This window comes from Esox lucius, chromosome 8, assembly GCF_011004845.1.
Source record: "Esox lucius isolate fEsoLuc1 chromosome 8, fEsoLuc1.pri, whole genome shotgun sequence".
Lineage (NCBI taxonomy): Eukaryota > Metazoa > Chordata > Actinopteri > Esociformes > Esocidae > Esox > Esox lucius.
This window is the reverse complement of record NC_047576.1, coordinates 34,730,236-34,802,324: the sequence shown is the minus strand read 5'-3', so window position 1 is coordinate 34,802,324 and position 72,089 is coordinate 34,730,236.

Genomic DNA, 72,089 nt, shown 5'->3' with positions numbered 1-72,089 from the left:
GATGACTCTTAAGTTTGGATAAAAGTCTGCTGAGGAGGTTAATTATTACAATATTAAATGAAGGGAAGTAAGCTCAAGACAAACAGTTGAATCGCTATGACTGGACATTGGGTCCCCCTAAGTCATTAAGAGTTGTGCTTATGATCGAGATTCTATCTTATGATGTGAGAATAGGTACAAAAATCTAATATGGAGGGCAGGTTAAAAAACATAAAACCTACAGGAGAGACATAAGTGGTGATTTCTAGTGCAGAACTAGAGATGCTTCCCAAATATCAATGCATAGTGTTCTGGTGAAAAGGAGTGCACTATATACAGTTGTGCTCAAAAGTTTGCATAGCCTGGGATAATTGGTAATATACAGTATCTCACAAAAGTGTTCTGTTTATCTGTTCATGTGACATTGATGAAATGAAATGCTACAATGTAAAGTAGTGAGTGTACAGCTTGTATAAAAGTGTATATTTGCTGTCCCCTCAAAATAACACAACACACAGCCAATTAATGTCTAAACCGCTGGCAACAAAAGTGAGTACACCCCTAAGTGAATATTTTGTGTGGCCACCATCATTTTCCAGCACTGTCTTAACCCTCATGGGCATGAAGTCCACCAGAGCTTAACAGGTTGCCACTGGAGTCCTCTTCCACTCCTCCATGACGACATCACAGAGCTGTGCTCCTCCACCTTCTGTTTGAGGATGCCCCACAGAAGCTCAATAGGGTTTAGGTCTGGAGACATGCTTGGCCAGTCCATCACCTTTACTCTCAGCTTCTTTAGCAAGGCAGTGGTCGTCTTGGAGGTGTGTACGGGGTCATTATCATGTTGGAATGCTGCCCTGCGGCCCAGTCTCCGAAGGGTGGGAATCATGCTCTGCTTTAGTATCTCACAGTACATGTTGGTATTCATGGTTCCCTCAATGAACTGTAGCTCCCTTGTGCCGGCAGCACTCATGCAGCCCCAGACCATGACACTCCTACCACCATGACTGTAGGCAAGACACACTTGTCTTTGTACTCCTCACCTGGTTGCCGCTACACACGCTTGACACCATCTGAACCAAATAAGTTTATCTTGGCTTCATCAGACCACAAGACATGATTTCAGTTATCCATGTCCTTAATCTGTTTGTCTTCAGCAAACTGTCTGCGGGATTTTTTGTGTATCATCTTTAGAAGAGGCTTCCTTCTGGGACTACAGCCATGCAGACCAATTTGATGCAGTGTGCGGCGTATGGTCTGAGCACTGACAGCCTGACCCCCCACCCATTCAACCTCTGCAGCAATGCTGGCAGCACTCATACGTCTATTTCCCAAAGACAACCTATGGATATAACGCTGAGCATGTGCACTCAACTTCTTTGGTCAATAATGGCAAGGCCTGTTCTGAGTGGAACCTGTCCTGTTAAACTGCGGTATGGTCTTGGCCACCGTGCTGCAGCTCAGTTTCAGGGTCTTGGCAATCTTCTTACAGCCTAGGCCATCTTTATGTAAAGCAACAATTCTTTTTTTCAGATCCTCAGAGAGTTCTTTTTCCATGAGGTGCCATGTTGAACTTCCAGTGACCAGTATGAGGGAGTGTGAGAGCGATGACACCAAATTTAACACACCTGAGACCTTGTAACATTAACAAGTCACATGACACCGGGGAGGTAAAATGGCTAATTGGGCCCAATTTGGACATTTTCACTTAGGGGTGTTGCCAGCGGTTTTGTTGCCAGACATTAAAGCTGTGGGTTGAGATATTTTGAGGGGACGGGCAAATTTACACTGTTATACAAGCTGTACACTCACTACTTTACATTGTAGCAAAGTGTCATTTCTTCAGTGGTGTCACATGAAAAGATAAATGTGAAGGGTGTACTCACTTTTGTGAGATACTATATGTACCATTTGCAAAGAAAACGTGTGAGCAGGCAAAACACGTCTTTTATTTCTTACGGGATTCATATTCAACTGTAGGTCATAACAGAATGGTATAATCATAAAACAAAACATGGTAACAAAGAAAAAAATTAACTACCCCTGTTGAAAAGTCTGTATACCCTTAGTTCTTAATACTGTGTATTGCCCCCTTTAGTATCAATGACAGTGTGCAGTCTTTTAAAGGTTGTCTATGAGGCCCTGAATTCTTGCAGGTGGTATAGCTGCCCATTCGTCTTGGCAAAATGCCTGCAGGTCATTCAGTCTTTGTTAGTCTTGCATGAACCGCACGTTTGAGATCTCCCCAGAGTGGCTCGATGATATTAAGGTCAAGAGACTGTGATGGCCAGTCCAGAACCTTCACCTTTTTCTGCTGTAACCCCTGGATGGTCAACTTGGCCTTGTGCTTAGGGACATTGTCGTGTTGGAAAGTCCAAGAGCATCCCATGTGCAGCTTTCATGCAGAAGAATGCAAATTGTCTGCCAGTATTCTGATAATTGTCATTTTCACCTGTGTGAGTCACCTTGTGTGTCTGTAACAAGGCCAAACATTCAAGGGTATGTAAACCATTTTGGTGATTTCTGTTATCACTATGATTTAAAAAGGAGAGAAACAACTGTGTGATAATAAATGGCTTCATATGATAAATAAAAGACAGTTTTTTTTTCATTATCAATCATATTTTCAAAATTAATGCCAGAATTTCAACATTTCTGCCAGTGTATGCAAACTTATGAGCACAACTGTAGAAAAAAAGGTACACTTTGGTAGTGTGATTGATTTAGTTGTAGGAAAACCCTAGGATCTACTGCTGGCAACCATGTGTTGGTTCCTGCTGTAATGACAGCTTTATAATTAAGATTCAAGACCAGCGCACTCAGACAAGAATTTCTGGTCATGTTGCGGTCTTCCCTGGTGACACCAAGAATAATTGGGTAGAAGAGTCAAAAATGCAACTTTCCCTAGTGAGTGGTGGGTATCACAATGGTAAACATAAAGGATGCAGATCACAACTGGATGGAGAAAGTAATAGAAGGATGAGAGAATGAAGATAACAGAAGAAAAGTGGGATTAGAGATGGATGACTTGGATAGAAAATCTTGTTTTCAAAGTGATTTTGTGTTAAAACACAAAAGTCCATCTAAAAAATAAGGTCATTATACTTATTTTTAGATATTTGTATAGAAAATGAAGAACTATATGTAGAAAAACTGTCTACATTTATAACAGATGATTTGTGATTATGGTGATATACAGTCCCAGAATTGTAAGCCATCTGTAAACCAGTGATCATACTGACTCATCACGCTATTTTAGAGAAAACATTAACATTCATACCACAGGAGGTCAAAGAAATTTTTATTCAAAGATATAAGACCATGTCATTTTGGACATGTTTAAAAAAAAAAGGTTTTTTTTTCCAAGCAATGGATGTTTTTCTCCAAGCAATGATGCTAAAGGGCTATGGAGGACCCCACCTGCCAAAATAAATAAATAAATGAATTAAATGTATCAATAAATAAATGTATGCATAGAAATATATAATAAATGTAATAAAGAAATAATAAATGTATTAATCAAAAAGTATTTCCCGATTTATTCAATTCCTTGATCATTCATTTCTGTTTTATAAAAAAATTAAAAATATCCATTAATATATACACACCTAAAGGATTATCAATTTCTCATTAATGCAATTATCTAATCAACCAATCACATGGCAGTTGCTTCAATGCATTTAGGGGTGTGGTCCTGGTCAAAACAATCTCCTGAACTCCAAACTTAATGTCAGAATGGGAAAGAAAGGTGATTTAAGTCCTGTGGGTGAAAATGCCTTGTTAATGCTAGAGGTCAGAGGAGAATGGGCCGACTGATTCAAGCTGATAGAAGAGCAACTTTGACTGAAATAACCACTCGTTACAACCGAGGTATGCAGCAAAGCATTTGTGAAGCCACAACACGCACAACCTTGAGGCGGATGGGTTACAACAGCAGAAGATCCCACCGGGTACCACTCATCTCCACTACAATTAGGAAAAAGAGCCTACAATTTGCACGGACTCACCAAAATTGGACAGTTGAAGACTGGAAGAATGTTGCCTGGTCTGATGAGTCTCGATTTCTGTTGAAACGTTCAGATGGTAGAGTCAGAATTTGGTGTAAACAGAATGAGAACATGGATCCAGCATGCCTTGTTACCACTGTGCAGGCTGCTGGTGGTGGTGTAATGGTGTGGGGGATGTTTTCTTGGCACACTTTAGGCCCCTTAGTGCCAATTGGGCATCGTTTAAATGCCACGGCCTACCTGAGCATTGTTTCTGACATTGTCCATCCCTTTATGAACACCATATACCCATCCTCTGATGGCTACTTCCAGCAGGATAATGCACCATGTCACAAAGCTCGAATCATTTCAAATTGGTTTCTTGAACATGACAATGAGTTCACTGTACTGAAATGGCCCCCACAGTCACCAGATCTCAACCCAATAGAGCATCTTTGGAATGTGGAGGAACAGGAGCTTCGTGCCTTGGATATGCATCCTTTTATTTCTGTATTTATTTATTTCTGTGTTCTTTTATTTCTGTATTTATTTATTTCTGTGTCCTTTTATTTCTGCGTGAATTTATATCTGTATTTCCTTGACCTTAAGCTAATGAAGGGGCGGGACTAACAGTCAGATGTAGCAATCAAGCCCAGAGCAGCAGATAGAATGTGACTGTGAAGATAGTGAGTAAATCCTTAGCGCATCCCCATGTTGCCAATCACTATTCCTCGCACATGCATCATTTAAGCATCAGTGACATGATTAAGGTATCAAAAAACCGAGAGGCGTTTCCGAAAAAACACTATCATTTTCGCAAAGTGAATAGGCTACGAGAACGGCGGGTCTTTGCGGGTCTGTCCCAAGAGTCCTTGCATTGAAATTGGTTTATTTCAGTGTCAGTGTATAGACTCGTAATTTAAGCGATCATATTCTACTAAACTCCTTTAGGTTTGGACCTATGCACTGGTCTTCAATTTAATCATCAGATCCTTGCAATGATCTGCAATGTAAGACAAAAGTTAGCTATCAATCACGCGTGCTCCCTCACTACTACGGGTAAACGCTGCCTTGTGTACAGTAGGCTACTCTGGAGTCAGTCCGCATGGTATTATAGCCAGCAAGTTAATAATGCAATTATTTATACCTTTTAATCGGGATGGAGGGGTTATGTAGATTATTTTGAATGTGTTGGAGTTGAGTTGTTAAGTGTATACACTTAAATGTAACAGAACATTGCACAGTTATGTCATATTTTATACTGCAGGGGGATAATTCTATTCTTATACCTTTTCACTGTTTTTCAAACAGCGTCTGTGACCATGTTATCCAGATTTAGTTTACTGTTGATTTGCCACTTTACGTTCAAAGCTTGTCAATTTATAAGAACATTTATGGAGTTCATTCTAAATATTTTTCTATTCACTGCAGGGTACGTCAAATTCCGGCTTTTTGCCGGTATCAGGTTTAGACGTATTTGTCTGGCAAATGAAAATATTGTAGTGCAAATACTGCACGTCCTGCAGGCTAGAGTACTCTACTCATCTTTATGACTGTGGTGGCCTTAAGACATTAAATGAAAGCACCTGTGGCTTATTGGAGGGAAGCTCTGACAGGACTCTGGGACTATAAAGCACAGAACCGGGAGGGTAACAAGAGAAGACAGGGTTGTAGTGAACAAGACTGAATTGTGTATCAAATGAAATTTTGTTGTCAGATGATACTACAGACCACGCTAGTACTCATCTCAACGGGGGGAGGGAGCCGTTCGCTGCTGGTTAGGGCAGCTGGCGGCGAAGATAATTAGCAAGAGGGCCTGGACGCTAGGAAAGATTAGTGGGTTGCTTGTAGTATGTTAGAGCCCGCTTCCCTCTCTAACATTCACCACGTAATATGTCCACTGCCAGTACTGAACCAGCTGGGCCGACCGGCCAAACAAGGGTGCACAAGCTCTGACCCCAGGGTGGGGTCTCATCGGCTCTGGGAGCTAAGTACTTTTAAAATCCTTCACTTTATTATTTTGTTATGTTTGTTTCGTTTGTTTTAAATATATTGCCTAGACAGGAGGGACATTGAGTTGGTTTAGGGCTTCTTTTCCCGGGAGTTGGTCCTTGAATACTGTGTGTGTGTATGCTGCACGGGTCTAGTAGGCCCTTAGCCCTGTTAGAGAATCCTGCTACTACAGTGTGCTGTACTATTGATCTTACAGTGTGTAGTGCTATTTATTCTATAGTGTGCTGTGCTATTGATCTTACAGTGTGTAGTGCTATTTATTCTATAGTATGCCGTGCTATTGATCTTACAGTGTGTAGTGCTATTTATTCTATAGTGTGCTGTGCTATTGATCTTACAGTGTGTAGTGCTATTTATTCTATAGTATGCCGTGCTATTGATCTTAGTGTGTAGTGCTATTTATTCTATTGTGTGATGTGCTATTGATCTTACAGTGTGAAGTGCTATTTACTCTATGGTGTGTTGTTCTATTTATTTTAGTCTTGGTCCGACTGGTTCGACCCACCCCGTTTAGCCCTTGTGATGGCTGTATTATGAGGTATCCCTATGAATTATTTTCAATAAAGGCTGTTTTGTATGTGTGGTCTTGCCTTGTTGTGTCCCAGCTTCTGTTGTCCGGACCTTCCGGCCTAGTTATTTGAAATAGCCTCCTTTAGAAAATGTGTTTACATTTTTAATGCAATGGGACAACATATATAGGCTATTTATAGGCCATATGCCTAGATTTTAATTCGCATTATCTAATTAGGAAATTTGGTTGGAAACCGAGGTGTTGCTAGGATCACAATACATTCAGGGCTTAGCCCCCCCTCACTTCTTTGCCACGCATTTTTCATGGATATCCCTATGGCGCTGGCTGAAGTGTTAAATGTCTGAAATTCAGCAGTCACATCAGCATTATTTATACTTCAAACACGCCTAAAAGTGGGGGTTGAATATGCCAAGCATGTGTGCCATTGGTCCAGTTTATGTTCTATACCTTGTATGTGAAAATGCAGTACAAGCGTCATCTTTGCACTTTACACACAAGCTAAATCTGCTCTCTCTATCCCCAGCAACAGCGTAAATAAGATTTCCTGTTCTTCTACTTGCAACTTTCAGTTTCAGCATATGCTACAGACATTTAATATTTTGCTTCAATGCTCACAACAGTTTGACAGCTTATTCACTCAATGTATCCACAATTCCCCCTTTTGATCTCTCCCCAGAGAGATCACCCCTATTCGCCAAGCTCCAGTTCTCCCGGGTCCTGCTGCTCCAGTAGAGGCATCAGCATCCCTGGTGGCGGTCCTGGAGCCTTCTCAATGGCTGTAGAGATCACTCTCATGGCGAGCACTCTTATGCATGGGATACAACAACACCCACAAGTAACCATTATAGCACCAAATGTAGCAAGCGATAAAAGAACAGACATTATCAAACCTTTCCACTGGCCAAACATCGAGGTCATCCATTCCTCCAGCGGATTATCTATCCCAGAATGCTCGTATGCGACCCCTTGACATAATCCAATTCGATACCCCCGCCCTTTTTCAGGCAGGCGTCCTCTTTTTGTGTCACATGCCTCTTCGCTGGGGGAGTGGAGACCCGATGCCAACCGGGGAAACCTGTAGCAACAAACATATCATTATTCCACCAATGCCCTTGGTACCACTTCATTCTATCATCATCTCCCCAGGCCTTTCTCTGTAACTCTGTCATCTTGGTACGAGTGGTAGGAGCCATTCGGTGTCCTATACCCCCTTTTGTTACAGTATTCTTCAGTTCCTTCCCCTAAAAGTCTATTCCCCTGGCGCCGTCCTTTGTCTCCTTCTCTCGCTCGTAGTCCTGCAGTATCCTGGGGTCCGCTCCTGGCACCGGTCCGGCTGGTTTTGGTCCTCCTTCCGTTCACACTGGGGCAAGCTCCTCCTTCCCGGTTTGGATGAGGTCCGTCAGCGACCTCCCTGGCTCCTGCTCTGGTGTACACTGGCTCCAATGGTACCACGTGTCTCCTTTGTCCCTCAGGCGGATCGGCTCGTTCTCTCCACCACCTGATGAGGACCCGTCCACCTTGGCTCCGACCACTTTCGCTTGATGACCTTCAGCAGCACCCACTCCGTCTGGGGCAGATTCTGGTCCAACGGGTGCAGGTTCTTCCTTTCTCCGACTATGTTGGTGAATTCTGAAACGAGAGCTCGCAATTCATCAAAATACACTCTGTGATCTTTGGGCCATTTCTCCCCTTCCGGGAACCGCAGGCCCCTGGCTGGTCCTGGAAACTGATTTAACGAGCATCGAATAGTCATGAGTGCCAGTGGCAGTGCATCCACCCAGTTCAACTTGGTCTGTGCACATATCTTAGCCAACTTGTTCTTTAAATTTTGGTTCATCCTTTCTACCTTTCCCTGGGACTGTGGGTGGTATACAGTGCCAAAAGCATGTTTTAGGCCCAATAAGCTCTCTACCTTCTGTAAATCACTGTTCTTAAAGTGAGTCCCGTTGTCTGACCTGATTTTCTCTGGGAAGCCGTGTCTGGGAATGTACTGGTTTATTAAACACTTGATCACTGTCTGAATGTCCTCCCTTCTTGCCGGCCCAGGCTTCTGGCCACCCCATGAACATGTCCACACACACTAACATGTAACGGCACCCCTGTACTGTTTCCCCCATGTCTGTGTAGTCTATCACTATCTCTTGTCCAGGTCTCGTCGTCATGGGGAACGCCCCCATCTCAGGTTTAATCGTTGGTTTTGGATTGTGGTGAGTGCAAATGCTGCATGTCCTAGTGTAGTTGCGTACCATGTCTACCATAAACGTATGCCACCAGTGGCACAAGTTTCTTAACATTTGAGCCGGCCCTACATGGCCCAGCCCATGGGCTTCTGCAAATGTATCTCCTTGCATAGCTGGTGGAAGTATTACTCTACCGTCTGGCTCCTCTCTGTCGCCAAATTGTTTTCTCTTGTGGGGATGACCCCTTTCGATGTCTCACTAGCTAGTCTCTCTCAGGGCCTTCTCCCCACCCCACCCCACTTCCTCTTCTGCTCTTACCACCATCACTTGTGAAGTATACCCTGCTGCCTGTTTTGCTGCTGTGTCTGCTGCTTGGTTTCCCTGGGCCACTGCACTCTGAGTTATCGTGTCCTTTGCATTTTATGATTGCTACCTTTTCGGGCAGGTCTAGGGCCTCGGCTGTTTTATCATCTCCGCCTCGTGTTTAATTGGTTTGTCTCCTGCTGTTCTAAACCCAGCTTTTAACCACTGTCCTAGCTCCACGTGCACTGCGTATGCCGAATCTGTGTAAATGTTTACTCTCTTCCCCTTGGCCTGCCTGAGTGCCTCTTGTGATGGCAATTTCTAAAGTCCAAATAGTTCTATGAAAATGGTAGGTAAGACAGGAGAAATCAATTGCGCAATAAACGGTTTAATATACTTTCAAGGAGAGAGTACGCAGGTTACAAAGTAACAGTGAATAGTCTCTAAATAAAACATAATTTCGACAGTATTTATTACATAGAAAAAGGGGTGTGGTAAGATGCTGCCATCTGTCTCATGTCAATCAAACACATTCCCTTTGTTCTATCACACAAGTCAAATGCTATCTTCCCCCACCTTATCCTTACTGCCCTCTGTTGTGTATCTTCTCCTATCCTGTCCAAAAACCCATTGATCTGCATCTACCCCCGTCCTGCTGGAGCTTTGTTTACCTCAACACCTCATACTTCCTTTCCCACAGCACAACCAACATTCCTTTTCTCATCTAAACAGTTGGTCAGTCGTTTAATCAGTTAGAATACATTATTAAAGAAATTTCCACAACACTCTATCACTGCTCTCACTTATGCTCACTGAGCTGACTGCAGCCCCTGGAGCCTCTCTGCTTTCACTGTGACTAAACCCTCTGGTGTTAGTTTCACTACCGCAAAGGCCGCCCTCAGCCCATCCTGTTCGTGTCTGAAACAGCACCCATCAGTGAAGAGGTCCTCTGCCCCTTGGAGGGGTTCTGCCTCCAGATCGGTTCGCGTCTTACTCTCCCTCACTACCTCTTGCGCGCACTCATGTGGCAGTCCCATCCCCATCCGGTCTGCCATATTTATCCCCTCATGTGTGAAAGTCAAATTTGGAGCACAGAGAATTTTACTTAGGTGTTGCCTGAGGGAAGTCATGGTGAACATCTGTGAGTTTACATATGTCACTACACTGTGTGTTGTGAGTATCTGAAGTTGATGTCCCATCACTATGTGTGCGCATTTTTGAATGTGTATCGCCACCCCCGTGGCGTGCTGTGTACAGGTGGGGTGCCTTTTTTCGGTTTTGTCACATCCTACACTTATGTACATGAGGATGTTCCTATCTCCCCCTTTTTTCTGAAACAGGAACCTGTTCATAACTTGTCCGGTTTCAGAAACATCTAGAAAAAGGGTTTTGTGTAGTCGGGAATTGCCAGATCAGCTGCGGTGGCTAGTTGTTGTTTCAGCAAAATGAAGGCCTGGTCGGCCGGGCAAGTCCAATTGAGTGTGGCTTTAAGTTTACGCATTCCCTGCTCTTTAACTAGCGCTCTAAGTGGCTCTGTGAGCACTGAGTAGTTTGGGATGTAATTGCGGCTGTACCCTGTGAGCCCCAGGAATGATAACATTTCCTGAACAGTAGTGGGTTTGGGATGGTGGAGAATGGTTGTGCGGTGTGCTGGTGAAAGCCCTGCTCCCTTCTGCGAGATTACTCTGCCCAGAAAGGAGACCTGTGTTCTTACCAACTGTAGCTTTTCTTTCGACACCTTGAACCCTTTCTCAGCCAGTCCGGTGAGGACCATCATTGTAGCTTGGATGCAGGCAACCACCGTCGGGGCCGCCAGCAGCAGGTCGTCTACGTACTGGACCAAAGTTACCCCTGTCGGCAGCGAGCATCCCTGCAGCGCTTCTTTCAGTACCTGGTTGAATATGCCAGGGGAAAGCGCAAACCCCTGTGGTAGTCTCGTATATCGCCATTGTCAACCCCTATGTGTGATAGAAAAGATGTCATGAAGTTCCTCTGCTAGTGGGAGACAGAAAAAAGCATTAGCCAGGTCAATGCAGGTGAACCATTTTTGATCAGGGGTCAAATTAGTGAGTGCTACATACGGGTTAGGCACCGGTATGGTGGGTGTGAGTAAAATGTCGTTAATGGCTCTGAGATCATGGGCCATACGGTATTTCCCTGTTCCTTTCTTTTCTACCGGTAGGATAGGCGTGTTCCACACGGAACATGACTCCTCCAACACCCCTGTGGGCCACAAGCCATTCAATGTCACATCTAACCCTTCCTCCGCCTCTGGTTTGTGTAGGTATTGGGGCAGCCATATGGGCTCTCCTGGTCTGATTTTAAAGGTGACTGGTGGGCCCTTGGACCACAGTGAGTCTGGCAACTCATTGCCGTGGCTGCAGGGTGATCCATCTTTTCCCTCCCATGATCCCGAGTTATCTCCCTTCGCTCTAAATATACCCAATCGGTCCCTGGTGCCTCTAACTGATATGTCTTACAGCTGGGTGAGTACCATAAGTTTGACGCCTGAGTGGTTGTCCAATCATTGCATTCGACCGCCCTTTTAACCATGGGCCCCAGGTCTTTTGCTTGGTGTTTAGGATGCAGGGCCAGTGACACATGCGGCACGGACTCCTCCGCCATCATGTACCACTGTTCCTGCTTGTCAGTCAACTGTACATCTGCCACTACCCCTTCAGGGCCTACATATGAATTTAGACCCGATCTGCCACGTGTCCCCACACCCTTCTCTATACACCTCGTCACCCTGCCGATCATAAAATAGGGTCACGTGAGGGGGGTCTGGCGGAGGAAAGTACAGCTCGAGGAGGGAGATCCACGGCCTCCACTTGAAGTACTGTGACAAAATTCCCTGTTTTTCCGGCTTTTCCGGTATCAATAGTCCCCAGTATATCTCTGCTAGTTCACCCTTCACCGGTTGTACCATGTACTGCCCTTTGCGTGTGGTTTCAGGTCTGCATACTGCCGACGTCCCGTCCGGTAACATAACAGTTAGTCCATCTGGAGAACATAAAATAGTAGCCCCCAGTTTTATTAGTCTGTTCCCAATAGGTTCACTGGTGTGTTTGTCGACACCACATACGGATGGCTGAGGGCCTGTTTACCCAGTATCGTTTTAAGAGGAAATGTCACTGGCAAAGTCTGTCCCACCCCTTCAAACCCCACAACCTCCACTGTCTTGGAGGATAATAGTCCTGTGGCGGGAGATGTGGTGATGGTGGAAAAAGTGGCACCTGTGTCGACCAGAAAGGGGAAGTCCCTCCCGTCGACATTCAGGGACAGCATAGGCTCTGCCTTTCCCCCGCTGTCCCCTCCCCTCCCTGTGGACCGTCATTCTTGGTCCCACCCTCCCTCATAAGAGAGTGGGTACTGGCCAGGCGCACTAGGTGGTGGGACGGCGTGTGGGTTGGGGACTGGCGCTGCCCCTTGGTTTGGGTATCCTCTGCCTCTTCCGGCATTCTGTGGGCACTCCCTGGACCAGTGGTTCGGGTCCCCACACGTAAAACAGGCTCTGTATGGAACTTGGGCTCCTGGAGCCCCTCTACCCCTCCCCCTCCCGTAACCTCCCCTCGAAGTCCCTGATCGATAGGGCGCGGTGAATGCCCTCTGGCCACCGTGAGGTGGGAACAGGGTATAAATCGGGTGTGTCAGGTTCTCTCGAGCCTAGGGCTGCCTTCTGTCTGTGTCTCTTCCTCCCTTCATTCACTTTTGCTTTTGCCTCGCCCAGCTATAAGCGCAACAGTTTCTCTTTCAGTTCCTCTGCTTCTCTTTTTCTGACTCCTCGCCCTTAGCTCTCTGCAAATGATGTACTACATGCCTTTCCCACACATGACTCGCTCCCCGGCAAATCTGGGTTAGCCATCAATGCCTCTTTTATTTTCTCAGGAAGTCCCTCTAACACAGCCCTTCTAAACCACTCCTGCTGCAGACCTCCCTTCCCCGGGTGGTGCCCTGTGTGTTTGGCCCATGTTTCTTTACACGCTTCTAGATACTGTCTAGGGTGTTGGTCTTTTTCCCTAGGTAACTTTGGTACCGGGGCCCGAGCCGGCATGGGGAATCGTTCCCTCAAGGCTGCGCCTATGCGTCCGACCACCTGACTGAAAGGGGTGTCGTCAGGGTTCCGCCTAGTGGCGGCCCCTTTTTCTATCTCATTCATAGCCTGGGCGGACATGGCTCGGGCAGCTAATGCCAACGTTTGACCGGCTGCAAGTTTGTCAAATTGCACCAACCATAATCCACCTCCCTCTCCCATCGAGGGTAATTTATCTACCAGTGCCTGTACGTCTCCCAGCCCCAATGGTTTATACCGTGGTTCGCCGCCTCCCACTCTAAAGAGAGGCAGCTGAAACCCAGCACAACTAGCTTCCCCTTTTTCTGCTTGTGATCGTGGGTACCTTTAATTTTTAGTCTTGTATTTTTTGTTCTGGTGGGGGCGAAGGAGGCAGAGGGTCTACATCTACGTCTCCCTTCCCCAAGTCTCTACTGTCTGAGTCGGTGTCTTCGTCTGAGTCAGTCCATCTCCCTACTGCTTTTCCCGTGAGCGCTACCCTTCTCTTTTGTGTCCAGTTTCCCCTTTTCTTTTTGCTTTTAGTCCTTCTCCCCGTTGCCTCCCTGTCAGAATCAGATCCCGTATCCCCGTCCAGCCAACCATTACTGCCACCTGACTTTCTCTTGGCTTCCTTTATCTCATCCTGTTCCTCCTAATCTACCTCCCGCACTCTCTCTCTGCTCTGGACTTAAACGGTTTCACTTCCTCCTCAGTGTCTGTCTCGCTCTCTGACTTTGCCTTTCTACTCAACTTCCTCTTTTCTTGCTTTCTAGTCAACTGGGCTACTGGCTCGCTGCCCTCTGGGTCTACACACAATATTCCTTTATCTAAGCGCAACACTGGATACAGTGGTGCGGGCGGTGCGGTAGGCGACACCGGGTCGTCCTCATTTGCTGGGGGTTCTCTCTCTCCTTCCTTTCTATCCTCCTTAATTCTCTCCTCCTTTTTCTCCTTATGCAGATGCTCTACTCCTTGACACCACACTGCTAACTTACACCATTCTTTTCTGTCCTTTTTCCATGCCTTCTCCTCATCTTTATATCTCCCTCTCTTGACCAAATTTGCTGTTTCCCTCTTGTCCCTAACTCTATCTCGATTTTTTTAGCACAATCCTCTTTATCCCACAAAATTACATGTAATTGTCTCCTTTCATCCATCCTTAGTCCTGCCTCACTCACCACTTGTCGCAGTTTCTCTTCTATCTGTCCCTTTTCTTTCTGAGTTGGGTCCATCCTGCCTACAACTGTCAGTACATTTGTCACCTGTATCCCCAATTTCTTCAATTTTCCTGTACCTGGACCCCACCCACCGTCATCTAAACAACACTACTGTTGTTTGCTCCTTGGGGTTTTAGGCCGGGTGTCTCTGTAAAGCACTTTGTGACAACTGCTGTTGTAAAAAGCGCTTTATAAATAAATTTTGATTGATTGATTGATTGATCTACTTCTCTCTCAAACTCCCCGTCCATTTCCTTACTAGTGTTTATTTATGTGTGAGATCCTAACTCACCCGTTATGTTCGAGGTGCCCCTAAGTCCTCGGGCCTTTCACCCGACTAATTGTAAAGTCTCCTACTTACAATCTCCACCGTCCCCGTCAGGAACAATCACCAGTTGCCTCGCCCTCCTGAATTTAAACCAGTCCCACTACATTCTTCACAGGTTCACAATTTGGTTCACAGCCAATACGCAGATTTAGATATAACAGGCTCTGCTTACCTTTTTGATGCGCCGGCCCTGGAACCTGTGAATTCCGTGTAGGTCAGCTTGACCGGATTGAATTCCTTCTCCTTTATCCAATCCCGGACGAAGCCCCCAACATTTTTGAAGTCTAACACTTCCCTGAGTTGGTTTGTTGGAAAGGAGAATAAAACACCAGGAGTCAGGTCAATTACCGTGCCGTATATTCCGTTTATTACAGAAGCTTCTGGAGACAGTGTCGCTGCACAATGTCTGAAATTCAGCAGTCACATCAGCATTATTTATACTTCAAACACGCCGAAAAGTGGGGGTTGAATATGCCAAGCATGTGTGCCATTGGTCCAGTTTACGTTCTATACCTTATATATGTAAATGCAGTACAAGCGTCATCTTTGCACTTTGTGGTTTCAGTCTTGTCTAATCTTAATTCAACCCTGTCCAGAATATGTGTGTGTGTTATTAATTCTGACACACAAGCTAAATCTGCTCTCTCCGCAGCAACAGCCTAAATAAGATTTCCTGTTCTTCTACTTGCAACTTTCAGTTTCAGCATATGCTACAGACATTTAACAGTTTGACAGCTTATACACTCAATGGCCCTCATTTATCAAAAGTGCGTACACCAAATTTCCAGCGTATACCTGGCGTACACCCAAAACCACGGTGACTTTGAGATTTATCAATATGGACGTTGGCGTACGGCACTCTCAAATCCTACGCCAGCTCAGGAGGTGGTGTACGCACGTTTTGAGTTAGTGCGGAAATGCGCAGAAAAAAAATTCCTAACGCACTGACAAACTAAAAGATATGATATATTATGACCCACTAAAAAAAAACAACAACATAATAATTACAAACTTCAGTGTTTAATTTTGTGCAACATGGACTTCAATGTTTAATTTGTGTGACTTTACCAAAGCATTTGATTTATATGTATTCCTTCAGATGCGAGCCTGTGCGCTTTACATGACGTTTCAGTGTTAGGCCCGGCAGTTGCACACGGACTGGGTTCAGTAATAAAAGGCTTTTAATGACCATAATATAATTCAGACTGACAAAATAATAAAAATGACATTCTTCTTCTTTTAAATAATAATAGAAATAATAATAATAACGACATTGACAGACGGATCGGTGCAGCTTCCGCAGTAATGCAGTCGATGTATCGGTCTGTCGTGGTGAAGAAAGAGCTGAGCCACAAGGCGAAGCTCTCGATTTACCAGTCAATCTACGTTCCTACTCTCACCTATGGTCATGAGCTTTGGGTCATGACCGAAAGGACAAGATCCCGGATACAGCCGAAATGAGCTTTCTCCGCAGGGTGGCCGGGCGATCCCTTAGAGATAGGGTGAGAAGCTCGGTCACCCGGGAGGAGCTCAGAGTAGAGCCGCTGCTCCTCCACATCGAGAGGGGTCAGCTGAGGTGGCTTGGGCATCTGTTTCGGATGCCTCCGGAACGCCTTCCTGGGAAGGTGTTCCGGTCCCGTCCCACCGAGAGGAGACCCCGGGGAAGACTTAGGACACGCTGGAGGTACTATGTCTCCCGGCTGGCCTGGGAACGCCTCGGTGTCCCCCCGGAAGAGTTAGAGGAAGTGTCTGGGGAGAGGGAAGTCTGGGCATCTCTGCTTAGACTGCTGCCCCCGCGACCTGGCCCCGGATGAAGTGGAAGAAGATGAATGAGTGTATTTAAGCCAAGCAGACCCCGGTGATGGTCATTCAGTAAACTTGCATACACATTACAAACCATGGCGGATTGTGCAGCGATCAACGTTTTGGGTGAAACACCGTTGAAAGCTACCAGCTTAACCACTGCTCAGCGAGTCGGAAAGAGATTACAAATGTACAGCAGAGAAACAATCAAAATGCTAGCCCCAAAGAATCGATGCAGAGTTTAACGCAGATCCATCAACTACACCAGGATATGTTGGCATGGCAATGGAAGTTGGATGATGGGCGGATCGGTGGATACATTTTCAACCCAGAGATACCGGAGGTTAAATTTCATGAATTACCCGAAGGCCAAGAGTTTAAGGCCGGTGTGACTGATCAAATGGTTTTTAATGCCGGTTTATGGAACACCTTTCGGAAAGTGATTTATTTGGGGCAAAAACAGGGCACACATAATATGGCAGATGTACCGTTTAAAGCAGTCGAGGGAATGAAGCAGTATGACTCTGTTAGCTTGAACAACACAAGGTTGAAGCCTGGCTGTGTGATGTCAGGGATGACAACGCTGAAGCTTTCTAGGGAACCCCGGACCCAGGACAGCTCAATTCAACTGGCATACCCAACAAGAAACTACCATTGACTTGACTAGGACCTCTTAATCTGTCATACCTTTCTGACAACAGTTATCACAAAATGGACAAACGCCTTGCACCAAAAGTTTTAAAGATCATCAAAGCAACATTGGCTATGATTCAGGAAAATGTCGCGGCTATTCTCCACAAAGCATGCATCGGATGTGAAGTGGACCACCTGAGCCAGAAAATACATTCTTGTCTCGATCCGCCTGATTATTTTTTTGTGACCCATTATGATGACATCATGGAGACAGTTTTAACACCACAACTGAAACGTGTTGGTCAAAGCTTTGAACGCATTGGAGTTTCATACACCGATGACCGATGTTCACGTGGCCGCTGAGAACTTTCTGTATGAGCTCAATTTGGAGCCGAACATCACACAGAGACTGAGTGAGAACAGGGATGAATACATGGATACATTTAATGTGGAAGCTATATGCGACGCAGTGGCGTCTTGGTGCAACGAAAGCAAAGAGTCTGTTGTCTAAAGATGGGTTACTTCAGTTGTTTTGTTTACATGTATCTAAACAAATCCTATGTGAGTTTAGCAATTAAACAGTTGATGCACAAAGCTATCAAGAGTGGTATTGATGTTAATAGACCTTTTAATAACTGTGTCGGTATTAAACGTTTTAGTAATCTGAACAAGCATATGGAAACGGTCAGGAACACACCTGAAGATTGCCGGCAATTGTTGTCAAAAGGTGTTGAATCAACGGCTCTAAACAACTTCATTTATGTAATGTCTAAAATTGGGCACTTATGTTTGTTTACATATGTAACAGATGTTTGTATGATACAATTGTTAAATAATGATGCTGTGGATGTAGATTTCTAAATTGTTTACAGATTTTCTAATCAGCAGAAATCTGAATTTGTCTAACTTTTCTGAATTTCTTGGATGATGTGTAATTTCAAAAACTTGAATAAAACAATGTTTAACATGTAGTACTTCTCATTATTGCCACAATGCTCTACGATGTCTGAACAGGTTATGTAAAGTATTTACTACGACCCAGCAAACCCTGGTGCTTATGTGGGTAAAGAAGGTTTGAAAAGAGCGTACTTGGAGAAAACCAGGGAGTTCCTCAAAAATGGCGATACAGATGAATGGCTACTCGTCCAGGATACATACATGCTACACACGCCTGTAGCTATACATTTTAAAAGAAATAGAGTTATTGTTCATGATATGAATTCACAATTTCAGCTGGATTTGTTTGACATGAATGCTTATAGTGTGGAAAATGAAAACATTTGTTAACTTAGATGTATTAGATGTATTAAGCAAATACACATGGATTTGTGTGCTGACAAATAAAAGTGCTATAGAGTTAAAGCGAGCATTTGAAGACATTAAAAGGAGGAACACCACCACAAAACGGGGAAGGAGTTTTTTATATTCACATTCTGAAATGTTCACGAAGTACAAAATAAAACATTTTGCTACAGGAAATGATGTCAAAGCGAGTATCATTGAGAGATTTAATAAACCAATTAAATCACGAATGTGGAGGTTTCTCACAGCTGCCAACACTCATCGCTATGTGGAGGTGATTCAAGATTTAGTTCATGGTTACAACCATACATACCTTCAGTCTATTAAGATGAAGCCTGCTGACGTATGTGAAGAAAAAGTTAGACTAGTTCTCAAGAACCTGTATGGTACAACAATGAGAAATGGAATTCAAAGTTACAAGTTCCGGTTTGGGGATACTGTGAGACTCTCAAAGTTGAGAGGAGCGTTTACAAAAGGCAGCGGGTACCTCCTGTATATAGAATAAAAGATTATGATGGTGATGTGATAGTTGGGAGCTTTTATGAATAGGAATTACTGAAAATAATCGTGGCTAAGGATAAAACTTTTAAAGTGGAAGCAGTTCTGAATGAGAAAGTACAGAAAGGGAAGAAAATTAGTCTTGTGAAATGGCTTGGTTGGCCTGAGAATTCAACAGCTGGATACCATCGGAACAAGTGCTTGACCTAGAAACTGGATAAAACTCCAGGATTTTCAGGATCACGTCATTTACATTGACTGCGATCAGCATGGGTGATGGTGGTTTCTACATAACGCTGCCCAGTAACTCGTCAAAACATGTCTATCGAAACAATTCGAGTTTGAGCTATACCACAAAATTTGCCAAAGGTATAGATTTGAAAGGCGATTGGGAAGTATCTTTGATAGAGTTCCAATACCCGCATACGTGGAAGACTTCTACACGGGGTGAAAACGCATTTGAACTACATGACTCAAAACATGACAAAACTTGGAATGGAAGTATAAACTCAACACCCGTAATTACAACGGCATAGGAAAACTAGTGGCAGAGATCAACATTTATATAAAGCCACATGGTGTATGGGCGGATTTGACGAATTTAAAAATAGAATGTTTCTAAAAGGCGAGCCCCATTTTAGTTTGAAATTTAGTGCAAAACTGGAACAGATATTAGGCTTAAAACCAAGGGATCGGTGGTACGCCCCATGGTACGGAGCATTCCCCACAGATATTCTGGCAGGGTTTAACACTCTATACATCTACACAGATATAATTGATTATCAACAAATTGGTGACAGTCATGTCCTGCTGTTGAGAACTGTACATATTGTCCCAGTGACGTGTCACACTACATACCTTTTAGTAAGAGTCAGTTTGATGAGATCTGTATTGAAGTAAAATCAGAAGAATTACGGGAACAACGGCAGCTAAACCCCCCCACTACTCCCCGGTTCTCTGAGCCTCTGCGACCGCGTCGTCAAGAAGCAACAAGAAGCAAATTGGAGCGAAGGTGGCGCTCCACCAAGTTGGAAGTATTCAGACTAGCCTGGATAGATAGTACACTACAATACCGAAAATCACTCACTTCTGCTCGATCAGCTTATTTCTCCAACCTAATTGAGGTGAACAAAAACAATCAAAAAATTCTTTGATACAGTTGCAAAGTTAACAAAAAGGCAAAGCTTAGCAAGTGAAGTGGGTCTTCACTTTAGTTGTAATGAATACATGAAATACTTTGATGAAAAGATCATCACCATTAGAAAATAAATAACTGACTCCTCCTTAAATAGTTATGGTCTTCAAAATCTCAGTTGTCCTAAAAATGTCCTGAACCTCCCTGACCAGGTGTCAATGGGGACACTTGAAATTTTTGATACCGTATCGCTCAACACAATTACTAAATTTGTAATGAGTTCTAAACCCACAAACTCTCAGCTAGACCCGATTCTAACAAAATTACTTAAGGAGCTATTTCCTGTGCTAGGTCAGCTAATGCTGAACATAATAAATGGCTCCCTTTCCTCCGGATGTGTACCAAACTCACTAAAAATAGCAGAAATTAAAAACATCTTCTAAAAACATCTAATCTGGATCCCGACATATTAAACAATTATAGGCCAATATCGAACCTCCCGTTCCTCTCAAAAATCTTAGAAAAATGTGTTTCCCAACAACTGATTGCCTTCCTAAAGACAAATAACATTTATGAAATATTCCAGTCTGGTTTCAGATTCCATCATAGTACTGAGGCTGCACTGGTGAGGGTAACAAATGACCTTCTAATGGCATCAGACAAAGGTTCTGCATCCGTCCTGTTGCTTCTTGACCTTAGTGCTGCTTTTGACACTATTGATAACTCCCTTCTCTTAGAGAGACTGGAAACCCATATTGGGCTACGTGGACATGTTCTAGCCTGGTTTAAATCTTATTTATCTGAAAGATATCAGTTCGTTAGTATGGATGGCATATCCTCTGTCAAAGGTATGCTTTGGAGTTCCTCAAGGCTCGGTTCTGGGCCCATTATTGTTCTCACTATATATGCTGCCACTGGGCGATGTAATCTGAAATCACAACGTAAACTTTCATTGTTATGCTGATGACACAGTTATATATTTCAATGAAGCATGGAGAAGCCCCTAAATTAGCTACTTTGGAAGCATGCGTTTCAGATATTAGGAAGTGGATGACAGAATTTCTTGCTCTTAAACTCAAGGAAAACAGAAATGCTCGTTTTAGGACCCAAGAAACAAAGAAGAGAATGGGCCGACTGATTCAAGCTGATAGAAGAGCAACTTTGACTGAAATAACCACTTGTTACAACCGAGGTATGCTGCAAAGCATTTGTGAAGCCACAACACGCACAACCTTGAGCCGGATGGGCTACAACAGCAGAAGACCCCACCGGGTACCACTCATCTCCACTTACAATAGGAAAAAGAGGCTACAATTTGCAAGAGCTCACCAAAATTGGACAGTTGAAGACTGGAAGAATGTTGCCTGGTCTGATGAGTGCCACATAGAATTAAGGCAGTTCTGAAGGCGAAAGGGGGTCAAACACAGTGTGGTGTTCCTAATAATCCTTTAAGTGAGTGTATAAAACGCCGCATCAGCACAAATGAAAAAGTTCAATTCACAAACCAGCAAAAACAGAGCACACACGATTGAGCCTATTTCGATGGAATTTTGAGCATGTTGAAAAAAAGAATTGGTTAGCTAGACTTGGTAGCTACACTAGCTAATTTGGCCAACGTTAACAGTGTGATGTGATGGACATGACACTTTTCGTTGTGGCCAGAAACTTTACAGTACTGGAACGACAAATTCCGACAAATGCCATTTCCAGTTTTGAAAAGTACCCACAGCCATTGATGTCAATACAGTCCAGAACAATCCAGAACAAACCTGACTGAGCAAAGTTAATGTTAGCCATCTAGTTAACTACCTAGCCAGTTAGCTAACGTGTTCACTAGCTAGCTAAGCACAGCAGTGTGAAAATAAGCTATAACGTATGGATGTGTCAATCACATAGCTTTCTTTCTTTTTTCAGTATTTGTAAACTAATTTCCACCTAATAATCAGTAAAGAAATGTAATCTAGTAACGTATGTTTACGTCAATAAAACAATGCTATACCTTCCTGCAATGGATGGCGTGGACCCACGTAGCTCTCTCAGCAACCTTCACAGCCGTCTGGATGATCAGTAGCACCTGGTATGGTCCCAACAATCTATGCTGATGCAAGTAATTCCTACTTCCTCATTCACGACAACCCAGTCACCTGTTTGGATCTTGTGGAGTGGTCATTCCTTTTGGCTCAGTTAGGGCTGCTTTCACCCTAGAGAAGACTGACTTAAACACATTAAGCGCGATGCAATAACTCACCATCTCGTCTATTCTGTGGGAAAGGGGTGGTGATCATCCTCATTTGTGTGGCTGTAAGCAATTCATGAGGAGAAAGACCTGTAGTGCAATGCTCTCTGTTTCGCATGTACATTGTGGCATCACTGTTACCCAGGACAACCCCGTCTCAGCCACTAATTTGGTCAATTTGGGTTTTAGAGTCTGATTAGCTCTCTCAACCAAGCCACCACTGGTTGGATGATAGCTACTAGGGGTGTGCAAAGCAGCCAGTATTTGGATCTGTATTTGTATTTGTTGAGGGGGAAAAAGTGTTTGTATTCGAGTAAAATTCAAAATAGGCGTAAAAATGCATTTATTTTTGGCATTACACTTCTAATTGACATTATAGTGTAAGTATTCTTTAATGAAATCTATTATAATAATTATGGATATGGAAATTGGTTGATATTGTTCCATAAATCCAGCAATGAACATGTAACAAGGAACGTCATTGAAAAAAAAATAACATAAAAGCCATTACCTCATCCATGGTTAAACCAACAACTAATAAATACCATTTGTGAACATTATGAACCCCACCACCACCCGTCCTTGTTGGAGGACGCTGAACCGACAGAATGAACATGTAACAAGGAACGTCATTGAAAAGAAAATAACAGCCAACTCATCCATGGTTAACCAACAACTAATAAAATACTGAGCGCTCTCTGTTGCTGTGTGGAGAATGGAGATGTGTGGAGCAGCCTGTGTCAGTTACAGCTTTTATTCTTTTCCCCTCCCCCGACTGAACGTCACTCACTCACTCATCTGGGCATGTACTGCGGTCTCATGAGAAAACGCAGCTTTTTGATATAACGGTTTTCTTGTTCCCGAATACAAATATTTTTTTTAAGTATTTGTTTGAAATAAGTATTTGTAAAAGCCACGTTATTTGTGCCTTTCCCGAATACCGTATTCGGGTTCGGCTCCACCCCTAATAGCTACAATCAATCAATCAAATTTATTTATAAAGCCCTTTTTACAACTGCAGTTGTCACAAAGTGCTTTACAGAGACACCCGGCCTTAAACCCCAAGGAGCAAACAACAGTAGTGTTGAATTTAAGTGGCTAGGAAAAACTCCCTAAGAAGGCCGAATTTTAGGAAGAAACCTAGAGAGGACCCAGGCTCAAAGGGGTGACCAGTCCTCTGCTGGCTGTGCCGGGTGAGATATTAAGAGTCCAATTGGAATAATTTATAAATTTCTCTGGGCTAAATCCAGAGTCTATTTGATTCTAGACTTGGTCAAACGTATGACCAGGTGGACAAGGACAGGGACAGCAACGGGCCCCCCAAACCAGGTACTCCGCAGGTGTGGACCAGGACCTCATCTCCTCCTAAAATTTAAAACTGGAGGAGACTGAGAAAAGTTAGAAAGTGCATTCCTCATATCCCCCAGCACAATAATATAGCAGCATAACACCTTAGAACTGAGACGGCGGGGTCCGGCGACACTGTGGCCCTACCCGGGGGAGGCCCCGGACAGGGCCCAACAGGCAGGAAATCAATCCACCCACATTGCCAGGCATCAACCAAAGGGACACCCACCAACCGCAACCCCCCTGAATGACGACGACGAGAGCCCACCTGGCAAGACAGCAAGGGTGGACAGTATCAAGCCTACTGGTCACCTTCACGCCCCCGGGCCAGGCTACACCTAATTATAAACTGTGCTGTAGAGATGAGTTTTTAGTAGACACTTGAAGGTTTGCACTGAGTTTGCATTTCTAACCTTAATTGGCAGATAATTCCACAGTAGTGGAGCTCTATGAGAAAAGGCCCTGCCACCAGCTGTTGGTTAAGAAATTCTAGGTACAATTAAAAGGCTTGCATCTTGCGATCGTAGGTAACGTGTAGGTATGTATGGCTGGATCATTTCAGCAAGGTAAGTAGGAGCAAGTCCATGTATTGATTTATAGGTTAACAGTAAAACCTTAAAAGCAGCCCTAATAGTCCATGAGCCGAGCCAGAATTTGGTACCACCTAAGGTGGCAAAATCTCTTCTGTACCAGTTTGTTTGTAGAGTCCATATAAGTACTTTGAAGCATGATAACCTTTTCAAATGAGTAGCTTTACTAATATTTTGGGACAATCATTATTTTTGCCATTATCGTCCTACAGTATCTGCCCCCCAGGTTTGTATGAAGTCTATTATAAGAGGTAGCCATACATGTTATATGTTATTTTTTTCAGGACAGTCAGGGCTATTTAGATCTGCCCAAATTTGACATGATATATGTGGTATACATTTTTTTATTAGCTTTCATATTAAAGAAAACTATTTTTTGCATCTACTAAATTGTTATATTTGAAAATCTATCTTAAAAACTCCTCCATACCACGTTGTACAGATAAGCCACTATGTTCATCTGATAAGGTGAGTCCTGCTGTTTATTTTGATATGTGATACCCTTGGAGGCTACAGGCACTTCTCATCTTATTTAGCTATGATTCAGCTGTGTGAAATTTAGTGAAGAAATGACCAATGATTGCCACTTTGTTTTATTTTAATTAGATTTTTCAAATCACGATTACTCAGACCATCTTTGTTTTACAAGCAATCTACTAGCTTCACAGCAGAAGGTCCACTCTTTCATTTGATACCTGTTTTATACAATAACAACTTTGTGAGTAATTATAAAAAGATTGATGAGTGTGTGGAGATGCAGTTGATGGGAAGTAGTTTAAGACAGCTGAAATTTCTTGTGATTTCAAAACCAGATTACTTCACAATACTTTGTTGCACAGACTAGCGCATAGCATGATTGGAAACGGCTAGTCCTGATGCCATTTTTAGCACCACATATTTAAATGTTCATTGTTCTTGATATACCGGTATTTCTGTTATTTTCAGAGCAAGGTACATCTCAGAATAGAGAAGTATGGCAGAACAAACTGCAAGGGGTACACAGCCAGAGTGTTTAATACACTGTTCCGATGATGACTCTAACCTTGTGGCACCTACGAATATAGATTCATGGAACACACTACTCAGAGCAGCTAAAATAAGAGGCTACAGCCCCATCCTTGATCTTGCTACAGACCTACCTGAAGGTAGCATACCATCAGTATTATATCACAGGAAATGTCGTAGCATCTTCACTATGAAGAAACTTCTTGACAGCATCCTTGCAAAAGAAAGTTCTTCAGAAATATCTGCAGAAGACATAAGAAAATCCACTAGACAAGGTTCACAGGCATCAAGGGTGTATGAGGCCAAATGTATATTTTGTGACAAATGTAGCAAGTATTTGAAAGGACAAAAGAGAGCCTAACAAAATCCACAGAGTTGAGAGCTGATGATACAATCAGGAGAGCGGCTGTCAGGAAAGGTGACAAAAGAATGCTAGCCATAGTCAGTCGTGAACTAGTAGCAGCTGAAGGTCATTATCACAGATCATGCTACAGGGTGTACACAAAGGATCCAAATACAGACATAGACAAAGGTGAAATTAACTTGGACCAAGCAGAATGTCATTATGAAGCAGCAGAGAGAATGGCGCTCTATAAAGTTTTTGCATACATAAGGGAAGGACTGATTGAACATCCTACAGTGGTACATCCTGAAGTGGAGTCCAGCCTACTTCCCCCTTGCAGGGACTGCTTAAAGCTGCATATACAGCGTGCCAATTACCAGACAGCTGTCTGGAGGCACTGTCTGGAAGGACAGCCAGACATACCCGAACCAAAAGGACATGGATGGACAACTGATGACAAAGGTATGCTTATAATAAATACAATAATAAAATTTTCCAATAACTAATAATACAGTAGTATAAATATCTATAGTTAATTTCTTGACATTTGGACCTCACTGAAATGGATGAGAAATATCTCCCACTTATTTGTACAGGTATGCTGATGTTAGACTGGATGCGGGGACCCCCAGCACCAATGGCTGTTCTGGAGCTTATGGCCTGCAAGTGTTCACGGACCTGCAAGCTTCCTGACTGTTCCTGTCTTGTCAATAAATTAAAGTGCACAGAAATCAGAGGGAGGAGGAGGAGGAGGAGAATACTGATGTAATGAAACTGGTTGAATATGATGATGATGATGACGAAGATGATGATGATGATGAATAAACAGAAACAGTTTGCAATGACCAAATAAGTTCATGAACAAGGTGTATATATTAAGTTTTTCTTTGTATGACATTTTCTGTTCAAATAAAGTTACACGTTTTTTTCATTTTTTTTGGCTCAACGGTTAGTGTCATTGAAGGCTAATTTTTGTGTCAAAGCTACCACTTACTAAAGGTTATCATGTTGAAATATCATCTAGAGATATGGACAAACAAAAAAAATCTAACTAGAATTTGTCACCTTGGGTGGTACCAATTAGTGAAAATTGTGACCTGGGCCCATGGACTATAACCCTAACAGGCAGCCAGTGTAAGGACGCTAGGACAGGAGTAATGTGTTAAAAATTTTTTGTTATAGTTAGGATTCTAGCAGCCGTGTGCAGCACTAATTGAAGTTTATTTATTAATTTGTCTGGAAAACCAGAGAAGAGCATTGCAGTAATCTAGTCTAGAAGTAATGAATGTGTGCGCAGATCTATCGTCAGACTAGCTGCGATGCATTCAATTACACTATTTACAAAATGGGAACCATTATCTGATGTCAATGATGGTAGGCTCCACCTGGGAAAAGGAGCATTTCAACCGCTTTCAACACGAGACCTCCTCAGTGTCAGCGCCTGATTGTAAGTCAGAAACGTCATTACGAGAGAAAACATCAGTTGGAGGCAGAGAAACCATCTGCAAAATGGGGGAGATAGGAGACGTGGCAGCCGCTTTAGCAGCCATGTCAACTACAGCATTACCTTTAGAGACGGAATCAGAGGCGTTAGTATGACCCTGACATTTGCACACAGAAATGGAGTCCGGCAGTAATTTGAGTCCAGTAGATTAGCAACCAACCTAGAGTGACGGATTGTCTTACCAGATGCTGTTAGGAACCCGTGCTGGCGCCACAAAGTACCAAAATAATGCACAACCCCAATGGCATATCTGCTGTCTGTGTAGATATTAACAGACTGATGTTGGGCTAGAATACAGGGTTTAGTGAGTGCAAACAGTTCAGCTGCCTGAGCAGATAGATGTGAGGGTAGCACTTTCAACAACCTCTAATGCTGAAGTAATGGCATATGCTAGCAAGGGCTCAAATGTGCTGTCTTAGCCTGTGAGATAAGAGAATGAACAGCATGTGGAACATGAACAGTGGCAACAATATCTGCACAAGCCAGAACCGCCTCAGTAGCTGCGGCAACTGCCCATAGGCAGCAGACCAGAGCCTGAGAGAATAGATCCAAACGCTTGGAGTAGTACGCCACTGGCCGATGCTTTCCACCTTGGTCCTGTGTCAAAACAGAAGACATGAACCCATTTTTTTCATGGACAAAGAGGTTAAACAGCTTTGCATGATCCGGTAAACCTAAACAGGGAGAGATAGACAGGGAGTGTTTGAGACGATCCAGGGAAGTCAGTCCGTCAGTGGTCCAAACAATTTTGTCTTCAGGGCCATTTTGTGACCATGAATGAGATCAGACAAAGGCTGTGTAATTTCAGCAATGTCTGGAAGCCAGGCTCAGCATTAGCTGGCCACACCCAAAAGGGTCATAATTTGGGCTTTGGTTATTGGTTTGGGGAGTTCGAGCAGCACTTAAACGCATTCTGGACCCAACCGTTAGGCGTGATGTCATGGCCTAGGTACAAAACAGATTGTTGGACAAGTTGCAATTTTTTTTGGAAACTTTGTGGCAATTCTCAGCTTAGAATGAACGCTCTGGTATCAGTTTCACAATCCTTCTGGGTCTCAGAGCACAAGAGTAAATCATCAACATATTGAATCAGCTTACTTCCTACCGGAGGTACGAACCCTTCCAAATTCTGAGCAAGTGCCACAGAGAAGACAGCCGGAGACTCAGCGTACCCCTGAGGGAGGACGGACCAGGTCCATCGCTTCCCACGGAACATGAAAGTAAACCAATATTGAGATGCCTTTGCCACAGGAATACTGAAAAATGCATTAGCCAAATCAATAACTGAAAACCAATTTGCGGTGGGTGGAACATCAGATAAGACAGTGACAGGGTTGGGAATGACAGTGGAACGAGCATGTATTACTTCATTAAGAGGTCTACGATCTTGAACAAACCAATCCCCATTAGCTTTACGAACAGGAAGGATGGCAGTGTTACGTGGAGAATCAGGGCAGAGTTTTATGGCACCCCTCCCTACCAGGGAATCATGAATAATAGCAATCCCTTCTTCAGCTTCCTTACTAGGAGGGTACTGGACCTGAACGTGGATTTCGGTGTGACTGTGAGAGGCTGAACGCCTTCATTTGTCCAATATCAAACGTATCTTTAGCCCACAGTGTATCAGGAAGGCCCTGAAGCAGCGAAGAATCAACAACTGGCAATGAGACCATATACAATAGATATACACATACAATATATACATAGATCTGTCAACACCCCGCTGGGCCGGGACAGCCCAATAGAATGGAACACAACAAACATGCAATGTGGGGGAGAATTTAGAACCATCTTTCGTGGTAATCCAATCATTCACATCCAGCAGTTTCCAGCCAGGGGCCAGCATCCTCCCAGTTAACCTGATCTGTCTTTGCTATTGAAATGTGGGGTCAACATGTCAGAATTAAGAACATTCACACAGAGCTATAAATATATTAAGAGGATAATGCAATCATATATATAACACTGTACATAGCAGCAGTAAAAAAAAAAAATAATAATACAGTACTGCAGCTTAGCAGCAATATTGGTTGTGCTGGAGATGTCATTCATATTCTCACATCTCCCACCTGCACGGTCAGCTGCCCCTTTCTGGTACCTGGTTCTGGACAGCCTCATCAGTGGCATCCCGTTTGGAAAGATTCTTCCTTATGGCTCCTGTAATACCGTAATCAGATAGATATTGTACTTAAATGGCCTGACATGATTTTGAGAATTGCATGACATTCAAGACAAATGAAATGTTTCATGAAGACAACATGCTAGCGCAACTATAGTCTTGTTTTTACCTGATTGTTGAGGCAGCTGTGCCCTCGGCTTGACATTCTTTTCAGTCAGCCACTTGATCTTCTCCAAATGTTCTGAAAGTAAAGACAGACAGTTAATTATTCAGTCCTAAATATCTTGTTATTTTACAATCAGAACTCAAATTGCAGTGTCCACCAAAATGTTCATTCTTACCTTCATGTGCAGAGCTAAAACTTCCCCCTACCTCTGCCTACTTGCCCTTAAAAATAAAAATAATTTGACAAATACAATTGGAAGCAACATGCTTTAATAACAAGTTAAGCATCTGGGTTAAGTGAATGAACCAACACTTACCTATGTAGCAATCCTCTTCAAGGTGGCGTGGAGTACCTCTCTGGTGCCTTGGAGTACTGTGCTTGCTTCATCCTAAAAATAAACATAAAAGTTGGTGAACAGGTAAATATGGTGAAACCTTGCAGCAATTACGGGATCAACATGTAATTCACATACCTGGCGTGGAACTGCTGCCACACAGTCATCCTCCTCCGGGAACAAAACTACAGAAAACTTCATCACCTGAAAGCAATGTTTAGATAATAAGTAAAAAAAAAAAAAAAAACGGCAGCATAAGACACACACACACAGGCTAGGTAAGAACAATATGGATACAGACACCTCAATAACGGAATTGCAACAGGTCCAGGTTTAGCTAGTCTATCTAAATTTACTGCCAAGAGTAACGTTATCCACATGATGAAAGAAACACGATTTAGCCAACATTACATATCAGTTGATAAAAGTTACAAGGAGTAAGCACATACTATAAAATTCTAACGTTTTGATACACTATGAAACACAATTTAGACAAGTTAGCTAACGATGTTACAATACCTATTCAACTGTTGATATGCGAAGAAGCACAAAACATACGAACTTGAGGATAAACGAAGAAACAAAAAATAGTAAGCAACCAAACTTGTGGACACACGATGAAACAAGGGTTAATGTAGCTATTTCATCTCAGGCCAACAGTGTTTTTTTCTATAACTTGTTTTTTGCCCGCCAATGGTTTAGAACTTGCGTTCAGCTACCAGTGACTCTGACTAAAGAATTTGAATGTTAATAGAATATTGCAAACAGTCATTGTTTAATACAAAATATTCATTATGTTCTTACTCAGTAACTTAAAAACAAACTAGTAATTTATAATAGCGCAGAACAAACCTCACCATAGATGTAGGTGACTCGGCGTTCAACAATTTTTGGTCTGATGTCCAAAAAAATCCTTGATCTTCGTTTGTTTCGGGAGTTCATCAAATTGTAGTAACACAATGTTATAATCCACATGTTGTATTGTCCAATTCAGAGCATATAGCTTAAACCTTATACACTTTTAACAAGAGTTGACGAGAGAACCAAGTCGCTAAAATGAATGTTCCTTCTAGTTTTCACGGTACAACCACAGACATAATAAAGAGTAGACGCCGCATTGGCTGCTGGGGCGCGAGAAATACGGCCGCCATGTTTGACCGGTCATACTCCTATTTGCGTAGCAGCAGAAGCAACGATGCCAGAGCACTATGGAGCATACTCCTGCTCATATCGGCGGACCATCGAAAGCAGGGCTCGGGGGATTACTTTTCACAAGTAAGATTTAACATTACCGTATTATTGGTTGTATTTTGTGACTAGAATATTACCAGAGAGTTGAGAAGGAGCAAGGATCTTTGATATTACTGTACTGATATCGTATCCAGCTAGCTAGGCTATGTTTACTGCACCAGCCAGTGTTCACCCAGCGAACTGAGACTTGATAAGTCATATTCTATAACACTGACTTAGATTACAACTGACTCAAGAATGCTATTGTAGAAATAAAGCAAATATTACTGGTATAACATTGGCCAGCTAATTATATATTAATATAAATAAAAGACGGTATTATCATTGTTGTGCAGTACTAGCTTAGCTAGTAACTTAGTATTTTGGTGGTAGCTTCACTATTTTCAGAATCAAGTAACTTTTTTCAGTAGTAGTAACTCCTTAATTTACCAAGTAGCTTGGCCACACAAGCTACTTTTCTTGTCATGTGAAATTAGCACAACTTAAAGTAGCTTCCTATGTAATGAACTAGCCTACTGCTGTGTTTGTGTAACTTTTTTTTTTATATATATATATTTTTTGTGTTACTTAGCTTGCTACATTTGACTGGGTGGTAGCTTTTGTGTAGTGAAGCTTTATTCATGACAGAGTAACTAATAGCTTAGCTCACTGCAATTTCCAAGTAACTTGCCCAACACTGTGTATTATTCACGTGTAATTCACCCTAACAAAAGTAAGTTACCTCTCATGTCTCATACCCACCACACTTAAAATAAAGGCAACAGAACATCTGATAGTAGAATGGTTTTCAAACAAGCTTATTATTTAGTTCAGCGGTATGTGCTCACCTACAGGTTCAGCCAAGATCACTTGGAGCTCCTATTTAATTCAATCAGAGCGTCAGGTAGGATTGGTGTTCTTTTAATTACAATTTTGAAAATATACCTAATGAATATCTTGTGTGCCTGTTTTCCATATAAGGAGGCTGGAATAACAATCCCTCTGCACTTCCAGGCCATCTTCCGCCGCCTGATGGTTCGGTGTGGTGTCTCACCTGTGTAAAGCACTATATAAATTATAATGTATTTTTTTTTTAATAATTATTTTAATAAGGTGCTGAGTGCTGCAGAGAGGGTGATCCGCCAAGCTTCACCAATGCCAGCTCCTAAGGTGTCGACAATCACAGACATCGTCCGGGAGGAGATTGGAACGGAGGATGTTTTTCTGCTTGGGGAACACATTGAGGAGACTCAGTTTGGCATCGACAACCATCATTCTGACTTGTTGTCATTGGTTGTGTCTGTGTTTCTCAAAATAAGGCTGCACCACATTACCAAACTCACCTCTCTTGAACTGCAGAAAGGGAGCACGAGGAAGAACTGTCCTCTTTCAGGGGTTTTAGAGCGTGTGGTTCCACGACAATTCAAGTATCCCAAAACTAATTCTAAGCTTTATCTGTACTTTAACCTTACTCATCACACATAGTATCTTTATGTCATATCTGTCATCATTCTGACAAGATTAACACTGAATCTGAAAGAAATGGCTTAAAACTGCCTGAAAACAGTGGTCTGTGACATTTTATGTGAATACTGCTGTAAGTGTTGTTGGGTCTGTAAATACCTCTGTTTGTTTGTGTTTCATGAACTCTAGCCTCATGGTGTGTGTCTCCAGGAATCCAAATGTTGGTCTCCTTTGCCTTACACTAAGTTTGTGAGCTTGTGTATAATGAAGTTTATCTTTACATTATGTCCTTGTTATTGTCTTAGCCCTGATCCCTTTCCCTCTGGGTTCTGAAAAGCACTTGTAACTGTGTTTTGAAAATTGCTACATTAATTATGTTTGCAGACTTTTCAAGGGAGTTTCAACAAAGTAAATGTGTAGTTTAAATAAAAACAGTCACTTTTCATTTCATCCTGCTATTTTAGACTGGGATCCATGTGAGTATGTTGGGATGGGGGCTGTGAAATGAGAGAGAGAGAAATATATATTTCTGACTTTACTGCCACTATTTACACATTAGGTGTTTCAATCAGAATGATAGTCAAACTGGAAATGTTCCTGTTTTTCTCCCTTTTTGGGGATTATGTTCACATTTTTGATGAATATAAAACTATGAATATTAAAATACGCCGAACCATGTGTCCTGTATCATAGCTACATGTATGACCTTTGCAGCAAAAAAACCCGCGTGAAAATCAGTAAGGTATTCACTGTGGTATGATTAATTAAATGCGCTGACAGGTCGTTTCACCTGCCAAAACAGATTACATTGAGTGGAGCAGCTGACCGGTCCAAGATGGCGGTCCCACAGCTCGTCAGCGCCAGTAGGCAGTAGCGGTCGATGCGGCGTCTATTCTTTATTATGTCTATGGGTACAACAGCATGGGATTCAATGGCGACTGTCTTGCCCATAGACATATGGTCTTGCCTTACTCATGTGCAATTCGCTATAGCGCCATCAACGGACACGGCGGTGTTTAAACTCAGTACAGAACTGTCCCCCATGAAGCATTAAAGTCGACGAGTTGAGCCGTACCATGCAGTGGAATATGGCCATTAGTTCGGGAAAATATTTAGTAAGCAATGGCGAGATGTGTTTACTGTACATGTCTACACAAAGGTCCTTTACACAAGCAGTAGTGCAATAGTCAAAGTCTATTTTATTTATAAACTACCAATGTTGACCAAAATTCTGTACACTAAGATTTTACAATATTAAAATAAATAAAATAATCAGTACAAAAATAAAAGGGGTACAATAGCATCTCTGCTGGAAAAAACGGAAACACAAGCAGATACAGCAGACTAAAGCGCATGCCCTCTTTTCTGCGGCTAGCCGCTGGAGGAAAGCTGCCTGAGATGCAAATTAGCTTATGCAAATTGAGATCAGGAGAAAAGCGGCAAAAGCTGGTGGCCCGCTGGCTGTACGACATTATAGCCGATTGCTCACTGGGAAACTGTACCAGCACAAACGACTGAGCCCATTTTGAGTCAATCTGGAGCAGGTTGGGCGGCTGGCACAAACTAACCCTTTAATGCACAAAAGAGACTATTTCAGGTGAATTTGAAGTATGTTGGTGATCTGTGTGACATCACAAAAAATGTAATGTCTAATATATAAAATACTGAAGCAACACAAACAAAATTTTAAAAGCAGAAATGAAGCACCAACAACTGAGACTATTTTGACCAATTTTAGAGGATTTTTAATAATTAAAACACCAAAGCAGCCCAAACGAAACTTGTAATGACACAAACTAGCAGAAACGAAGCACAAACAAACAATACTTTTATGGGTGAATTTGGATGATTTGGGGGGCTGAGTGACATCGGAGTAATCAATAAAATAACTCCAAAGTCATATCTAAAAAAATTACAGCAGTACAACTGGAGCAGAAGCAATTAAACATATTTTACCTGTGTAAAGATGTTCCCCCATCCAGAGCAAAACTACAGCAAAATTGGCTTAATCGTTCGTCGCACAAATGTTTGTTTGTGCTGCTATTATTTTTTAGATATTAAATTATATTTCATAGGTAAAATTCACTCAAAATAGGCTCAATCATTTGTGTTCCTTTTGTGCGATAAAGGTTTGTTTTTGCGACTGCTTTACCATTGGTGACAGAGCTATAGTGGAAAGAGAGTAAAGCCAGTGTGCAGTGGGAATGTAGCTATGTACCTAAAACTGTAGCAGCACAAACAAACCTTTCGGCGGCACAAACGGAGCAAACATGATTAAGCCTATTTTGAGGAGCAGGTTGTGGGGCTGGTGACACCTAAAATTAAATGTCTAATATATAAAACGCTGCATCAGCACAAACGAAACTTTTAACAGCACAAACGAAGCACAAAAAAATTTGCCTTTTCTAAGAATTTATTAGATAAGCGATCTTAGTGAACATGTTAACTATCCCTAAATATAGAGGTTGTCATATGGAAGCACTTCATCATTGACCCTACAATTCTTCCTTCATAAATGCATGCACTAAATCAAAAAGACCACACCAATAGAAAACGTCAATGGGTGTAACTTAATATAAGGAACCCCCATATTATGTTATTTGTTTGTAAACAAAGAGCTATCTTGCATAAACAAAACTAAAACTACGTTGGTAATCGCAACTGACTCGTGACAAGTGGTGTTTTACATCTCCATGGGAACCCCTATGCGTTCCCATCATTAATACGTCGTAGAGGTCATGTTTCCAGGCGCTATGACATAGTAGAAGCGCCGTTTGTGATTGGGTATCAATCAATTCTCCAACTCGTAAATGGTAACCAAATCTACTTTTCCGGTTGCGCTGGCTGTGATCCTCGTAGGAACACAAACTATACCAATTGCTACATTAGAATACTTAGATATTGACTAATGTAAGCTGTTTGATTCAAGTAATTACTTTTCTGGATATTTATGGAAATGTACACTATGCGCTCAGTCAGTGGTGGTCAGTTTTGGTGTACCTCTCCCGTCGCCCTCTTGCAGGTGGTGATCCCCATAGGAACACAAATGGTACGCTTAACGAAGATGTCTAGATACAATCTAGAAAAAACGACAAAAACTATAATCGATAAAATCTTGATTATTTATGCAAATGTGCACAGAGGGCTCCATCTGAGGATCCGCCTAATGCAAGTTCTTGTGCTGCTGTTTAGACATTGATGTAGGGTATCTCACAACAGCACTGACAAGTTTATCCAAGCGCTGGAGCGTGTGGATTGAGATACCGGGTTGGTTCAGTAGAAATTTATGGGAACTGTAATTTATTGAGGATGAATATTAAATGCTTGTACAGACTTGGCATAGATGTCCCCCCGGAGACAGCTGGGTAAGACATCGAGAGATTATCTCACAAAGTGACTGACAGGTTCATCCTAGAGCTGGAGTGCAAGGATTGAGATACCGGGGTGGAGAGTCCCCCTGGAGGGTGGTTAAAGAATTGTAACAATCTGACTGCATTGAGGGCAAGTCTGATAACTGCAGGTTTTCCCAATAATCTTTTCAGGTAAAATAGCGTAAGTCGGCACCAGGTCAAGGCAAAATGGGCAAAAGCCCAGCGCCCCCATTGGCACCCACAAGAATGATTTGGGAATGCATCAACGTGTTCCTTCCGCTGATGGCCGTCCATCACCCGTCTGTATGTGAAGGGCATGGTGGACTGTCAAGTATGCAAGTGATCGGCACTCTCTGTCCTTGATCTAGCCCTGTCTAACCTCCCCAAGTCAAAATTCCTTGGCACCGCAAGCATAAGACAGTATGGAAATTCCTGCAGTACAGTCTTATGTACTACAGACATCTGGAAATCAGCTGTTTATTTTTTTATTCATAATGAATGTAAACCCAGAACAGCATGAATTGTCACGTTGAGAGTGCTATACCGAATCACACGTTTATCGTACAGACATCCAAATTATGGAGACATATTTATTAATGTAGATTAGCCTATAAGTTATTAATATTTCGACCCAATTACTGTTTGGTCACAGAGACTAAACATTTTTCATTCCTTTCTACAAGACTGGCTTTCTTAAACCCCTCAATTTTGGGCTGGATGTGTAAAGTGTTATTTAATGTCTTGATAATATAATGTATTGTTTTGATGACATGTACAACCATTGTCTAAAATCATCTTAATATATATAGAGAGTTTTCAGCACTTTTGTTTTCTGTTTCATTGATTTCATGAAAATAGTTAAACTATAGAAATACCTTTGAATGAGGTACTGTGACCAACCTTTTGGTTGGGACTGTATACACACATACAATCTGTTTCCTTCTTCACATTTGAGAGACTGATCTGCCCATACTAATGGCAGTTTTATATTTTAATAATATTTTAATATTTTCCAGGCATGTGCTCTAACAAGCACGTAAGCAAGCAATCAAGTTTATTTGTATATAAACATTTCAACAACAATGCAATGCAAAGTGTTTTACATAAGACATAAAAGCAACATAGGGAAATATTAAAAAGACATTTAAATACAATTATTAAAAAAGTTACATAGAAAATAAAAATGGGATAAAACAGGACAGGAAAAGTTATAGTGAAGTAAAGCCTTACATTTATTAAAAGGCTGCGGCAAACAGATGTCTTCAGCCTTGATTTAGAAGAACTGAGCGTTTCGGCAGATCTGCAGTTTTCTGGAAGTTTGTCACAGATAAATGGTGCATAAAAACTGAACGCTGCATCTCCATGTTTAGTTTTGACTCTGGGGACAGAAAGCATACCTGTTCCAGACAACCTGAGAGTCTGGATGGTTCATAACATAGCAGATGATCAGAAATGTTTTGGCCCTAAACCATTCAGTGCTTTATAAACCAACAGCAGTATTTTAAAATCAACTCTCTGACAGACAGGAAGCTAGTGTAAACACCTCAGAACTGGAGAGATATGATCCAATTTCTTGGTCTTAGTGAGGACTCGAGCAGCAGCGTTCTGAATCAGCTGCAGCTGTCTGATACATTTTTTAGGGAGACCTGTAATGACACAGATACAGACAAAGATACAGGAGTCGAGTCGTCTGAAAATAAATGCATGGACAAATTTTTCCTGCTGAGACATAAGTTGTTTAATCCTTGAAATATTCTGTAGGTGAAAGTAGGCTGACTTTTGTTATCATCTTAATGTGGCTGATGAAATTCAGATCTGTGTCCATGACTACACCAAAATTTCTAGCTTGGTTTGTGGTTTTTAACATTACTGATTGAAGCTGAGCGCTAACTTTTAATCATTGTTCCTTGGAATAATTTCATAATTTATGTTGTAATGTGTCAATTCATCGGCTGCTGATCGCCACACCTGCGTAAATTGTAAATAAGGACAGATGCAGGGCATTATCACGTCCACGGCTTTATCTGATTTATCAATCATGCAGTGACATCTACGTTCATTTCGACCAGGTGCGACAGTTTCATGAATCACACAGAGATGATCGTGAGTCTCTCCCAACATTTGAAACTGAGATCTTTGTTCTGGCACATACAATCTTTGATTTGTTCAATGCACTTACTCAGCGCTTGTATGGGATCATAGTCCCCTGGTGATATGGTTATGTAAATCTGTGTGTCGTCTGCATAATTATGATAACATATTTTGTTGTTTTCCATAATCTCAGCCAGTGGAAGCATGTAGATGTTAAACACTAGAGGCCTCAGAAAGGAGCCTTGGGGAACTCCACAGATCATTTTTGTCAACTCATTTTTGTGTCTATAGGTAATGTGTAATTACCTATAGACACAAAGTAGTCTCTATCCTTTAAGTAGGATTCAAACCAGTTTAGTACTCTGCCTGAAAGTCTCAACCATTTTTTCAGTTGGTCTAATAATATGTTGTGGTCGAACTTGTCAAATGCAGCACTGAGATCCTAATGATACTAGGACTGAAATTCTGCCACTGTCTGTGTTTAAGCGGATGTCATTGAAGACCTTAACAAGAGCAGTCTCAGTGATGTGATGTGGTTGAAATCCAGACTGAAAAAAGTCAAAACAGTTGTTTAATACCAAGAAGATGTTTAGCTGTTGAAAATCAGCTCTCAATTATTTTACTTAAAAACGGGAGGTTTGATATGGGCCTGTAATTGCTCATGAGTGATGTGTCTAGATTGTTCTTTTTTAAGAGAGGCTTGATGACTGCAATTTTCAGGGCCTGTGGGAAAAAAACCTGACAGAAGAGACAAGTTGACAATTTGTAGAAGATCTAAGGCCATGCAGGTAGATTTTTTTTTTGAAAAAGCCTGTTGGGGACAACACATATCCTCTACCTGATATGGGGACACTGACCGCTTGTATAATCTTTAGATTTTTGTCAGTGAAGAAGGACGCAAATTTATTGTAGGCCTTGGTAGATAGAAGTTCAGAGGCTACTGACACAGGATGGTTGGTTAGCCTGTCGACAGGAGCAAACAGGGAACATGCATTATTATTGTTTTTGGCGATGACGTCAGAGAAGAAGGACCGCCTTGCATTTCAGTTTTTCAACACTTTCTTTATTCAGTTCTTACCAGCATAGCATTTCTCCAAGGATATCTTTTCTTACCAGAGACCATCTTCACCTTAGTGGGTGCAATGGCGTTAATAACATTTGTAATTTTAGATTTGAAAATATCTACGTACAAGCTCATTGACTGAGACCCATGAGAGGGTGGGTGTGGAAGAGAAAGCCTGAATAAATGTGTCTTCAGTTATATGCCGTTTTTGGATTATCTCTGTTTGAACATTTGTGTGCACGGAGATAGTACTCTCAAAGAAAACACAGGAATGATCAGAGAGCAACATCAGTCACCACAACCTTGGAAATGTTCAGACACTTGGTGATGATTAAGTCCAGAGTGTGCCCCTTATTTTGTGTGGGCTCTGTCACATGCTGAGTCAGTCCATAGTTATCAAGAACACAACACAGTTCTTTAGTTCCTCTGTCCTGGGGGTTGTCAACATGGATGTTAAAATCACCAACGATAACTACACCGTCAAAGTCAATACAGATTATTGACAGCAGTTCAGTAAAATCATCAAAAAAGGTTGCACAGTATTTAGGTGGCCTGTAGATATTAAAAAATATAGCTTGAGAAGAGGAATTCAACTGAAGAGCCATGTTCAAAAAAAGAACATGTCCGTAAGAAATCTTCTTACATTGGAGGGAGTCATTAAACAAAATGGCAACTCCACCTTTTTCTTATGCATTCTCGCTTCACTTATAAAACTGAAGTTGGGAGGGGTAGACTCGATAAGAACAGCTGCACTGTTATCTTGGTCTAATCAAATTTCAGTTAGAAACACCTTAATGTATTTATCATTGACCTTATCAGATTCTGGAAGTGTTCATTTTTTAATAAACTACCATTACATTTCCAGTAAGATTTAGAGACTAGAGATGCATTTGTGCCCCTACTTGAACTGCCACCTTAACGTGGTGGAGGGGTTTGAGTACCCGAGTGACCCTAGGAGCCTGGGAAGGTGTTCCGGTCCCGTCCCACCGGGAGGAGACCCCGGGGAAGACCTAGGACACGCTGGAGGGACTATGTCTCCCGGCTGGCCTGGGAACGCCTCGGTGTCCCCCCGGAAGAGCTGGAGGAAGTGTCTGGGGAGAGGGAAGTCTGGGCATCCCTGCTTAGACTGCTGCCCCCACGACCCGGCCCCGGATAAGCGGAAGAAGATGGTATGGTATGGTAGATGCATTTGTGATGGTGGGCCTGTGTGGCGTGGCGTGTTCTCTCCCTCTTGGTGCTCCACCTCGCTGTGTACTAACCGCCAGCTGGAGTTGATGGCAGCAGCTCAACCCCCACACATCCACAAACCTATTTTATGTTAGTCATTATGTTTCTATTTTCCTGAAGTTCCTGGTTTTCACCCACACCTCACAGGTTATTGTGTCTGTATATCCTAAGACCGTGTGGTGTTTTCGCATGACAGTAAAAGAAAAGACTAGTCGCATTCACTTCTACATGTTGTTGGATTTTGTTTTTGCCTTGCTTTTTACGCCCTCACTTCCCTTGCACCTCACAGCACTGACTTGACAACAAAACCAATAAGGTGATGATGCAATGATCAGTTAGTTGGGATGAGGATATATCACAGGAAGTATTACAGTTATAACGCTTACTAGGAAGCCCAACATTTGTGTCCAAAACTTGTTTTTAAGGTTGTGAGTCTTGCAGCTGGACAACCACACAAATCAAAAGCACACTGGGAAAGTTAAAGAACACACGTTTTTCATTATTTGGATTGGATTATTATCAGGATTGATGGAATTAATACTTTCAAGCCCTTGCACAGATACATGGTTTTAACTAGATTTCCGAGCCAAAATCTAAATAGTATTTTTCGTTCAAATTTATGGAAATGTGGGCTTGTAGGTGGTGCAGCTATCTAATGCGTGCTTTCATAGTGCCAAGCTGCCTACCACAGTCTGGATTCAGTCTGACCGACTTCCTGGTTGGACATGCAGTGTAGTAAAAAGGCAGAATGGCTTGGTGTGGGTTGTTTAGTAGGAAGTCATGACATGACCATCAGCTCACCCGAGCCGATGGGGAATGGGGTTGAGGATGGGCAACTATGCAATTAGGGCTCACAGGATTGCTGTTATGCTATTCTACAGATAGCACCACAGACAGTACCACAGGCCACTTTTTAAGGGCAAGCTAAGTTGTATATCTTGCTGCAGTTATGGCAAGATATGATTCTTTAAAGATTATGTTGACATTTATATTTTCAAAAGTCATGCAAACATTACTTTCCATTACATAACCCTCTTGTGTAGATAGTCAAATAACACTTTAAGGTTCTATGTAGCACCCAGAATTGTTATATCTTTTTTTGTGTAAACACCAACCAACACACGTGAAATATGATAAATTTCTCCCTTTTTGAAAACATTTTCTTATGAAAACATTTCTCCCTTTTGACAGATTATTAAATAATTTAATATAGCAGGTTTGCTAAAATCCTGGCAAACGAGGATGCATTACCTTTTAACATTTCTCACTTAATTATTCTAATTACAACAGGCACTTTATCTGGCAAGCCCAAGGCCATGAATAATTGGTTAGTTTATTAGTTTAAAGAGATAAATAATACAGTGTATATTTTGGGCTTTATTCATGAAGTGTTGATATTCCCAAAGGAGATGGCTGGAATGCATACACTACACAATTTACAGCTAGAATGACCAAGAAACTAATGTTGTGGTCATTTAAAAATGCTGGATTGGTGCACTATATGATTAATTGATTTGTTCAATTATGTACGTTTATGTATTTAGCAGTGCACTGTATAAAAGAGTACATTTCTTTTTGTAAACATATCTTTATTGAATTTTACAACACATTTAACAAAAGAACAAACATAGTCCTCTTAAATATAAACAGAACTTACAACTCTCCCCTCCACAATAACCCTGGCAGTTAGTAAAAAAAAATTACAAAAAAAAAAATAATAATAGTAACAATAATAAAAAAAAAATAATAATAATAAATAAATCCCTAGACAATGGTTTAGATTATACACTTCTGTTACAAATTAAGCATTTACTTGTCACAACAGGTGGTGTAGTGCAGTGTTGCTTGGACAAGGAACCAGGTGCAGGCAGGGGTAGTCGGTGTGGATTCTTTAATTGATAAGAAATAAACAAACACCGAGCACAAAACACACAAAGTAAAGGGCTGACTAAAGCAGCAAAAAACGACAATATGAAATAACACAAGTACTTACAAGTACTTACAAGTACTTACAAGTACTTACAACTACGGCAACATACATGACATCCAAACATGACAAGCACAATGAGCCACAATGTGGGGAGCAGAGGGGAAACATATATACACATACAAACGATTTAAATTGGGACCTGGTGTGAAGGATTGAAAACATGTGACAGTCCGGGATGTGTTCGTGAGAATATGGGAACTTGTGAAAATATGGCACGGTGGCGCTGCTGCTCACCGCACCATGACATTACTACAACTTCACACATCTATAGCCTCTTAAATATCACCTTCTTTGACAAATCTCAAGAACATATCCCAAATTTCGTAGAATTCTGAAGACTTTCCCTTAATAACATATGTTAGCTTCTCAAGGGCTGTGATGGTAATTCCATGTATCGACACACGGAGTAAGGGACACAGAGACAAAGTTCTCTTTGTACATTCTGACAGTTTTATTAACTATTATGCACATATGAGAGACCGTCAACCGCTTACACACACATAATCGTCTGAGGAGTCTCTGACTCCAAACATGTCCTTCAACAGTATTTATTACATAGAAAAAGGGGTGTGGTAAGATGCTGCCATCTGTCTCATGTCAATCAAACACATTCCCTTTGTTCTATCACACAAGTCAAATGCTATCTTCCCCCACCTTATCCTTCCTGCCATAATGTTTACTGTAGTGTTTACCCAAAGGGGCCAACTGACCTTACTCCCCCCAAGGACCACATTCCTGAGGAACAAAAGACTGACACCCTTCTTCTAGGCAAGAGGACATGGCCCAAATACCTGTTAATCCTCTGATATTATACAGACATGTGTGTCACAATCAAAGTAAAGATCTACATATCAGCCAAATGGAAAGACAGACATTTCTCAAATGTACCTTAGTTCATAATTACCATAACAGGGCCAAACTGGAAATCAGGTTTTTTAGCCAAAGTCCAAGGGAAGGACAACAGGTATCCTTCCAGCAAAGGGCAAATGAAAGCCTGGCTTGTAGTAGGCACAAATCCACCAGCTTTTTCTCTTCGTTGGGCAGAGAATAATTGTCTACATAAATACCCAATATACATATTATCAGGCTTAAAGATATAGGGGTAGTCATTAATTGAGATATACACTCACCTAAAGGATTATTAGGAACACCATACAAATACTGTGTTTGACCCCCTTTCACCTTCAGAACTGCCTTAATTCTACGTGGCATTGATTCAACAAGGTGCTGAAAGCATTCTTTAGAAATGTTGGCCCATATTGATAGGATAGCATCTTGCAGTTGATGGAGATTTGTGGGATGCACATCCAGGGCACGAAGCTCCCGTTCCACCACATCCCAAAGATGCTCTATTGGGTTGAGATCTGGTGACTGTGGGGGCCATTTCAGTACAGTGATCTCATTGTCATGTTCAAGAAACCAATTTGAGACATGGTGCATTATCCTGCTGGAAGTAGCCATCAGAGGATGGGTACATGGTGGTCATAAAGGGATGGACATGGTCAGAAACGATGCTCAGGTAGGCCGTGGCATTTAAACGATGCCCAATTGGCACTAAGGGGCCTAAAGTGTGCCAAGAAAACATCCCCCACACCATTACACCACCACCAGCAGCCTGCACAGTGGTAACAAGGCATGATGGATCCATGTTCTCATTCTGTTTACGCCAAATTCTGACTCTACCATCTGAATGTCTCAACAGAAATCGAGTCTCATCAGACCAGGCAACATTCTTCCAGTCTTCAACAGTGCAATTTTGGTGAGCTCGTGCAAATTGTAGCCTCTTTTTCCTATTTGTAGTAGAGATGAGTGGTACCCGGTGGGGTCTTCTGCTGTTGTAGCCCATCCGGCTCAAGGTTGTGCGTGTTGTGGCTTCACAAATGCTTTGCTGCATACCTCGGTTGTAACGAGTGGTTATTTCAGTCAAAGTTGCTCTTCTATCAGCTTGAATTAGCCGGCCCATTCTCCTCTGACCTCTAGCATCAACAAGGCATTTTCACCCACAGGACTGCCGCATACTGGATGTTTTTCCCTTTTCACACCATTCTTTGTAAACCCTAGAAATGGTTGTGCATGAAAATCCCAGTAATTGAGCAGATTGTGAAATACTCAGACCGGCCCGTCTGGCACCAACAACCATGCCAAGCTCAAAATTGCTTAAATCACCTTTCTTTCCCATTCTGACATTCAGTTTGGAGTTCAGGAGATTGTCTTGATCAGGACCACACTCCTAAATGCATTGAAGCAACTGCCATGTGATTGGTTGGTTAGATAATTGCATTAATAAGAAATTGAACAGGTGTTCCTAATAATCCTTTAGGTGAGTGTAAATATGACTAAGAATAAAACATTTTCTAATTCAATCTGTGCTTCAGTCAAGTTATTATCTAGTATGTGGAACTATTGGCATTTTATCCTATATGTACATATCTGATTGATTGATATGCCTAATATGATTGCCTACCCAGCCCTGCACACTGCCCTTTTACCTGTCTGTTTCCTACTCTTCCTCTCTCCTCCTCCTCTCTCCTCCTCCTGCTGCTCCTCCTCCTCTCTCCTGCTGCTCCTCCTCTTCTCTCCTGCTGCTCTTCTTCTTCTCTCCTGCTGCTCCACCCTCTTCTCTCCTGCTGCTCCTCCTCTTCTTCTCTCCTGCTGCTCCTCCTCCTCTCTTCTCCTGCTGCTCCTCCTATTCTCTCCTATTGCTCCTCCTCCTCCTCTTCTCTCCTGCTGCTGCTCCTCCTCCACTCTCCCACTGCTCCTCCCTCTTCTCTCCTGCTGCTCCTCCCTTTTCTATCCTGCTGCTCCTCCTCCTCTTCTCTCCTGCTGTTCCTCCTCCTCTCTCCTCCTGCTGCTCCTCCTCTTCTCTCCTACTGCTCCTCCACTCTCCTGCTTCTCTCCTACTGCTCCTCCTCCTCCTCAATCAGATATTTGCTCTCTCCTCCTGATGAGAGTGTATGTGTGCATAGAAAAATAAAAACAATTAGCTTATCAAAGCAAAAACTTTGAGACAGAAACAACTCAGGTATACAGGCCTAAAACTCCTAAAAACCTAAAACTGTCCTACCTCACATCACCAACAAACTTCGGAGGAGTTCACTGGACTAACTGGACATCGTTGTCTAAAGTCATTAGGATCTCTTTCTCTGTGCACATTAGCATGAATGCCTCAAGACGCTCTTGTGTCAGGGTGCTCCTCAGTCTGTTCTTTACAAACTTGAGAATCTTTGAGATTACCCACTGGTTGGTGTTGTGTAAATTCTTGAACTGATGTATTCTTGGTCGTCCTATACATGTATGAATGAGTTACTAGTTAAAGATACCGAGAGGGATCTGGTGTTTGAATAGGAGACATCCTTGACCGGCACCGGTGGATTAGAGGGTTACTCGTAAATCTGTATAACCCTTTAGTGTCTCTGTTGATTATCCAGACATTGTCTCCTCAGGAGTTGAGAAGGATAAGGTGGAGGGACAGCCCGCCCTTTGGGTAAATGTTACACAAGACAGATGGGTAACAACTTACCACACTTCTAACATTTGAAATAAATACGGATTACGGCAGAGACTCCTCAGACGATTATGTTTGTAAGCGGTTGACGTGTCTCTCTTATTTACAAATAATAATAAAATGATTGTGCCAAGATAATTTTGTATCTGTTTCTTACTCCTTTAAGAGTGTCGATCGATGGAATTACCATCACATTGGCCAGACTACGGAGCTCGGCATTGAGCCTTGCAGATGTTGCTCTTTCATCAAACCTAAGGAGGCATTTACTGAGGTGTTTGAGTGATTCAGATGGAAGTCCCCTTTCTCTTAATGTACCAAAATTCCTTTGGTCGAGGCATGCAAAATCACCATAAAGAGCTCCATTTGCAGAATAGCGAGTCTGAATGCTCCGAGTCACTCTGTCTAAAATGACATTGTGCACCTTGATCCTGTACTGATCCTCTGTATTCAATGAATGTTCTTCCTCTGCTACTTCACCTGGCATGGACTTCTTCTTTCTGATTTTTTTTTCAGGTAGAGCCCCCTGAACCACCTCTTTAGATCCATTCTCCTCCAGCTCCTTGTTAGCCCATTCAACAAAGACATTTGCAGCTTTTGTGACACCATCCATGTCCCTGTTGCAGGATTTTAGGCGGTCTTGGGCTCCCATAACTAGTCGATGAGCAGTGATTAGGTCCATGCCACTGGTCTGGAGGTATCTGGAGAGTGGTGAGGTAATCCCAAAGATTCTCAAGAATATCTGCGCTGTCAGCACCGTCTCATGCTTCAGTAGGGACTCCATGTACCCCTTAGCTCTTGCTCTGACATGTACTTTGATTGACATATGTTCCACTATCCTTTTCAGTGTTATGATTAAATCAACATACAAAGCATTGTCTGGGTTACCAAAACAGCCAAATATCTTGCTTAGGGCCTGGTCCTTGGCCCACCATCTTGTCTCCCCGATAGGAGACAGGCGTCTGTGTCGCTTGTCATCACTCACTTCCTCCCACATTTTCATACGCTTGTATGAGTCCTTGATAAATACAGCAACATCGTTCACAGTGGAGAAAAGGGACGCACTTTCTATCACAGCACTCGTTGTGTCTCCCAGAACAAGATTAAGCACATGTGCATAGCACCAGATGCGCACTTGGTTAGGTGACTCTGATGACAGTAAAGCAGAGAACCCCTTGTACTGGCCTTGCATGTTTGCGGCTCCATCCGTTGAGTTGCCAACACAGTCCCTAAGCTCAATGTCCACCTTTGCCAGAGTTTTCTTAAGTAGCTCCACAAAATACTCCCCAGTTGATGACTCACATTCAACCACACCTATGAGCTTCTCATGGACCACATCAGTAACATATCGGAGGATAACAGCATACTGATCTGTGGAGGTAACATCTTGTGTGGTGTCAATCTGCAGAGAAAACATTCCTGCTTGCTTTACTTCCCTTGAAACGTTTTCTTTGATTAAGTGGCTGATTACATCAATCCCTTTGTTGACAGATGTTTTAGAGAGCAGTGTAACGAAAGATCCTCTGCCTTTAACACTGGTCTTATGTAGGCTTTTGCTTTTTTGCACACATTGTTCTTGCAGAGAGACATCAAATTTGCTCAGCAGAATGATCATTTCCAATAAGTTTCCATGATCAACATCAATGTTGTCCCATGTGTATGCAGCTTCAGATTTGGTGCCTCTATAGCTAAGACCACACTTTCCGATTACTTTTATCACTTCTATGACACGGTCCATGACTTGCCGTTTCTTTCTGACTTGGTCACGGTGAAGAGCCACTTGTTTTCCACTTAGTAAGTTTGCTATGTATGCTTGACTGTCCTTTATAAAATATGCTTCTGCACTGTCTCTGTGAACTTGGCTTCTTTCGTGCTCTTCTATTCTCTGGTGTACATGCTTCCAGGCTGTCATTCCCCCCTTAATGAATGCATTTTCATTTGCAGATGGCTTTGCATATGCCAAACATACTGTGCAGTACAGTGAGTTTTCTTTCTTACAGTATGTGAGCCACTTTCTCATAATACCATCTATGGTGTGATAGATACTCGTGCCTTTTCTGGGGGGTTGTTGAGGGTGGTAAGAAAAAAAAAAATCTAAATCTTTGGAGGCCGGGCGTGTATAAAAATTAAAGCCCTCATCTTCAGCTCTGTGTAGGTCTATCCTTGGCGCATCTTCACCTGTGTTGTACTGGTTGTACTGCATGAGAAGAATGTCATTATATCTTTTTCTATCTATGCATAATATGATTGCCTACCCAGCCCTGGACTGCCCCTGTACCTGTCACTGTTTTTATACTGGTTCCATTCTCCTCCTCCTGCTCTTCTTTCTCTTGCTGCTCTCCTTCCTCCTGCTCCTCCTCCTTCTCTCCCTCCTCATCAATATGACTGCAGGGGTCATCCTCAATTTGTCCCTCTCCATCACTGACCTTAACAGCTAAAATACATACAGAGATACAGAGATTCCTTGCTTATAGAAGGATGTTGTCTGTGTGTGGTGACACACTGCAAACTGCTGTTTATAATATATAATTTATCTATAAATATGTAAGGGATACATTGCTATAACATGATAACAGCACATTTTTATTACATGGCTACCTACCAAATAAATCAATAATTTGACACACAGTATTGATTTAAAAAGGAGTTTATTGTTTTAAAAAGCGCTTCCACTAAAGAAAATAGTTCTGTCTCTACGGTTAGAATCCTGCATGTCCATGGCAACGCTCTGCTTTGAGCGGACTGTTATCAAGCAATAACAGACCGCATTCATGGCACGAAACTAATACAATCGTTTTTACAGCAAACCGCCTCGCTCTACATTATCCCTTATATAATATATATGCCTATATTTAAATGCAAATATAAATAATTTCAGTGTATAATAAACACATCACTAATCGTGAACCTGTCCTGTCCATGCTGCTGGTTCCTCCTTTCTCATCTGTAACATTACCTCCTGCCACAGCACCTTTTTCACAGAAAAGGTCTGTTAATTTGGCACATTTAGCTGCCTCTTGTGGCCCAAAATGTTTTTTTTCATTCTTATTTTTTCAGCCCCACACATTTCTCTCTTCTTTCCTTCTTTTCACATTTTTTTTTACGTCAGTCTCTGTTGCATTGTACAAATCCCAGTATTCCCGATGGCCAATCCACCCCTGGTCCGCAGTTACAATCTAACTCGTTGACATTTTCTGGAAATAGTTCCAATCTATCAGAGTCCTACTCTTTCATCCCCTCAACAACATTAAACAGTACATCTACCGTATTATGTGGGCTTTGTTTTGGCCCCAAATAAAACACTTTTCGAAAGGTGTCCCATAAACTGGCATTAAAAACCATCTGATCAGTCACACCAGCCTTAAACTTATGGCCTTCGGGGTAATTCATAAAATGCAACCTCTACTAGCTCTGGGTTGAACATGTATCCACCGATCCGACCATCGTCCAATTCCCACTCCTGTGCCAACATATCCTGGTGTAGTTGATGGATTCGGGTTAAACTCTGCATCGGTTTCTTCGGGGCTGGCATGTTGATTGCATCTCTGCTGTCCATTTGTAATTTCTTACCAAATCGCTGAGCTGCGTTTAAGATGTTAGCTTTCAACAGTGTTTCACCCAAAACATTGATCACCGCACAATCCTCCATGTTTTGTATTGTGTAGGTAAGTTTACTCAGGCAAGACTGAATCACCGATGTCTGCGTGCTTTAAATACACAGAGTTATAACTCTAGTCTGGTTTGCTCATCAGGCGTTGTAAAACATCAAACACGGACACATCAATGTAATCATAAATTACAATTCACCGGACATGCATACGTCACTCCAGAAGTCCCACCCGAACACACGTCATACAGGAAGTCTCACCCTAACACACGTCATACAGGAAGTTCTACCCTACAAACCAGATGTCCCGCCCACCTGTGACATCAATGTGGAAGTCCTGCCCTCCAGGGTCATAAATCACCATTCTGACACATTATACCCTACATTTACTACTTAAGGGAATACAGAAATAAATAAATACATATATAAAAGAATATGGAAATAAATACATGCAGAAATAAATGTATACATAAATATAAGATTATGGAAATGAATAAAAATGTATATTAAAACAGAAATGAATTATCAAGGAATTAAATAAATAGGGAAATAATATTGATTAATTAATACATTTATTATTATATTTTTATGGATATATATATATTTGATTTATTTATTCATTCATTTATTTATAATTTTGGTCCTCCATAGACAAGATCCACTCTGCCTTTTTCTCTCATGGTCCTGATGACAATAGTCACTCTGCCCCTCTGTCATGGTCCCGATGACAACAGCCTGATGACAACAGCCACTCTGCCTCCTTCTCTCATGGTCCTGATGACAATAGCCTGATGATAACAGACACTTTGCCTCCTTCTCTCATGGTCCTGATGACAATAGCAACTCTTCCCCTCTGTCACGGTCCTGATGACAACAGCCACTCTGCCTCCTTCTCTCATGGTCCTGATGACAACAGCCACTCTGACTTGGGTCCTTACAAGATCCAAAAAAAGGTATTCATAGCTCAATAATTTCTTATCACCCAGTGCTTTTTCAATTACTACTAAACTGCCAAAGCATGATTTATGTTGATATTTTACTGAGTAGACTTCTTCTGACCTTACAAAAGCAAAATAAGACAGCCAGCCTTTAATTCTCTCTTGCTCTTGGAAGACTGGATGCAAGAACAGGCCAGCTGTGAAGATAATGAGTGAGAAAGCGAGTGGAACCCTCCCACAGCCAGAATAACTCATATCACACTTCGTTATTGCTTTGTTTGTAATTCAAGATTTTCATGGTTTTAGTTTTTACTTTTTAAATCAGCGAGTGTTGTGTAAAATTCCTACTCTAACATCCTGGGTGCTGCGTCATCCCTAACTGGCTCCTAATTGACAGACTTCTAGTGACGCATTACACCCACACAAGGTTCATTGTCATCCAGATCCTGCAGTGAGTAGATTTGTCTTTCCCTCTCGTTCACCTGGCCCTTTTTTATATTCATCCTTTGTGTTGAAACATGATATACACTCACCTAAAGGATTATTAGGAACACCTGTTCAATTTCTCATTAATGCAATTATCTAATCAACCAATCACATAGCAGTTGCTTCAATGCATTTAGGGGTGTGGTCCTGGTCTATACAATCTCCTGAACTCCAAACTGAATGTCGGAATGGGAAAGAAAGGTGATTTAAGCAATTTTGAATGTGGCATGGTTGTTGGTGCCAGAGGGGCCGGTCTGAATATTTCACAAACTGCTCAGTTACTGGGATTTTCACGCCCACCATTTCTAGGGTTTACAAAGAATGGTGTGAAAAGGAAAAAACATCCAGTATGTGGCAGTCCTGTGGGCGAAAATGCCTTGTTGATGCTAGAGGTCAGAGGAGAATGGGCCGACTGATTCAAGCTGATAGAAGAGCAACTGTGACTGAAATAACCACTCGTTACAACCGAGGTATGCAGCAAAGCATTTGTGAAGCCACAACACGCACAAACTTGAGGCGGATGGGCTACAACAGCAGAAGACCCCACCGGGTACCACTCATCTCTACTACAAATAGGAAAAAGAGGCTACAAATTGCATGAGCTCACCAAAATTGGACAGACTGTAAGAATGTTGCCTGGTCTGATGAGTCTCGATTTCTGTTGAGACATTCAGATGGTAGAGTCAGAATTTGGCGTAAACAGAATGAGAACATGGATCCATCATGCCTTGTTACCACTGTGCAGGTTGCTGGTGGTGGTGTAATGGTGTGGGGGATGTTTTCTTGGCACACTTTAGGCCCCTTAGTGCCAATTGGGCATCGTTTGAATGCCACGGCCTACCTGAGCATTGTTTCTGACCATGTCCATCCAATTTATGACCACCATGTACCCATCCTCTGATGGCTACTTCCAGCAGGATAATGCACCATGTCACAAAGCTCGAATCATTTCAAATTGGTTTCTTGAACATGACAATGAGTTCACTGTAATGAAATGGCCCCCACAGTCACCAGATCTCAACCCAATAGAGCATCTTTGGGATGTGGTGGAACGGGAGCTTTGTGCCCTGGATGTGCATCCCACAAATCTCCATCAACCGAAAGATGCTATCTTATCAATATGGGCCAACATTTCTAAAGAATGCTTTCAGCACCTTGTTGAATCAATGCCACGTAGAATTAAGGCAGTTCTGAAGGCGAAAGGGGGTCACACAGTATTTGTATGGTGTTCCTAATAATCCTTTAGGTGAGTGTATGATAATATAATGTGTTCCTTATTTTTAGACAGGGATTAACTTATTGTGCATTACCGTACCTTAATTTTATAGGAAGTTTGGTTGCTAGATGGATTATTGCTACATTTGAACATCACATAACTTGAACATAAGAAAGGTGAGATAAGTAGCCAAATAGTATTAAAAAAACATGATGCAGTGGGTTGGTTTTCACCAACTGCCACTGATATACAGTGTGTTTATGTATGTATGTATAATATATATATATATATATATATATATATATATATATATATATATATATATATATATATATATATATATATATATACACACACACAGCTCTGGAAAATATTAAGAGACCACTCCTAGAGGGCAGCCATTCCATTCCAGTGTCTGTTAAATTCCAAAACAGGCACACACAAGGAAAAGTAAAAAATACACTGCTGTGGTCATCACTATTCTCTTGCAATAGGACCAACTGGATGGCAAAAACAGTGCAAATAGTACCTCAAAGGTAGTTCGAGTAAAAAAAAACTATTCAGCATGACAAAATAATTGAAAAGAAAAGCTTTGAGTGACACAAAGAAGGGTTCAAGGACGGTGGTTGATAAGAACATGGTAAAGCTACAGACTGGCAGAGGGCAAAAACGACTGTCCACTGACAGAGATGACCGTCAACTCATTCGAATGACACTCAACAACCGTAGGATGACATCAGGTGACCTACAAAAATAATGGCAAACAGCAGCTGGGGTGAAGTGCACGGTGAGGACGGTTCGAAACAGGCTCCTAAGGGCAGGGCAAAAAAGACTTTCAGCAATGAGAAGCAAAGAAGAGCCAGGTTGAAGTTTGCAAAAGACCAAAAGGATTGGACCGTGGAGGAATGGAGTAAGGTCATCTTCTCTGACGAGTCAAGTCTTCAGCTTTGCCCAAAACCTGGTGGTCTAAGAGTTAGACAGAGACCTGGAAAGGCCTACAAGCCACAGTGTCACGTACCCACTGAGAAATTTGGTGGGGGATCGGTGATGATCTGGGAACGCTTCAGCAAGGCTTGTCTTTGTGACGGACGTATGAATCAAGCCAAGTACAAGGTTATCCTGGAAGAACAACTGGTTCCTTCTGCTCTGACAATATTCCCCAACTCTGAGAATAGTTTTTATCCAGCAGGACAATGCTCCATGCCACACAGCCAGGTCAATCAAGGTGTGGATGTAGGACCACCAGTTTAAGACCCTGTCATGGCCAGCCCAATCTCCAGACCTGAATCCCATTGACAATCTCTGGATTTTGATCAAGAGGAAGATGTATAATAACATGCCATCAAACGAAGCTGAGCTACTTGAATTTCTGTGCCAGGAGTGGCATAAAGTCACCCAACTGCAATGTAACAGACTGGTGGAGAGCATGCCAAGCTGTGATAAAAAATCAGGGTTATTCCATTGTTTCGTCATGGAAGAAAATGAGGCTTTACTTCAAGTTCCTCCATACGTGGAAAAGTTTGGAGAAGATCTCTTGCTTTACTGACAAGGATTTTCACACATTCAGCTCAAAATTGACGCAACTGGTATGAACATTAATTTCAATTGCTGACGTAAATATAAGGTGTAAAATGTTAGTATTGTGTTTCAGCTTATTTGATGGATGTTGCCAATTTGCTACAGTATTGATTGATGCTAAGATTTATATGTTTTGTGTTGATTAAATATTTGAGTTTGAAATGTGTTCTAAGTTTAATATTTATAATTTATTGTCATATTACTGTAGGTAATATGTGATTGTGGATGAGACGTTAAATGTTACTTTAAATAATATCTTTCTTTATATTAAGGTGTGTATTTGTTGTTTCAATCTATCTTTTAAAGATTATCAACCTACTGCTGCTGTAGTTACTGCTTCTACTTTTGCTTCTGCCCATACCTCTGCAAAGAGAGGTAAATAAAAACAGATAAGCTCATGAGTTGTCTTCTTGCATCCTTCATGGTTTGAATGCCATCTCAAGTTTGGGCAGAGCTGAAACAAAAGGCTGGAAAACTTGACATCCACCAAATATTGATTTCTGAACTGTTCTTAGGTTAAAATATTAGTATTTTAAAATAATTTTAATTTGATTTCTTTGCATTATTTGAGTTCTGAAAACAATACATTTTGTTTATTTTGACCAGTTGTTATTTTCTACAAATAAATGTTCCTATCGATGGAATTACCATCACAGTATATATCCTTCATCATCATCATCTTCCGCTTATCCGGGGCCGGGTCGCAGGGGCAGCAGTCTAAGCAGAGATGCCCAGACTTCCCTCTCCCTAGACACTTCATCCAGCTCTTCCGGGGGAACACCGAGGCGTTCCCAGGCCAGCCAGGAGACATAGTCCCTCCAGCGTGTCCTAGGTCTTCCCCGGGGTCTCCTCCCGGTGGGACGGGACCGGAAACACCTTCCCAGGAATCCGAAACAGATGCCCAAGCCACCTCAGCTGACCCCTACTCTGAGCTCCTCCCGGGTGACCGAGCTTCTCACCCTAAGGGATCGCCCTGCGGAGAAAGCTTATTTCGGCCGCCTGTATCCGGGATCTTGTCCTTTCGGTCATGACCCAAAGCTCATGACCATAGGTGAGAGTAGGAACGTAGATTGACCGGTAAATCGAGAGCTTTGCCTTGCGGCTCAGCTCTTTCTTCACCACGACAGACCGATACATCGACCGCATTACTGCAGAAGCTGCACCCATCCGTATGTCAATCTCCCGTTCCATCCTTCCCTCACTCGTGAACAAGACCCCTAGATACTTAAACTCCTACACTTGAGGCAGGCACTCTCCACCAACCTGAAGTGGGCAAGCCAGCCTTTACCGATTGAGGACCATGGCCTTGGATTTGGAGGTACTGATTCTCATCCCCACTGCTTCACACTCGGCTGCAAACCGTCCCAGTGCATGCTGAAGGTCCTGGTTTGAAGGGGCCAACACGACAACATAATCCGCAAAGAGCAGAGACGAAATCGTGTGGTCCCCAAACCTGACACCCTCTGGCCCCTGGCTGCGCCTAGAAATTCTGTCCATAAAAATTACAAACCGGCGACAAAGGGCAGCCCTGCCGCAGTCCAACATGCACTGGGAACAAGTTTGACTTACTGCCGGCAATGCGAACCAAGCTCCTGCTGCGGTCGTACAGGGACCTGACAGCCCTTAGCAAGGGACCCAGGACCCCATATTCCCGAAGCACTCTCCACAAGATGCCACGAAGGACACAGTCCAATGCCTTCTCCAAATCCACAAAACACATGTGGATTGGTTGGGCAAACTCCCATGAACCCTACAACACCCCGTAGAGGGTATAGTGCTGGTCCAGTGTTCCATGGCCCGGACGAAAACTACACTTTTCCTCCTGAATCCGTGGTTCTACTATCGGCCGTATTCTCCTCTCCAGAACCCTGGCATAGACTTTCCCAGGGAGGCTGAGAAGTGTGATCCCCCTATAGTTGGAACACACCCTCCGGTCCCCCTTCTTAAAAAGAGGGACCACCACCCCGGTCTGCCATCCCAGAGGCACTGTCCCCGACCGCCACGCGATGTTGCACAGGCGTGTCATCCAAGACAGCCCCACAACATCCAGAGACTTGAGGTACTCAGGGCGGATCTCATCCATCCCCGGTGCCTTGCCACCGAGGAGTTTCTTGACTACCTCTGTGACTTCAGCCCGAGTGATGGACGAGTCCACCTCTGAGCCCTCATTCTCTGCTTCCTCAATGGAAGACGTAACGGCGGGATTGAGGAGATCCTCGAAGCACTCCTTCCACCGCCCGATGACATCCCCAGTTGAGGTCAACAGTTGCCCACCTCTACTGTAAACAGCGTTCATATTTCTCTAAAATAATTATTTGCTCCTCTTAAATGAAATATGTGGCTCTGGTAGACTTGTCCGTACTTGCAATTGGGCATATGGTGCAAACCCCGCCCCTTTTATGTGAACGCACTCATTCCTAGATTGGGAAAACCTGGGTTGATTTAACAAACTGATAACCACCATTATGACACCGCTTATACTGGATCATGGTTGTTAGGCTTAGTGAAGCCAGCAAACAAAAATATATCCTGGGTATGTTGAACTTGCTTTGTAGTACAGGCCTCAGGCTTTTTGTGTTGCAGAGCTAACCAGTGCTTTCTTGTTTTTTCTCAGAATGTACCAAACTGTTGATTTGGCCACCAGTGTTGCCAGATTTGATTGACTATAAACCGCACAATCACCCGGAGACTCCAGTAAAAAAAAAATCTGAAACTATACAACCCTATCTGTAAATTGAATCACCCAAGTCTATTTTTGCCCATACACTGTCGTTAAAAATAGCCCAATTGACAGGAAACCGCCCCATCTGGCAACACTGTTGGCCACTGCCAATGTTCGTGCTATCGCTCTGATTTTTTTGACCTGGATGACCTGTTTCACTTGCATTGAGAACTCTTTTGACCGCGTGTTGTGGGTTCACAGCAACCGTTTCCAAATGTGAATGCCACACCTGGAATCAACTCCAGACATTTTACCTGCTTAATTGATGAAGAAATAACAAAGAAATAGACCACACCTGTCCATGAAACAGCTTTTGAGTCAACTGTTGTCAATTTATTACTTAAGGTCCCTTGAAAAAGAGGGGGCTACATATTAAAGAACTGTAATTCCTAAACCTTTCCTCCAATTGGATGTGAATACAGTATTCCCCCAGCTATCCACAGTTCCACATTCATGAACTCAAGTATCCGCGATAATTTTTCACGAAGTACGTAATTCTAAAAACCCGCAAATTTCAGCCATCCAAGTGTCAATCCGGTTAATTGCATGAAGTCTTCCAATTAAAAAAAAACATAAAAACACATTGTTTTATGTATATTTAATGTATTTATAAGTGTTTTATATCTTCTGTACTATAATCATCTGTCGCCGTTTATAGTGACATGTTGAAAAACATAAGGAAACAGCGATCTCATTTGCCAATCACAATGTTTTTACAATATAGAATAAGACCATGGAAAGGGTAATGGGGCATGTTGTGTAGGGTAACTGGGGTAATGGGGCATTTTGTGTAGGGTAACTGGGGTAATGGGGCATTTTGTGTAGGATAACTGGTGTAATGGGGCATTTTGTGTAGGGTAACTGGGTGTTAGGGAGTGATTTTTAAGGGTGCGTCACTTATTAGTTCTGGACCAAACTGTATGTATAAATAGGTATAGATATATAGATTTATTTATATTATATACAGTTGTGCTGAAATATCTGCATACCCTTGGAGAACTGGTAGTATATGTACCATTTGTAAAGAAAACATGAGTGAGCAGGCAAAACACGTCTTTTATTTCTTGGGAAATTCACATTCAACTGTATGTCATAACAGAATGGCACAAACATAAAACAAAACACGGCAACAAAGAAAGAAATTAACTGACCCCTTTTCAAAAAAGTCTTCATACCTTTAGTTCTTAATACTGTGTATTGCCCCCTTTAGCATCAATGACATAGACAACTTGTAATAGTTGTCTATGAGGCCCCAAATTCTTATAGGTGATGATCAGTCTATAATTTTAATGGTAGGTTTATTTGAACATGAGAGACAGAATAACAACAAAAAAGCCAGAAAAACGCATGTCAAAAATGTTATAAATTGATTTGCATTTTAATACGTGAAATAAGTATTCGACCCCTCTGCAAAACATGACTTGGTGGCAATCATAGAGGTCAGACATTTCATTTCAGGAGGGATTTTTTTCCCACTCCTCTTTGCAGATATTCTCCAAGTCATTAAGATTTTGAGGTTGACGTTTGGCAACTCAAACCTTCAGCTCCCTCCACAGATTTAGAGACTGGCTATGCCACTCCAGGACCTTGATGTGCTTCTTCTTGAGCTACTCCTTTGTAGTCTTGGCTTTGTATTCTGGGTCATTGTCATGCTGGAATACCCATCCACGACCCATTTTCAACGCCCTGGCTGAGGGAAGGAGGTTCTCATCCAGGATTTGACGGTACATGGCCCCGTCCATTGTCCCTTTGATGTGGTGAAGTTGTCCAGTCCCCTTAGCAGAAAAACACCCCCAAAGCATAATGTTTCCACCTCCATGTTTGGGGATGGGGTTCTTGGGATCATAGGCAGCATTCCTCCTCCTCCAAACACAAGTTGAGTTGATGCCAAAGAACACTTACACCCAGTTCTCCTCTAAATCATTCAGATGTTCATTGGCAAACTTCAGACGGGCCTGTACATGTGCTTCCTTGAGCAGGGGGACCTTCCAGGCGCTGCAGGATTTCAGTCCTTCACGGCGTAGTGTATTAATAATTGCTTTCTTGGTGACTATGGTCCCAGCTGCCTTGAGATCATTTACAAGTTCTGGGCTAATTCCTCACCATTCTCATGATCATTACAACTCTATGAGCTGAGATCTTGCATGGAGCCCCAGACCAAGACCAAGAGAGATTGACAGTTCTCTTGTGTTTCTTCCATTTGCGAATAATTGCACCAAGTGTTGTCATCTTCTCACCAAGCTGCTTGGGGATGGTCTTGTAACCCATTCTAGCCTTGTGTAGGTCTACAATCTTGTCCTTGACATCCTTGGACAGCTCTTAGGCCATGGCCATGGTGGAGAGTTTGGAATCTGATTGATTAATTGCATCTGTGGACAGGTGTCTTTTATACAGGTAACAAGCTGAAATTCGGAGCACTCCCTTTAAGTGTACTCCAAATCTCAGCTTGTTACCTGTATAAAAGACAGCTGGGAGCCAGAAATCTTTGTTTGAGAGGGGATCAAATATTTTTATGTTGTTATTCTGTCTCTCACTGTTTAAAGAAACCTACCATTAAAATTATAGACAAAATAATGTATTTGTTAGTGGGCAAATGTATAAAATCAGCAGGGGATCAAATAATGTTTTCCCTCACTGTATATTTTTTTATTTAATGTATTTTCTGTAGTTTTTTTTTATCTGCTGCTGTAGTGCTGATACTAGATGTAGCGCCGTTTATGTTTGTACATTGCATTTTGAATAAAAAAATTATAATTAAAAAGCCCAGCCATGTGTTGTCTAAATCACCACATTATGGTTTGAATAAAGTGAATCTGCTTTTGAAGAAACTACTCTCCCTTTTTTCTCTGGTGAAATAAGGATTACTTCTGTAGAAAACAATGCACCAGAAAGTATGCACAAAAACCGAACACACTTGAAAAAACGAAATTAACTATCAAATAATTATATCGAATTGGGTAGGTTTCTTAATTTAAAAAAATAATCAAAGATACAAATATTGGTATACCACTGAGCACTATGCACACTACATGACAGGAGATCTCTTACAATGAGTTTTAAAGTTAATGTGAAAAGAGTTGACACATCAAATAGGCCCATCATTAGCTAATTAGTTACATAAAAAGTGAGCATGCAAGTGTGTGCACCCACAAGGTCAATACAGGTAAGAATTGTATTCCATTGTCCCTGTGTCACGGCTTCGGGGTTTGGACAAGGAGGAGCAGGAGAAGGCGTGGTGGAAGGATCTTTTTAATGGTATCCTCACGAACCAATGCAAAATAAGTATAAACAGGTGACGAAGCGTCGTACAGCTCTTAGTAGGTAGAGACAATCACACACAAAGACAGGGGGAGCAGAGGGAACATATATACCGGGGGAAACAGCGATGATGAGGAACAGGTGCACTAAACGAGACACAGGTGAAATGTATGATGAGACGGTGGTGTCAGAAGGCCGGTGACGTCGACCGCTGGGGCCCGCCCACTGCAGGGGGAGGTGAACCAGCAGAGGTCGCAGTTGTCACAGTACCCCCCCCCTGACGCGCGGCCCCAGCCGCGCGACGACGCCGGCCTCGGGGCCGACCCGGGGGGCGCGGAGCAGGGCGGTCCGGCCGACGCTGATGGAAGTCGCGGACAAGGACGGGAGCCAGGACGTCCTTCACCGGAACCCAGCTCCGCTCCTCCGGGCCGTACCCCTCCCACTCCACGAGGTACTGGAGGCCCCCCGCCCGGCGCCTCGAGTCGACGATGGAGCGGACAGAGTACGCCGGGGCCCCCTCGATGTCCAGAGGGGGAGGGGGCACCTCCCGCACCTCACACCCCTGGAGGGGACCATCCACCACCGGCCTGAGGAGAGACACATGAAACGAGGGGTTAATACGGTAGTCGGGGGGAAGGCGTAACCGATATGTTACCTCGTTGACTCTCCTCAGGACTTTAAAAGGCCCCACAAACCGCGGGGCCAGCTTCCGGCAGGGCAGGCGGAGGGGCAGGTCCCTGGACGAGAGCCAGACCCGGTCGCCCGGCCGATACACCGGGGCCTCCCCGCGGTGGCGGTCTGCGGAGGTCTTTTGACGGCGGACAGCGAGCCGGAGGCGGGATTGCACTGCCTCCCATGTGCCCGCTGCCCGCCGGAACCAGTCGTCCACCGCAGGGGTACCGGTCTGGCTCGGCGTCCACGGCGCCAGGACCGGCTGGTAGCCCAGGACGCACTGGAAAGGCGTCACTCCCGTGGAGGAGTGGTGCAGAGAATTCAGTGCGTATTCCGCCCACGGCAGAAACTCTGCCCACTCCCCCGGCCGGTCCTGGCAGTAGGACCGGAGGAACCTACCCACTTCTTGATTGACCCGTTCCACCTGCCCGTTGGACTGGGGATGGTAGCCCGAGGTCAGGCTGACCGAGATCCCCAGGTGCTGCATAAATGCCTTCCACACCCTAGACGTGAATTGGGGACCCCGGTCAGACACGATGTCCTCGGGCACCCCATAGTGCCGGAAGACGTGTGTAAACAGGGCCTCCGCGGTCTGTAGGGCAGTAGGAAGGCCGGGCAGGGGCAAGAGGCGGCAGGACTTCGAGAACCGATCCACAACGACCAGGATGGTGGTATGGCCCTGGGAAGGGGGGAGATCAGTCAAAAAATCAACAGAAAGGTGGGACCATGGTCGTTGTGGAATGGGCAAGGGGTGCAACTTGCCCACCGGTAGGTGCCGGGGTGCCTTACTCTGGGCGCACACCGAGCAGGAAGAGACGTATACCCTCGCGTCCTTGGCTAAAGTGGGCCACCAGTACTTACCGGCCAGGGCGCGCACTGTTGGCCCGATGCCAGGATGACCGGAGGAGGGAGATGTATGCGCCCAGTAGATGAGGCGGTCGCGGACAGACGCCGGCACATACGTACGGCCCTCAGGGCATGTGGGCGGAGAGGGCTCGTCGCGCTGCGCTCGGGCGATGTCCGCGTCCAGTTCCCATACCACCGGTGCCACGATGCATGACTCCGGGAGCACGGGAGCATCATCCACAGGCCTCTCCTCCGTGTCATGCTGGCGGGACAGCGCGTCAGCCCCGACGTTCTTACTCCCCGGCCTGTAAGTGAGAGTAAACACAAACCGGGTGAAGAACATAGCCCACCTTGCCTGGCGAGGGGTCAGCCTCCTCGCTGCCCGCATGTACTCCAGGTTCCGGTGGTCAGTCCAGACGAGGAAAGGGTGTTTAGCCCCCTCTAACCAGTGCCTCCACGCCGACAGAGCTCGAACCACGGCCAGCAGCTCACGATCACCGATGTCGTAGTTCCGCTCCGCCGCACTGAGCTTCTGGGAGAAGAAGGCACAGGGACGGAGCGTGTTACGACACCCCGTCCGCTGGGAGAGGATGGCACCGAGCCCACAATCGGACGCGTCCACCTCCACGATGAACTGGAGCGACGGGTCGGGATGGGCCAGGACCGGAGCGGTGGTGAAACGGTGTTTCAGTTCCACAAACGCCCGCTCCGCGTCCACGGTCCACCTCAACCGGGTCGCCCCCCCCTTCAGAAGGGAGGTGATCGGAGCCGCGACCTGGCTAAAGCCCCGGATAAACCTCCTGTAGTAATTAGAGAAGCCTAAGAAACGTTGCACGTCCTTGACCGTGGTTGGGGTCGGCCAATTACGCACGGCGTCAATGTGAGGCTCCTCCATAGCCACACCTGTGCTGGAAAAGCGATATCCCAGGAAGGACACAGACGACTGGAAAAACAGACACTTCTCGGCTTTCACGTACAGGTCATGCTCCAGCAGTCGAGCCAGCACTCTGCGCACTAACGAGACATGTTTGGCGCGGGTAGCAGTGAATATCAAGATGTCATCAATATACACTACCACTCCTTCGCACAACAAGTCCCGGAATACGTCGTTGACGAAGGACTGGAAGACTGAAGGAGCATTCATCAACCCGTACGGCATCACTAAATACTCGTAATGGCCAGATGTGGTACTAAAAGCGGTTTTCCACTCGTCTCCTTCCCGGATACGCACCAGGTTATAGGCACTCCTGAGGTCTAATTTAGTGAAAAAGCGGGCCCCGTGCATCCTCTCCACCTCCGCAGAGATCAAAGGGAGAGGGTAGCGGAACGGAATGGTGATCTTGTTCAGCGCCCGGTAATCAATGCACGGGCGCAAACCACCGTCCTTCTTTTTCACAAAAAAGAAACTCGAGGAGACCTGTGACTTGGAGGGCCTAATGTATCCCTGTTCCAACGCTTCCGTAACGTAGGCGTTCATAGTCTCCGTTTCGGTGCGGGACAGTGGATACACGTGACCCTTCGGGAGTGCGGCTCCGTCAACGAGGTCTATCGCACAATCCCCCAGCCGGTGTGGTGGCAACACAGCAGCCTTGGCTTTGGAGAAAACCGTAGCCAAGTCCCTGTATTCGGGGGGAATGGGCACGGCTGGCGCACTGTCTGGACTCTCCACCGAGGTCGAGCCAACGGAAACACCCAAACACCTACCCTGGCACTTCCGCGACCACCCCGACAGACGTCGACTAGACCAGGAGATGACGGGGTCGTGTAGGGATAACCAGGGGAAACCTAAAACTATTGGGAAAGTGGGTGAGTCGATTATGTGAAAGGATATGGTTTCACTGTGTCGGTTGTCGGTAACCAGGAGGAGGGGAACAGTGCAACTCGTGACCAGACCTGACCCTAGTGGCCGGCTGTCTAGAGCTCTCACGGGCAGGGGGGTGTCGAGGGCCTGGAGGGGTATGCGTGACCGCAGGGCAAAAGACTTATCCATGAAATTTCCGGCTGCGCCTGAGTCTACCAGCGCCTTACACCGGGAGAGCCGCGGAAAGCCGGGGAACCTAACAGGGACAGTGCACATAGAGAGGGAAGAGGTTAGTGGTGAATGTGCATGTGCTACCTGGGGTGATGCGGAAGTGCCCTGCCTGTCACCTCTTGACTCGGGGAGGGAGGTGCGGTGCGGCGTGGTTGTACGGCCTTGTTTCCTCTTGGAGGCACTCCGCACCTCTCCTCCCCTACACCTGCCCGACAGCGCAGCCGTCCCCAGGTCCATGGGGACGGCGGCGTCTGGTTGGCAGGGTGGAACGGGCGGGCCTCTTCCGGGACGTCCTCGGGCAGCTAGCAGGTTGTCGAGACGGATGGACATGTCCGCCAGTTGGTCAAAGGAGAGGGACACGTCTCGACAAGCCAGCTCCCTCCGGACGTCCTCGCGAAGGCTACACCGGTAGTGGTCGATCTGAGCCCGCTCGTTCCACCCCGATCCCGCTGCCAGGGTCCGGAACTCCAGAGCGAACTCCTGCGCCGATCTCGTCTCCTGCCGTAAGTGGAACAGTCGTTCACCCGCCTCTCTCCCTTCGTGAGGATGGTCAAACACGACTCGGAAGCGGCGGGTGAACTCGGCGTAGCTGCCCTGGGTGGGCTGCTCGATGTTCCAAACGGCGGTGGCCCACTCCAGGGCTTTCCCAGACAGGCAGGAGACGAGTGAAGAGATCTTCTGGGCTTCGGTCGGCGCAGGATGCACCGCCTGGAGCGCGATGTCCAGTTGTAGCAGGAAACCCTGGCAGCGGTCCGCCGCCCCGTCGTAGGCCCTGGGCAGCGGAATGGGCATCGCTCCCATGCTGGGCGATGCGGCTTGGGGAGGTGGAGAGACGGCCGGTGCTGCGGGGTTCCACTGGCTCAGCTCTAGGCGCTGCACCGCTTTCAACACAGTGTCCATCGCGGCGCCTAGGCTGGCCAGCAAGGTTGAATGTACTTTTACCACCTCCGCAACACCGGCCTCGCCTGTGGCTCCTTGTTGCTCCATATCCTTGTTTGTTGTCTGGGTGTGTGATTCTGTCACGGCTTCGGGGTTTGGACAAGGAGGAGCAGGAGAAGGCGTGGTGGAAGGATCTTTTTAATGGTATCCTCACGAACCAATGCAAAATAAGTATAAACAGGTGACGAAGCGTCGTACAGCTCTTAGTAGGTAGAGACAATCACACACAAAGACAGGGGGAGCAGAGGGAACATATATACCGGGGGAAACAGCGATGATGAGGAACAGGTGCACTAAACGAGACACAGGTGAAATGTATGATGAGACGGTGGTGTCAGAAGGCCGGTGACGTCGACCGCTGGGGCCCGCCCACTGCAGGGGGAGGTGAACCAGCAGAGGTCGCAGTTGTCACACCCTGGCTGCAACACATGAGTTGTACAATTCAGGAAATTAAGATATTTTTCAAGGTTTCTTAAATGTTTTGCGATTTTATCACCTAACATACGGAGCAACTATTTGCAAAATGTGTCCTACCCGATCTGAATACCATGACAAAAAGTTTCAGGGTTTATTTGTCAAATGCACCCAACAACGCAGTGTAATCCTACACAATGAAATTCTTGTGACATGTCACCCGACAACTACATAGTGAGAATTTAGAAGAAAAATATACAAGCAAAAATATAGCCAAACAAAAAATAGAAAGCAATAATGTAAAGTGGGGAGAACAAGTATTTCATACACTTCCGATTTTGCAGGTTTTCACACTTACAAAGAATGTTTAAGTCTGTAATTTTTATCATAGGTACTCCTCAAATGTAAGTGACAGAATCAAAAAAAAAATCCATAAAATCAGTTACTTACTGTAGAAAGTTAGGCGTTAAGTTACTTATTTACTTTGAGATATATCCTTTAATTCTATATTTACGTGTTGGTCACTTATGCCAAGAAGGCATACATTTAATGGCGGTTATCATATAATTATAGTCAGGTATTACAGTCAGTGTCAGTCACCAGCATTTAACATTATCAATCATTAATCATTACACAGCAAGAGTGACCAATCCTATTATCTCAGGAAATCTTGTACCATAAGGAGAAACAATATTTTTTGTTCTTTAATCCAGAATCCATTTTATCAAGAAACTATTTTGTATTGCAAGTGCCTCCACATTTTCACGCCAGATTTATTCCAACGCCTATATGAACAGACCTCAATCCATTGCAGTGAACAATGAAGAAAAAAAAAACTGGAAAAAAAGCTTGAATCACGCAGCTCAGCCTTCCGCAGCACAAATCGCTTGTTGACGCTATGTATCGATTTTAAATGAATGGGAGTTGGTTGAGTATCTTTGGTAGGTGTATTATGAACTTTAGCAGGAAGTGCTATGTTGCAACCTTTGCATCTTTTTGTTGCAACTTGCTACTGGAGAAAATATATGCTACATGTGGCTATGTAGGTTGCACTGAGGGAAATTGAGTAGCGTGTTGTTTTTTATTAACTAGTAAGGGATTACTTCAATTAAATGACTAAAATTTTACGTTATTCATTACTGTTAAAAAGTAGTCTGACTACTGTAACGTGTTACCCCCAAAACTAGTTAAAACAGGATGATGATAAATGTTTGTGGAGAAAAACGCTTTAGTTGGAAACAGAGTTTCTCAGAGTTCTACATGAGGTAACATTTAACAAATGCAGTGAAGTGGACATGTTTCATCAATATCACATCTGGAACGGTGATACCACTTATTTTTCCTGTATGGTCTTGGTTGTGTAGCATGCAATTCCTTAGCTCACACATCTTAGCCACCAAACAGATTTTGAAACACCAAGCAAAGCCATTAACAGACATCACTTGGGAATGTGAACCTCCGGTCTGGATCTGACTGTGAATGTAATCCACATAGCCTTGTGGAATTAAACCATTTTATAGTGAGTCCATTTGAAGGAGCCCAGGTTTGAAAAGATGAACAAATTAAGCTTGGTACAAAAGGACACCTTTGTATGCGGTTTTAATTCAACACTGCTACAGATGCTCCTCTCTCACTCTTACGAGGAAAGCATTTAATTGCAATGTAATTATCTCATGAAAGGCACTGCCACCAACAAAAGAGAGCCAAGATCTGACTATTATCCAGTATGTTTCTAAGGCACAATACTCACAGGAAAACCCACACAATGAGACCCCTCCAGTGGTATCAATCAATATTTATCCTTGGTACAAACCAGTAGTTTGAAAAGTTAATGAAGAATAGTATTTTGTTGCTATAAAAGCTAATGTACTTGGGTGTTGTGAAAAATAGGCTAAATTATTGTTTCACCATTATTGTTTTACTTTGCTTTTCCCGTGAGCCATGCAAATTATTTTAGTTTTTTTGCATAATTGCATTACTCCACAACTTATAGCTAATTGACAATACTCAATCAGCTGTCTCTTTATATGATTATCATAACAACCATAAAGGTGATGATGGCCAGGGGTTGTTCGGGGTCCAGTCACTTTGCATCAGTCAACATCAGATAGATACCTCTGCAAGTGGCCTAGCGGTCCTTTCTTCATCCTGTTTCAAAAGGTTTTAATGAGCATTACATCCCCTCCAGAAAGGAGAGACCTAAATGCAGTTGCTGAGCCGCTGTCTTACCGCCAACAAGAAGATAGGGAATAAAGGGAAGAGAGAGATAGAGAATGTAGGAGCAGTAGGGGGAGCAGAGGGTGCCAGCATTTATTCCCCTTAGTAAGCCTTGAAATAAATCTCCTGCAGCTCTGTTTCACTATTTGATGAGATAGTGTTATGCAATAATGCAATTCTGAAAGGAAAAGCTACTTATGAGACTGAGAGGTACGTAGATTAGCATTTTGTAAGAGATATTTTTTATCATATATTGTGGCCTAAACTGTCTTAAACTGTCTTATCCTTGTCTTAAACTGGGCTGTGTTTGAGTTCCAGTGAAACCTGGTTTGTTGGCCTGAAATACAATATCCTGACAGAAGCAGCTGTAGACAGACAGACAGAGAGAGAGAGAGAGAAAGAGGACAGAGAGAGAAACATCGAGGGATGAGAGAAAAATTATAGGGGTACAAATTGTATAGAGGTACAGACTGTTTGAGGATTGGTCAAACCGATTTAGTTGGTTTTACCATGTTGTTTAAATAAACAACATGGTATTTAAAGTTGTATTTGTTTTTGTAAGTTGATAAATCAGCTTTGATATTACTACATTTTTATATTAAAGTTAGCATATACACCGATCAGCCATAACATTAGGACCACCTGCTTAATATTGTGTAAGTCCCCCTTTTGCCTCCAAAACAGTCCTGACCCGTTGAGGCATGAACTCCACTGGACTTCTGAAGGTGTGCTGTGGTATCTGGCACCAAGACGTTAGCAGCAGATCCTTTAAGTCTTGTAAGTTGCAAGGTGGGGCCTCCATGGATCGGACTTGTTTGTCCAGCACATCCCACAGATGCTTGATTGGATTGAGATCTGGGGAATTTGGAGGCCAAGTCAACACCTTGAACTCGTTGTTGTGTTCCTCAAACCATTCCTGAACCATTTTTGCTTTGTGGCAGGGTGCATTATCCTGCTGAAAGAGGCCAATGCCATCAGGGAATATCGTTGCCATGAAAGGATGCAGATGGTCTGCAACAATGCTGAGGTAGGTGGTACGTGTCAAAGTAACATCCACATGATCAGCAGGACCCAAGGTTTCCCAGCAGGAAATTGCCAAAAGCATCACACTGCCTCCGCTGGCTTGCCTTCTTCCCATAGTGCATCCTGGTGCCATGTGTTCACCAGGTCAGCGACACACATGCACCTGGCCATTCACGTGATGTAAAAGGAAATGTGATTCATCAGACCAGGCCACCTTCTGGTCCAGTTCTGATGCTCACATGCCCATTGTAGGCGCTTTGGGCAGTGGACAGAGGTCAGGATGGGCACCCAGGACTATGCAGCCCCATACGCAACAAACTGCGATGCACTGTGTGTTCTGACACTTTTCTATCAGTACCAGCATTAACTTTTCAAAAAAAAATCAGCAAGGGCTGCAGTTTTGGAGGTGCTCTGACCCAGTAGTCTAGCATCACAATTTGGTCCTTGTGAAAGTAGCTCAGATCCTTATCCTTGCCCATTTTTCCTGCTTCTAACACATCAACTTTTGAGGACAGAATGTTCACTTGCTGCCTAATATATCGCACCCACTGACAGGTGCCATGATAATGAGATTATCAGTGTTATTCACTTCACCTGTCAGTGGTCATAGTGTTATGGCTGATCGTTGTATGCAAACACTTCTTTTAATATTTGTTTTATTTACACAGTACCTCCAGGTGGCCGAAGGTTGGTCACGTGGTTCAGCTTAGGTTTGGATGCAGCCCACTGCTTTTTCAGAATACAACATGGAAATAATAAATTCTATTAATATTTGATTTCTATTCTATTCTAATTTCTAATTCTATTAATATCTCAAAATCTATTAATATTTGATTTCATTTTACCTAAGAGTGATTTTGCTATTAGAAAAGTGAAATCTTTCTTTAAATTGATATTTATATACATATACTAATATTAATAATTAAAATATTTTATTTTTATTTGCCAGTTGGAGGTATGGCTTTTTCTTTGCAACTCTGCCTAGAAGGCCAGCATCCTGGAGTTGCCTCTTCATGGTAGACGTTGAGACTGGTGTTTTGCGGGTGCTATTTAATTAAGCTACCAGTTGAGGACCTGCGAGGAGTCTGTTTTTCAAACTATACACAAATGTTTTACACTCTTGCTCAGTCGTGCACGGGGGCCTGACACTCCTCTTTCTATTCTGGTTTTGCGCTGTTCTGTGAAGGGAGTAGTACACAACGTTATACAAGATCATCATTTTCTTGGCAATTTCTCGCATGGAATAGCCTTAATTTCTCCAAAAAAAGAATAGATGGACAAGGGTCAGAAGAAAGTTCTGATTCTGGCCATTTTGAGCCTGTAATCAGTTTTCAGCAATGCCAACATAATTGCAAAAGGGTCTTTTGACAATCAGTTACCTTTTAAAATGATCAACTTGGGTTAGTAAGCACATTGTGCTATTGGAACACAGAACTGATGGTTGCTGATAATGGGCCTCTGTACATCTATGTAGATATTCCATAATAAATCTGCAATTTACAGCTACATTAGTCATTTACTAAATTAACAATGTCTACACTGTATTTCAGATCAATTTTATTTTAATGGACAAAAAAATATATATCCTTTGGAAAACAAATTTTCAAGGTTTCTTTTGAAAAGTGACCCCGAACTTTTGAACGGTTGTGTATTTGTTCGTATCAGAGTTCTTATAAATGTTGCCTTAATTTTTAGGTGACGTCATTGGTAGAAATCCTCTACAGGTTTGTTGCATTATTCAAAGTTAGCATGGCTATACAGCTCCAGAAAAAATTAAGAGACCACTGCACCTTTTTCTTTCCTTTCCAAAAAAGTTGAAAAGGAAGGTTTTGAGTGAGGAACAGAAGGGTTAAAATTAAGAGACCACTGCAAATTGAATGATTATGTTCCTCACTCAAAACTTCCCTTTTCAATGTCTTTGGAAAGGAAAGAAAAAGGTGCAGTGGTCTCTTAATTTCTTTCCAGAGCTGTATGTGCAAGCCCAGCAAGGTTTTTGAACTTTTCACTGGTGTAGTTTTCTGTTTAAACCTAATCTAAGCTCAGGGGATAGATAGCCTACTGTTATAGGTTGGCTTGTGGTTCCACTGTCGTGGCCTTCTTGTCTCTAGTATGCTTACATCTCCAATCAAGAAGATTTTTCGTTATAAATATTTCCTTGAAGAAATAATACAAAAGCCTGTATGTATTTCAACAAATTTAGCATGCTATTTCATATAAAGTCCTTGATCATAGTTATTTAATGAAAATTATCCAGTACTGTTACATTCAGATTGCTTATGCACTGTAAGGCTACCCTTGATACACACTGGTTTAAAAAGACCAGACACATTGTAGCTGATATGGTACACTTTTCCCTGAAAATGTGCATGATCAAAGACAAATGACTCTTAAAAACTAAATTTAATTATAAAAAGCTGAAAATGGATAGGATAATATTGTGAGGTGAGGAATGTGTGCATACTTTTGTTGACATTGCTATCATATTGGCTTAGATGTGATGCTATGATTTGAACATTGAGCTTAAACTAAAATACATATGGTCGAGTTGACTGGCCTGACAATAATATTATCCACATTGAAGGGAAAACCAGAGTCCACTACTCATTAAGATTTTGATCAATCTTCAGTTTTTTCTTAAGACATAGGAAATGCCATCAGAAAATTGCATTTCCCAATGACATTAGGCATCCATCTTATCCCATGTGTTTCTATTGAGACATTTGGATCTTATATGATTTTGGGCAGAAAACCCTGTTTTTTCCCTCCATTTTCCTAAATGAGGTAATTGAATTTCCTTTATGGTCTCAGAGAGCACTTAGCTTAAGAGAATACACTTCTAAATCAAAAAGCTTTCAATCATCCCAAATCATATTGGGATGAGACGGAGCTACAGTAGCTTGTCTGGAGTATAGCATCACATTGCATGCTGTGGATCCTTCTGCCATTATACTGGTGTACACACACTGACATAGGTGATATTTGTAGACATTAGCACTGTATTGCTTGTGACATCTCATCTGTCGGGGTGAGGATGGCATGTCAAAGGCTGGACGCAACACAAGGAGAGGCAAGCCTCAATAGAGACAGGAGAGGGCTACTAAATAAATTTGAAGGACATGTACACTACGTATCAGAAACAAGTCAAGTGGATGTTCCCCTAGAGTTTAATTAAATAAAACCAAGTACAGTGCTCAAGTGGAGTGCACCCGCCCAACGTAGATTGGTGATTAATACTTATATCTGGCTAGCTATATCACAGAAAAGCTAATGTCAATACACAGTATCAATACTGTGTATAGCTCCCTTTAGCATCAATGACAGCGGTGCAGTCTTTTGTAATAGCTGTCTATGAGGCCCCAAATTCTTGCAAGTGGTATAGCTGCCCGTTCCTCTTGGCAAAATGCCTCCAGGTCATGCAAAGTCAATGGTCGTCTTGCATGAACCGCTCGTTTGAGATCTCCCCAGAGTGGATCGATGATATTAAGGTCAGGAGACTGTGATGGCCAATCCAGAACCTTCACCTTTTTCTGTTTTAACCACTGGAGGGTCAACTTGGCTTTGTGCTTAGGGTCATTGTCGTGTTAGAAAGTCCAAGAGCATCCCATGTGCAGGTTTTGTGCAGAAGAATATAATAAGATAAGATTTTCTTTTTGCATAATCAATCATATTTTCAAAATCAATGCCAAAATGTCACAATTTCTGCCAGTGTATGCAAACGTATGAGCACAACTGTATATACCGGTTTTTGAGCAACATATGCTGGCATCTAGACAATGTCTTTTTCAGAAGAGGGCTTGCTTAATTCAGCAAGACAATGCCAAACCACATTCTCCACGTATTAGAAAAGCATGGCTCCATACTATTACATGTATTATAACAGCAGTATGAAACGAAAAACATGACTAAGGAGACCCTGAACTGTTGAGCAACTGAAATCCTATATCAAGCAAAAATGCAAAAACCTTTCATTTCTAAACAACAGAAATGATTCTCCTCAGTTCTGTTTTTATTTGCATTTTACGCAGCTGGGAGCTGGTTCAGAAGAAGGAATGAAGGTGATATGAGAAGAGGGAGGGGGGGCAGATGGAGGGTTAAACTTAGTAGGTGAGATTGTGAGGTTTTCCAGTTCGTGTACAGGAGTGGCAGGGGTGGAGATAGAGACGGGCCTGGGACAGGTGCTGGTACAGGAGCTGCAGGGATCAGTGAACAGAGTTAGGTATCCCATCCTTTTCCCCAAATTGTCGTGGAAATCACTAAATGGGAAAGGCACAGAGAGTGTAGATTCTTTTCACAAGTAAAGATTTTTTCAAGATTTGCAAACCTGGAGCAATAAACAACACTCTCAACAGAGTCTAGTCAAGAGCTCTCCGTCGAAGTTTGAGCTCAGGCCTATATACACTCAGTACAGCCCACTGTGTTTCCCTCCCAAGCATGTTGTTGCGAATTTCGGCAACAATATAAACAAGATTTTACAGGCCTTGAGATGTTAGCCAAAGCTTTACCTACTTGCTGTAGGCACATCCTGTACGTGAGCAGAGCCGAAACACACAATGGCCTTAGTAAAGTTCTTGATTATACTTAGACTGAAAAATATGATCT